The 72,089-nt window shown below is 47.0% G+C and overlaps 1 protein-coding gene across 1 annotated transcript; it reads right to left on the reverse strand.

Annotated features, from left to right (window-relative positions):
* Positions 1 to 1,110: 1,110 nt before the first annotated feature.
* On the reverse strand, positions 1,111 to 58,344 carry LOC119403487 (uncharacterized). The gene is made up of 3 exons (XM_037670418.1): positions 58,327 to 58,344; positions 10,190 to 11,740; positions 1,111 to 2,415 (listed from the first exon to the last, which is right to left on the reverse strand). Exons 1-3 carry the CDS (start codon positions 58,342 to 58,344, stop codon positions 1,111 to 1,113), a joined length of 2,874 nt encoding a protein of 957 aa, XP_037526346.1.
* Between the last annotated feature and the right edge of the window lie 13,745 nt (positions 58,345 to 72,089).

Raw genomic sequence — 72,089 nt, forward strand, 5'->3', positions numbered from 1 at the left:
AAGCACACAAAAAACCCATGACGTGTCAGCTTCCCGCGTTCGAAAATCATGGCCTGTAAGATCTGAGTTAATCAAAATTGTTGGCGTTTAACATCCCGAAACCACGATGTGATTCTGAGGGAGGCCGTGGTGAAGGGATCCGGAAATTTCCACCACCTGGGGATCTTTAACGTGCACATAAATCTAAGCACATGGGCCTCGCGCATCTTTGCCTCAATAGCAAATGCGGCCGCCGATGCGGCGATTCGCCTCCCCGACCTTCAGGTCACCTGTCGAGCTCCATAAGCACAAGACTAAGACCTGCGTTTTCCATTCAGAGATGGCACGTGTGATGGCACGTTTTACGGACTTTTAAGGGGGGTCAAAATAGACTAATTGCGATTTTTTTTTTTTCATTTTACCCAAATTAGCACTTTTTCAATACGTGTCTACTTTCATGAATTGTCGCGTTGGCGTGGGCTCGTCTTCAACTGACGTGCTTCCATATTTCCCGCCGTGTGATCGAGTTGTCTGTTTCTTGCATTTGAGTACTCTTGCAAGTGACCTGCCATTTTTTAGTTGTTTGACACCTCCAGCTGTTGTTTACAACTCAATCGCATACAGTGATCATGGTCCAATTGATGAAATTTCTTTTCCGTGGCTCTATCCGTCGACAAAAGATCTTTGCCCCAGTGTTTTCGCGTGTGCATGTAGGTGGACGTGTCAGAACTGTATTCAGCAGCAATTGTTTTCTTTCAAATTCGTAAGTGGCGATAGTAGTAACGACATCTTAGACTACATGTAGAAAAAATGATTTCCACACGATAAGCAACTACAATAAGAAACCCAGCACACATCTGCATGAATCAAATGGAGCATAAATGACCTTTAATGTAACTTGCATAATCACGTCGTAAGATAGATTAGAGCAAATGTGTGTACGCTTACGTAAATATTACCAATATAGGAATTCTGATGAGATTTCAGGCGCTAAACAGTTCTCAAAATAAGTGTTACAGAATAATTAAATTACAACTGCGAAAATTGGATTAGAAAAGGTGTGGGAATACTCGCTCGTGCGACCAGTCCATGCCGCTGACCTCATCTGGAGTTAAAGTTATGACAACGATTTCACACATCATTTGGGAGACCTCCAACTTCCTCCGCAATTGGAAGACCTCCAACTTCCTCCGCCATTGGAAGACCTTCGTCTTCCTCCGCCATTGGGAGACCTCCATCTTTCTCCTCCATTGGGAGACCTCCATCTTTCTCCTCCTGTGGGAGGCCTCCATCTTTCTCCTCCTGTGGGAGGCCTCCATCTTTCTCCTCCTGTGGGAGACCTCCATCTTTCTCCTCCTGTGGGAGACCTCCATCTTTCTCCTCCTGTAGGAGACCTCCATCTTTCTCCTCCTGTAGGAGACCTCCATCTTTCTCCTCCTGTAGGAGACCTCCATCTTTCTCCTCCTGTGGGAGACCTCCATCTTTCTCCTCCTGTGGGAGACCTCCATCTTTCTCCTCCTGTGGGAGACCTCCATCTTTCTCCTCCTGTGGGAGACCTCCATCTTTCTCCTTCTGTGGGAGACCTCCATCTTTCTCCTTCTGTGGGAGACCTCCATCTTTCTCCTTCTGTGGGAGACATCCATCTTGATCCTCCTGTGGGAGACTTCTATCTTGCTCCTTCTGTGGGAGATCATCTTCCTCCTCCTGTGGTAGACCTCCATATTCCATTCCCAGCAGTGTCATCAATACGACGGGCCGCATAGACAGAACGAGGTTCTGGGCGGCTTTTAGGGCTGCAGGCTTCTTCCACAATCTGAACGCGACAGGGAACGCGGTGTGGAGGTTGTAGTAGTGAGTCCTGGTCGCCATACGGGCCAGGCGCACGCGGTTCTCAGCCGTGCCAGGTGAGATGTCAGCGTTCCGCTGATAAAGGTCCAGGGACGCCTCACAAATGTCAAGAAACTCTGCGATCATCAGGCCCTCCTGGCGCATGTCGTCCCTCAGGGCGACGTCAGCAGCCCAGGCGAGCATCATCTCATTCCTGCGGAGGTACTGCAAGAGCTCGAAGTTGAGCTCAGGAAATTCATCGCGACGCTTGCCTCGGTACATCTTCACAACCACCACGGACAGGTTGGTCATGAGACCACGCAGAAGGTGCTCCTTGAAAGGCAAGTAGTCCTTGATGTCGTTCCAGTAGAACTCGAGCCGACATAGACTGCGATTCTTGTGGAGCATGTTGCTAAATGTGATTGCCACGTTGTTTATCAGGCGCCAGCGCTCGATCGTGAGGATAAGGACGCTTCGAGACTTGGCCAGAGACTCCAGTATCTGTTCGGAACCTTTGGGTGAGATGGGACCACGAAGACTCAGAACCTTGAGCAGCTTGCTGCGCTCGATTACGACTGCAAGCAACATTGCGCCCCATTTACTGATGACCTGCGCATGGTAACACAAAGCATTAGCGACATTCTTGCCACAACCCTGCTCCAAGGTACAGTGCTCGGTGATTGGTGCAGGGTGCTCGGAGCACGTAGCTGTTGGCGGTGAGGGTGACGGTGAGGACAAGAGCATTCCTGACACTTGGTTACTGCATCCGGTAAACAGTCGTTCAGCGTGGTTCTCAGCGGGCCGACAATGCGCTGCAATCGGTCGTAACGCACGCCTGCCAGCTCCGGCCGCTTCGCGCAGCGTGACATGCGAGCGCAGTGTTTTGCAGCCATGGAAATCAACCGTTTAGTCTGTGGTTATTGGTGGAGCCGGCCTGAATTGTTTGGCTACCAGATGTCACCACGCGTCACGAACACTCTCGCCCTCATTTCACTCACCACCAGCAGTCACGCGCTCCGAGTAACGGGCTTCAATCGATAAGCACTTTACGTATCTGTTTATCCGCTCGTGCTTGATTACGCAGTGCCAACTCCCGGCGCTTTGGCTGAGAATCTGGTTTGCCTAATGGTCAGAAGTTAGCCTCCCCAAGGTATGCGCACAGAATTGCAGGATTAAAACAAGCCATTAAATTCGACTTCCACAAAGGATACAATTCTGAAATGCGCAGCACAAAGTGGCAAAAAGAAATTCTGAGGCGGTGCAAACTGTTTGCGATAACCGATGGGCTTCCTTAGGAAGCACTGCATTCGAGGGGCTACACTGACGACGTTAACCTTATAAACTACAGTAGCACAGGATATATAGAACGAGCGGACGCTTAGCAACGTTAAAATAGCGATGAAAGACAATGTAGCTAGAATGGTATACAGTAAAAATAGAGATAATGTAAAAAGAATGACAAGCAGCATGTATCTGTAAATATTGTCACGCTATATTGGAGTAGCGTTGCACAAAATCATCTGTTGTACAGAAGAAAGGGTGCGTGGCATTACCGATACAGAAGTGACACCATGTATTGCGCAATCATTCACGTGTGTAATAAACAACGCAAAAAGCGAAAAACTTTGCAGGAGAGATGACGTAGAAAATGTTATTGTTACGGTAGTAGGTTCGGGAAGCAGGCATATTGAGTGGTGTCAAACGCTTGATAGCGCAGCAAGGAAGAGGACGCATCTGGCACAGCAAACATATATTCGAACACAAAAACGCACAAGCAAGACAAATACAAAACACAGCAATCACAATGAAATGCAAAGCGTCTTTAGAGATAACTTCGAACAAACGACACGCTCACGCGTCTGGGGCTTGACCTAGTGGTCGAGGCGGCATTGATGCTCTTAGACGAGAAGGGCCAGACGGGATGTTGCAGGTTCATCTGCGTCGGCTGGGCGCCAGGGCAGAAGGCGTGTTCTGAAGGTCTTTCGGCGTTGACGCTCGACCAGTTCCCTCCGACAGATGTTGGCCTCCCCAAACGTTGACGTTCATACAGACCAACGCGTCTTATCCGCTCCAGCTACTGGCTCCGTCTGATCGGCCTACGTGGCCTGTTCTTTTTGTTTTTCACGCACCACGTGTGCACGTGCAGGAATACGTCGCACCAGCTTTATTTCAATGCGCGTGCCTTTGCGTTTTCGACGCCGCTACGTTTGCCTTCTCAGCGGCGTCGGGGCACTTCATCACAGCTATGCTCGTTGAGCAGCCTTAGCAATCTAGTCTGGTTTTGTAGCGTTAGCTACACTTGCCTAGCCGGAGCCGATATTGCGCTGATGGTCATGAGCCGTGCTGCGCATGCGCGAGGATAAGTGATGTCACAGCTGGGTCACCGTAACTGGGATCTCACGCGCTCTCAGACGCCGCCGCGCGCGGCTCGCCGCTGCTGGTCTGCGCGTTCGGGAGGAGTGGCGTCGCAGGCGTGGCAGACACGCTGGCTCCGGCGTGCGCGCAGACTCCGCCACCGCCGCGCGCGGGTCGCCGCTGCGGGTCTGCGCCGCATTCGAGAGGAGTGACGTCGTAGCCATAGACACAGGGGCGCCGGCGCGCGCGCAGCTATTCGCCTTCACTCTGCAGTTGCCGTCTGACACTGCACTGGGGCTGCTTGATAGCGCCTCTGGCTGGCGTTTGCAGGTGGGTAACGCCATGGAGAAGGAGAGCGCAAATGCTGCTCAACGGCGCAGAAGAACCGAGAAGCTTACCTCATCGGATCGCTAAGTAGTTGCCTGGCAATTAGCGGTTCAGCGTACGAAGAATGAACAGAAGAAGGCTAATAATGCTAGACAATCTGGAAAGCTAAAAATAATCAGCTCAACCTTTACTAACGTTACGTATATCCCGGCATAGCGAGCTAAGCCACCGCAAACTTTTTAGCAAATCTTATTCAATAAGTGACGGGATTTCGACGCAGCACGTTGCTAGAAGGACCTACAGGTCACTAACGTTGCCTTGTGCAAATGGTCACCATTGTCCGTAATGCAAAGGAGAGGTTTCTAATGGAAGGACACAACATAGCACTGAAGATGACACCAACGCGTCAGTGGTACCGCTACTCAAAGGGGGAGAGAACACGAAGGGGGCTGTGGCATCAAATAAAATATGTGTAGAACGGAAAACGCAACGGTAGCATGATAGGTTAGATTCATATCGATGGTTTCACAACTTGTCTAGTTACCCATTCTTCAGAGATGGGTGCTTGTGAAGCTGCAGTTATAACGCAGACCAATTTGGCAGAACTTAGAATCTTTCTCTCTGACTGACTGTATTACAACGTTCCGAACAAGTCCTCCGTAGTTTTCTCTGGACGTGACGCGCCTGTTTCTTGATTTTAGCCAGAAAACGAGGACGAAGGCAATTTTTAGATGCGAGGTATCTCTTGCTCGGGGGTATGTAATGTGGCGTGGTCATCCGCACGCAGCGTTGTAGTCCGCACTCACACTACGCATGCGCGACTCTCCTCCTTCCATCTCTCCAACAGCTGCGTGTTACTTTCACCACTTCTCTACCAGCACCTGCTTGCGCTTCTCCTGCGTTCTCGCTTCTGCTCTGACGGCGCATACGCTACTCTCCTCCTCTAGTCGCCTCTCCTTCAAATGGCAGAGCGCTGCGCGCGTAAAGTCCAGCGCTTGCCTCGGTTGGCTCCTCTGAAATGCGGGCTCGACATGCCGAAATTTTCTCCTGCGCAGCGCCGCGATGAGGGCCAGCGCATGCGCGTCCCCCCACTCTCTCTCTCCGCTCCTACGCTGCCTCTCTCGCGCGCCTGTCGACGTTCCCCGCACGCCCTGTGAGAATTAACGGATAGGCTAGAGGGAAGACACAACGCGCGTGGTGTTCCTCTTCGCGTTCCATGACGCGAGGTAGCTAGCATGCCCAGCAAACGCCAACGGAACGCGATCGTGCAAGTGCTCCGGCTTCGCATCGCCTCATGGTCCCCTTTAGCGGGAGATGGTGTAATTTTTCTAAAGAAATCTGGAGAACAGTTCGAATTCGGGGGTGTCGTATTTAAGGAAATCTTATCCGCAGGCGTGTTTGCTTCACAGACTAGAGAGTAAATCGCAAGGACATGGGCTAGAGAGATGAAAAAAGCTCTGCCTTTTAAGAGACTGATACGGACGTACACCTGTACATGGGCGGTCTAAAATCCTGGTTGCGCTCTCAACCCTGAAACCACTAACACTAGTTCCACATCCGACAGCTATAAAGACGAGTGGCGTATGCGCCTATCTGCCTAAGTTCCAATGAAAAGAAGTGCACCGGCAACTTCTCCAGCCACTTGATCGCCGTTCCACCGTTCGGAATTAATATCTGTCATCAAAACAAGCGTAATATTTGCACCATGAGTGAATGGTTTACTAATTTCTGGGTTGAGAGGAGCAAGAGGAGTTTAGATAGATGTTTTTTTGGTGTTAAGCGGAGGAATTTTGCCTGACCAAATTTAAGCCCATATTCCACCTTTTGAAAAAGTTCGCCAGATCCCACGAACTTGGGAATCACTTGTGCAAAGCGTGCGGTGGTAAGGTGACCGTGGCGTAATTTTCACATTGAGCTAAACGTTATGAAATGACGCTAAAGTTGTGAGGAAATGGTATACGCGCACACATTTTGAAGAGCCGCACATGTGTTATATATGTGCGATATGTGCATATGTGCTACATAACTAGCTTACAGTTGCGTAACGATGACAACGTCAACATGAGTAGTAACAACATCAGACGCGGTAAGCTGATATGTGCTTATACTTGTCCGTTATGATCGAGAACGCCAGCACGTTTCACGAGCCCGTGTGTGAAAGGCATAGGCGTGCGCACAGGGGGGGGGGGGCAGGGGGGCGGCCGCCGCCCCCCTAATAACCTAAGAGGGGGGGGGGGCGCAAAATCTGCCGCGTACATTGACTTACAAGGGGGGAGCGCTGCGATGAACCTTCGCCCCCCCCCCCTAATGGTGAACCCTGCGCACGCCTATGGTGAAAGGGGTTCTTGAGAGCTCTCAGGTAAATGGCGGCGAGTGGCCTGTCTTATTGTAATTGATGCGCGTAGTGCAGACCTCGCGGATCCAACTGCTTGTCTGTGTGCTCTGTCTAGCGGCCGACGAATGGAATGCGGCCTACGTCGAAGTTGCGCATCGCCATGTTCCTTTGTGTGCGCACGCCTCCGCACCCGCAGTGAAGCCGCTTGCTGTGGTCGACAAAGTGGGCTCATCGCTCCAGGATTCAGAATCTGATAACACGCCAGTTTGTTAACAGAACGTGTTCTTCGAGGTCGTGCACAGACAACATTGACAGCGGCAAGTCTGAGGAGATTGTTTTGGCTGTGTGAATGAAAGCTGTAGCCTCATAAGAAATGAAGAGAACACTGCGTCATTATGGCGCACCACGTGGACCAGGATAGCTGTTAGCGTTTTCCAGGCGAGTTCTGCATTCAGCTCTCTTACTTGCCTTGGGTTTCAATGTGTATGTTTGTGGTTACCTCGTTGATTGAGACTGAATCACCTGCGGAACATACCGGGTTAACGTGAACTGGGGTATGCGGGAATTTGCCACGCGTGACTGTTGGGAAGGCTTTCATGGCGTACGCGACAGGCGTTTTGCGTTATTCATGTCATGAAAAAGTTAACCGTGCCCGCCCTAACTGATGCCCTGTTATACCAATTTTGCTATAATAAAAGTTACAGAAACGAACAGGAGAGCGCCCAGACAGACGGCCACTAGGATAGATATGCAAACACAAACGGTAAAAGTGCCCGAGGTTCGCTAAGAAATGCTTCGCATGAAAAAAAAAATCCATCTGGACGGTTGAGGATCACCTTCAAGACTAGAACGCGATAGTGTAATCGGGCTCCGCATCGCATTATCACTTACCAGCCGGGTTTCAGTTCTCGCTGGATACCTCCACTGTGCCGGAAGGGAGCAAATGTCTGTGCGCGTAACATTGGCCGTTTTAAACTATCTTAGAATGCCCGCTGCAAGTACAGTTGACAAGCGTGTACTACAGCCATAAACCATATTACAGCAAGACGCCAAGTTGGGCCAGTTGGTCGGGATTCATCTTGAACTCGGTTACAGCGCAACACTACGCAAAGGCAAAAAAAAAGGAAACGAACAACTGCGCTATGTTGGACGCTTCATTGTTTTTGTCCGTATCTAGTGTTGCGTTGTAACCGAGTACAAGATGAAGCTAAATTATAATGCTCCTTTCGAGAATCAGCGTAGGCCCCTCTACGCGTCCATTAGGCAACACACGAACCTACGCAGCTCCTCACTTTGTTGATCTTGCCCGTGATGATAAATATGTCTGGGCACTTTGTAATGGCGTGAAAGTGAAATGAACTGCATTGCGTCACAGTGATCAGCGAAACTGCCCATAAACGTGGACAACACCATTTCCCGCTAAAGGGGACCATGAGGCGATGCGAAGCCGGAGCACTTGCACGATCGCGTTCCGTTGGCGTTCGTTGGGCATGCTACGGACGTCGCGTCGTGGAACGCGAAGAGGAACGCTACGCGCGTCTTTTCTTCCTTCTAGCCTGGCCGTTAATTCTCACAGGGTGAGCGGGGAACGCGGTCGACAGGCGTGCGAGAGGGGGAGGGGACGCGCATGCGCGGGTGCTCATCGCGGCGTTGCGCAGGAGAGAATTTCGGCATGTCTAGCCCGCGTTTCAGAGGAAGAGGGGTGAGTGGAGTGGAGAGGAGGTGTGTGGAGAGGATATGCGCATGCGCAGTAAGGGTGGTCACGCCGCACACCACCACCAGATTGCACTCCGCCATAAGATACTTCGCTCTAAAAAGAGAAAACAAGAACACAAGCGTATCTTTTTGCGCAGTTTCCCCGATATTGGAATACCAATTCGACCGACAGCCTATTTGATTTGGTCCTGGAGAACCCCAATCAGACAGCCGCCGAAGGGCGGTCGCCCACAGTCGCTGTCTGCGCCTACGCCGGTACTGGAAGGCCGTGACCCTCTGCCCATTCGCAAGCCTCCTGGACTGCCGAGAGCTGGACATGGACTGCCAAGCTCAGCAAAATAACAGGGTTGGGAGAGGTCCCTTAAAAGGAGCGCTTTGTAATGGGTGGGCCTTTAAAACACCTGCGCATTGCGCAATTCTCATGTTTTGACGCCCGGCCCGATTCTACGCTTCTGCCACGCAATATTACGTCTACCATATTTTCGTCTACAATATTTTCTGAGCAGAAGAAGCCGGCAGTTTCGCTTACTAAGCGTCTCCTCGGAGCATGCTCGTTGTTTTTAGTATTCAGAAAAAAAAATCTAATACAAGGTAAATTGTTTTTCACATTAGTGTCCCTTCAACAAATTAATGTACGCTAGTAACGTTGCAAAACTAGCTCTCATCCGAACGGTTAATTCGGCAAGTTGGTGTGCTTCCATCTTGAACGAATAAACAACGCGAAAAAACAAGGTTGATTGAAGGAACGACAGACACGGGCGCTGACTCGCCACTAAAAATTTTGAAACAAAATATCAGTAGCATCTAGAAAAACACGATAAGAAACACTAATCTTGCTTACTGAAGGAAACAAAAGGTGGCAGAAAACCAAACAAGTGGCTGGTTAAACATGAACATAACCCGAACCATCCCTTAGGTATAATGCATCTGCATGTGATGAGGATTCCGAAGGTTGACAGGTGCATTGGTCACCTTCCAGTGACACGTATAAAGCCTCCATAATTTCGCTTGTACGCAGATCCCTATGCAGATGCAAAATTGCCGTCCTATCAGAACCTGGATTACAAGCACTTTTGCGACAATGAAGAGGCAAATTAGAACCTTTGCAATTTTTAACATATTGCGTGTGCTCTTGGATCCTTGCGCTTGTGTGTTGTATTCTTACATCCCTCGTCTCTGAAGTGTACGCTATAGTAGCATCATTGGATTACCAAATAGCGCAAACATGCACATAGCTAAGTTGTATTTCTTGGATCCTTCTCGGCCTCCTTTTTTTCACGATGTTTATTATTTCAAGATGTAGCTGTGTCAGACACCACGACACAGCGCGTTGCTTGCGCTCCCAAACTGTGGGGGCTCATCTCATCTTACGGAGGTGAATGTTTCCTTTATCTTATAGCCACCCCTCTTCAGTGCGCCAGGCGGAACGCACTTTACCGCAAGCCCAGTAAGCAAGTCATAGTGGAGTGCACGGACGAAATAAGTGAGACAATTGCAGCAAGAGATATTGGTGTCATTTCGGATTACTGTTTAAACAGTGCAGAGCGCGTACCAAAGGGGGACACGTCAACCCTTTGTTTCATGAAGTATTGTGCACTCTACCGTTGATCTCGTGTTTTTCGCTGTTATGCATGAAATAAGTAAGCTTACCTTGTCACTGTCGATGGAGAGGCTTTGCAACGTCGGCGCCGCGTACCGCAGGGAATGGAAGATTAGATCTTGATATTTTCCTTCCCTGATTGACAAAGATAGCTTGGCGAAATTACGATTTCCTCCTGTTGAGCGAAACACCCACGGCAAGGAGATATTCATAACACAGTCATTAAGCGCAATCGTTATCCACGGTCTGACGTGTGCTGCAGTCACGAGCCTGAACACCTCGATTTGCTCCTCCTCATCCCCAACAACGGCTCCAAGGTTCAGCTCCTCGAAGAACGCAGTCTCTTGCTTCCTTAAGCTCTTGACGGCTCTGATGAAGGAGGGGATGGCCTCGCAACGGATCTGGCATCCGTCCAGATGGAGTTCAATGAGTCGGCTTTCCCCGAGAGCGTCGGCGATCTGCAACGACTGGCGAGAATTGATGATAGATCCGGAAAGCACTAGAACTCGCACAGGGGAGTGACGCATGATTTCTTCCAAATGGTTTAGCGCGTCGCAGTTGTCTGGCATCGCAGCGAGGTCCACACAGAGTTTGAGGCGTCGGCAACAAGGATTCTTCTCAAGAAATGCCCAAAGCTTGGCCAGAACAACTGAGCTGGTAATTGTCGGCTCCAGGGTCAGCTCTGCGAGTGTCCAGTTTCCTTGGAGACCAGTCAGCAAGCTTTCCATGCCATAGTCAACGTGTACGTAGAGTCTTGATAGAATAGGCGCCTTACCAATCAGAGACAAGGTTTTTTCGAACATCGCCTTGGGTTCTTTGGCGGTAATTTTTATGCGTAAGTCCTGTAGTTTTTCGAGCTTCACAATCTTGTCAACGAGACCGGCAAATGTCTGCATGTTCATCTCTACGTCGATTAGGATGACGGCAACGAGATACTTGTTCCGTTCGATGGAGCGGATCAGAGCATCGCAGTCTTCATCGTTAAGACTCACAGTAGATAACCCCAACTCTTGCAGCTGAGACAGGCAGTCCAGCTTGTACGCCCATGGCTTGCCTTCGAAATCTTGAAATCTTGACGTGCCTGCCGGCGGATCCAGATCGCATGCCGACGCTCTGAACTGATGCTCGTGAATTTCCAACTTCTGCACGTACTCCGTCAGTTTTAGCAGATGCATGAAGAGAGACCTATGCCTCGGTGCGAGGACGGGAATTGACAGGGAGACTTGAAAGATGCAACGGTGCTGCCGCAAAATCCACAGGCACAAACAGAGAAATTTTGCATCGTCTGTTTTCGTCAAGTCATCAGGGTCCACGTTCAAGGTGCGAAAGTAAAATGCACCCCTCTGCAACTGAACAAGCTCGATTCCACGAGAGTTCAAGAGGTAGTTCCACGCTGTCTGGCGTGCAGTGGCCCAGCATTGAGGGTTAGTATCTGTGAATGTGCAGGCGGTGCTCAGATGCATTGTGGGGGCTTTCTGCCATATCCGCTCGTTCGCGACATCGAATACTGCGAGGACGTTGAGCGCACTGCCGAATACGTCTGGAGCAGCACCTGAGAGCTCATCGGCAAACTCAGTAAGTGCGGGGTCGTCCTGGTCCTTCTGCACGAAGAAAAATTTGGGAAGCAGACAACGATCATTAAACATAAGCAAAACATTTGAGAAGCAACACGCCTCATTGTATCGAGTAATTATAAGATTGCGTTTCTACAGACACGACTACTCTGGAGATACTCATGTTCAATCGCAGGTTTGTTTACCATGGAATTTCCACACCTAAACATTGCCGGCTGTTCCTGGACACAGGGTAGAATTATCCACCAAAATTGATGGTCTTCTTTAGAAGGTGTTCTGAACACTTTGTTATTGTTCTGCAAATACTCAGAAGTATTGCCTTTACTAAGATAGCGTGCCGAAATACTCACACTTTTACACCCCGAGAGGAACCAGAAATAGGACGTACGCCCCCTCCCCAAAGTTTGCGGAATCAAAATTTCCGAGAAAGCTATATTGCCGCTTTGTCTCACAAGATAGCTTCCAAATAGATGTTTCAGCCTGTAATAGTCCTTGCGACCTACGCAGGTACCTGTTAGGTTAGAGGCGCCGAGCATTATTAGAGCAGGAATCCGCATTTTTAGTGGATGGCATGTTACGTAAGCGTTTGGGGCAGTTGTACATTTATTTCCTTAGAACATCAAAAATATGACGTCAACGGAATGCAGTAAGAAGTGGCCAATCATGTTGCTCGTTCTGTAACTCATAAGTTCAACTAAGAGTTTGTCAGGGTATTGACCAAATCAAATGAAAACTTTGGTAGATTCTCTTGGTATTATATGCTTTAGGCCAATAATTCTAATCCCCTGTCTATACCTGTTTTCTGTAAAAGTTAAACAATATTTTCTGCTGTGTGAATAGTTTTCGTATGAAATAATACATTCTCAGAGTATTAGCATGACTTTCAGCACGGTAAATCTAGATAAGCTTGCGCACGGGGTGGGCAGCGGGTGGTCCCCCTTATCATCTGAGGGGGTCGCGAAGGACACAGGCTCTAGGATCTCGCGAGATGCGACCGCCGTGGCCGGCATCAAGTCTCCACAACTTTAGGGTCAGCGGCCAAGCAATCTATCCATTATACCACCGCGGTGGAGTATTACAGCAGGTTATATCCTCAATGTTGCAACGCGCTTTTCTTCTGTTATTTTGATGTATTCGAGTTTCGCCCACAAAACACTGTTAGCAACGCTCGGCGGAGGCCACGCCGCAATGCTTGGAAAGCTTCGCGCTTGTTTGAGATCAATCTCTTAAGGCCCAACCGCATGCACGCGATTTTCGAGTGACAGCGACGAGCGACATGATTTGCTGTCGCGGAGGGCCATCCATCGCCGTCGCTTGTCACGTCGCAGGTTTCTGGAAGACCAGAAAAAGTCGCTTGTCGCCCGGAAGTGAGCATGACGATATCCGGCCACGTGGAAGCATCCCTGGCTCTTGCTTCGGTTGCAATTTGTTCTTGATGCTTCTAATCGGCGCGTACTTCAAGGGATGGAAGTTATAGACTACCTTCTTTACAGCCCCATCTCACGCGGAGAGCGAGGCAGCGGCTGTATTTTGTCATTAATTTTGTTCGACGGTTCGTTTTGATGTCTCGGTGGTAGCTTGCTGCATTGTTGGTGGGTTGCTGCAATGTCAAAATCGTCGTCGTGTGAGGTGGTCCTCCTTGCGAGGCAGCGATGTGAGGCGCTGCTGCTTTTATTAACCCATATATGCCAAACTCAGAAAAAATGACAAAACAAATTTTTTTTCACAAAACGTGTACTTGTACCCACAAAAGAAAACACAAGTTCTTTATTTACTGCCAGGTAAACGCAACACTGTTTTTCAAGGCGTCCTATACATATAGGACACTGGGCATTAGGGGTGCTATGTGCGGGTGTGATAAGCCTTGAAACATTTCACGTGCATACCGATATGGCACTTCTTCCTCTTCCTGACGTCTTTCACAAAACGCACGCAAGTGCACGGAGAAAACGATCGGGATTTCACGTGCGCTTCTTCCGCTCCATGAAGTTTTTCACACAAAGCACGCGTTTGCCCGGAGAAGGCAGTCGGCACGTGGCAGCATGAAAATCAAGCAATGTGTAGGCTTGCACACATTGAGAATGAGGCCTTGATGTGCTGTAGATGGCGCTAGTCATCAGCTAAAGAAATAGTGATGTTAGAGTGCATCAAAGAAGCGTCCTATATGTAGGACACTGGGCATATATGGGTTAAACGTTGCACGACAGCAAAAGGAAACGTTGTAGAGATGCGCCTCGTGGACTAACCCTAACATGACGCAGCCTAGGTAGCGTACGCTTCCGGGCGCCACCTCGAGATCACAGCAGATACTACTGTCGCGGTTAAACATAAGATTGCGAAAAAAGAGTCACGAAACTCTTTTATGCCTTCCTTATCTCACACAAGACAATAAATTTGACATGTTAAATGTCATTCATCTACTTTGTAATTCTTTTTCGCATTTACCTGCGTGCACGCGATAGTTTTCAATCGAGCAGCCGTGACACTTTGTCGCGAACATGTGGGTGCCCCTGTCGCGACGGAGCCCGTTTGTCGCTGTCGCTCGTCGCCGTCGCTTGAAAATCGCGTGCATGCGGTTGGGCGTTTAAGATTACGCACAGGACGCGAAGAGAAACGTTTATTCGAGAGCTTAGGCGAACATCAGCGGTAACGATGCAAGGTTCGAGGATTGATGTATAAAAGACGATGCGTTCCACCGATGATGAGATTATGAGCGGCCGATGTTCTGTTCACCGCTTGTACAGTCGAGCGCGATATGAAGGTTATCGCACGAGCGTCGACCGGTCTAGCGTCCCAGGGGCATAGCGGCACATTTTTGAGACAGGAAAAATCAAGATCACGCATTATTTTCGCCCTCGTTGGCTGTTTCATCACCCCTACGACAAACCCTACACCCTTTTTCTCTATTTTAATCTTTCCATTCGTTGCAATCAAGTGTATTCTTGGTTGACTTATCTCCGCGGACGTTAACAAAATTGCTGGGAAAGATATTGTAACGTTGGTGCTTCGCACTGCTTCGTTGAAGAAAATATATCGCGGGGATGAAAATGTGCCTTCCCCAGTCGGAAGGGATGGCAGCATAAGGAGTAGTAGAAAGAGTGAGGGAAGCTTGCCTGATACCTCCCTCTCCTCGAAAGAGTATTCTGGGACGCGGCGCTGTTGTAGTTCTTGGTCGACGCTCGCGCGATAGCCTTCAAATAGCGCCCGACTGTACTTTAACTTCTCATTTCTTGGACAAAAGTTTGCCAGAATAAAGTCTCGTCTTGAACCCGCCGGCTGCTGCCTTCTTCGCCGTCACGACGACGTCATATCTGGCAGAGGTGCTGCTTCATCCCTGATCCGTACACCCCGCGAAGAGTTGACGCAAGGCCAAGCCGCGAAGAAGACGCCGCTAAAGACAACCCGCAATGTCGGACTAGCCACAGGCCGAAGGGACTACAGCCAGACTATGTGCTGCTTCCGAAACCGCCAGACAGCCTAAGACAGTGACAAAGACCGTAGAGGCGATTACAGCCCCTGTGCCGCCTACTACGGTCGTCATGCAAAAGACCAGAGAGCCACCGACTTTCCTAGGATCACCACGTGAGGACCCCAAAAGCTCCGTAGATGCATACGACCGAGTCGCCACGCTGAACTACTGGGACCGTGAGGAGAAGCTTGCCCACGTCTGTGTTGCCCTAGAAAATTGAGCGAGGGCCTGGTTCGAGAACCGAGAGTCCACGCTAACCACCTGGAACCCCTTCCGCACTGTATCCCCTGGCACATTTACGAACGTCATCCGCTAAGAAAGGGCCGAAATCCTGTTGGAGGCCCCAGTGCTGTCAGCTCCGTGTGCAGCCCCGAACGAGTATGTCAGTGAAGACCGCCTGGAAAGGTACCGATATTCATCCAGCTGGAGGTCACCTAGTAACGCTGGCGGGAATCTGCACAGGAAGTATCACCATTAGCAACCGGATTTATTCCGCGAGCTTCGTACTCCTAGAGCACTGCTCGAGAGATGGCATCCTTCGTATAGACTTAAGCCTACATGGTGCAGTCGTCAACCTGAGGTCCCAGTCGATAACACCATCCAGCAAAAAAGCAATTCAGCCGCACAGGCCGCCAGGAAAGCGCACCTTGAATGTGCTGGAAGATCCAGTCACCATTCCCCCTCGCTCCAGCGTCATCATTCCCGTCGGCACTCAGAACTCAGCAGACCTAGAGGGCGTCATTGAAGGCGACCAGCGGCTGTTGATGAACTGCGAGATTAGCGTAGCAAAAGGAATACCCGAGCTGCATGGAGGGAAAGACACAGTCAACCTCACAAATTTCAGCAACGACTACAAGCACGTGAAACGGCGCGACGATGGTCGCCTACATCAAAGAAATTGTGGAAGCCACCAATGTTTTCGCCCTCACCGATTTCAGCGAATCTATTCCAACTTATCAAGCCCGTAAACCAGCTTTCGACATCAATGCGAGCCTTGCGATGTATCGCGCCAGTCTGTGCTTCTGGACAAACCTGAAATGGCTGTCGACGCTCCTAGTGTACTTTCAGATGTACTTCAATGTGTACACGACTGCTCCCCATCTTTTTCGTTTTGTTTGATTTTCTTCTTTTTGTGCGCGTTCTGCCATGCGAGTGTTCGTTGGCCGCCTGAATGGGCCTCCTCTCCTTGTTTATGGGCAGCTGAGATCGGCGAGCCTCATTTCACTGCGGGGCGCCTGGGCAGAATAAAGGAGGCAGCCTCACTTTACTGCGCTCTGCCATTTCGAATACAAGAGGATGAGCACGGCTTTGAGTTGCTCGAAACAACGCCAGTGCCACTGGCAAAGGAGGTGAAACGCGATACTTTGCGCCTTTGTGCCCGGCAGCGCGTTCGACACCGTTTCCTCGAATGTGTGGAATTGGGTTCGCGCCGGCTGTCCAGACCCTCGGACTTCGTGGAACTATTCGTGTGCCTGTGTGTATGCACCTTTGTGTGCTTGGACCTGTGGCCGAGAAAACGAGAGCAAAAAGTGCGGGAAGGACGAGACAGACCGAGGAGAGCGAGCGGCGAGAAGAGACTTCGAAGTGCGAGCGATTTGAGCGGGTGTGCGTTTTAGCGGTGCGATTAGGGCGAATATGCCTATGAGACATCATTTTGAGACTTATCAGTAGCCAAATTTTTTATAATTAAACGTAAACTTTTTTTTTTTTCATTTGAACCGGGCATTGCATTTTCTATTGTATTTTATTTCACGGCCATCCTTGACTAACCAATGCTACACTGTTAATGGCCTACAAATAAATGACCACACAAGATTAAGCGCGGACTTTTTTTAGTCCTAGAAGCGCCGACATTAAAGCAAATCAACTGAGTAACGCTTCGGGGAATAGCCGTTGAAGCAGTGTACAGGGGTGCTATGCTGGGCGCCCTGTATTTGTCGAAACTCGGAATCTTTCCGAGCTCTGGCGACACCCCCTTTTGAACGAACTAGCAGTAGGAAAAGGTGAAATCCACCCCTTAGCGCGCGGTCCGTTCCATTGGTTACGATGGGACACGGCGTCACGTCAAGGGCGGTCCGAGAAGGTTGGGTGGTGTCTTCAAACTAGAGCCACTCTCTTTCGTTTTTCATCCTAAAAAGACAGGGCGTGCAAACACGGGCACAAGAAAGAAGTCAGGACACCACAAACGTCGTGTTTGCACGCCCTGTCTTTTTAGAATGAATACTTACCAACTAGCTCAGCCCTCTGTTATTAAAGATTCTTTAGTTTGTTTGCCATTCCACTGAGTGCAGAAGTGCCCCCATGCAAGAAAAGTGGCAGCGCGTTCTGCTAACCATATTTTTCTGGAGTGCGCCGGATGTTTTAATTCATTTTCAAGCGTTTAATGTCTGCTCTAAATATGTTTAGAATAATTAGCATCGCTGACTCTGAGATTAGCTCTTGCCGAGCGCCTTACAACACCACGGCTTGAGCTAATCATCGAGGCCACGTGTATAATCACCATGATCGGCCTGTGCATTCTACACTGCAAACGCAAACTAGCCGAATTGGGCGTTTTAAGGGCTACAATCCTCCTTAATACTACCTTCATCTGGACAGTACTACCTTAGGGTGTAATGAGGTGGGTGTAATAAAGTTCTGCGTCCTCAATTTTCCTTCGTTAAGAAATTATGTGGAAGAAAGGAGGTAAATTCACTACCTGACGCCATTCGTCGAATGGAGTTAGAGGAACAAAAAACTCCCATCTCATTTCCTCTGGCCTGTTTTCTCTTTTTTCCGAAGCTTTCCATAATGCCTTCAGTGCTGGCGGGCATGCATGCAGCTGTGCGGGGGAAAGAAGTAAAAGATAGAGGCGGCATGCTTCAGCGCACTAAAATCCCTTGCACAGATAGCCCAGAGAAAGAGATATACGCGACCCTCCGAACGGCTGGAGAGGAAGCGAGGAAGCCCTTTGGCCTTGGCGGCTGCAGACTGCGGCCCGCCCCCGCCAGGTTAAAAGCAAGCCAGACGAGGCGCTACCGAAGTGAAATGGGACAAAGCTTCGCGCCGCATGCGCGCGCGAAAAAAAAAAAAAAACAAAGAAAGAAAGAAACGTGAGGAGGGAGTCGTTCCCGCGGCGGCGCGATCGTCGTAGCTAGGCTCTGGCTAGGCCGGCTAGGCCTTGTGAACGCCACTTCTCAAGTGATCAGCTGTGTCGGTCGTGTCTGCGCGTTTTGTGCCTGCAGCCTCACTGTGTGCTCGCCGCTGGATGTGATATGCGTGGTTTGACGACAGTGCGACATGCTGCGCTACGAGTGCGATAATCGCGACGGCCTGTCGACTCAAGCGAGCGTGCCGCTGTGCATTACCAAGCAGATGATGGGCACCCTGCGTGCTCGGCACAGTCAGAAACAAAAATGGTAAGTAATACTGATGTTCTCTCTCTTTGCGAGCCCTTATCGTCGCTTATGCACCTGTCGATGACCCTCTGCACATTGCGTCGCTTGAAAAGTGCAATGAAAAGCAAAAAAAAAAAAAGAAAATCGGCATGTCAAGCTTGCGAAATGCCCGCCAGCGCACCATGAGCGTGGCATGTAACCCATGCCGTACATTACACGCATGTCATTCATTGTTTCCATGTTACCAGCTGTCATTTATGTACGTCATACAGTCACGTCACGCTATACCAATCTTGGTGTGATATCAAGTTGGAGAACCGGACGCGAGTGCACCAGGCTCCATGCCGTAAATGACATACATGTCGTTATTTTCATGTTACTATATATGTCATTTATGTTCGTCGCACAATCACGTCATGCTCTATCAATTTAGGTGTATGTCAAGCTAGCGAACCGGCCGCGAGCGCACCATGAGCGTGGAGTGTGTACATGGCATGCATGTCATTATTTTCATGTTGCCAGCTGTCATTTATGTTGGACGTACAGTCACACTGCACAATACCAATGTTGGTGTATATGAAGCAGGCGAAACGGCCACTAGCGCCCCCGAGACCATGTTGTCAAAATAACGCCATACATGACAAGCGTGTCATGATTTGCACGTTAGAAACTGCCGTTTATGTGTGTCATACACTCTTGTGACGTTATACCTATTTTGGTAAATATCAAGTTAACGAAACAGTCGCAAGAGAACCAAGAGAGTGACGTGTAAATCATGTCGATAATGAAATGCATATCATGATTTTCAAGTTAGGACGCATCATTCATGTTCTTCATGCAGTCGTGTCATGCCACACGAATTTTGGCATACATCCCATTAACGAAACACCCACACGAGCTATGAGTCGTAGGCGGCTAGATAGATAGGTAGATAGATCCGTTCAAAGTCGTAGAAGTGTTTAACAAATGCTTCGCATTTAAGTCGTTAAACTCGGATAGCAATGATGTGTGATTCACGTTTTGGAACTTCTGTGAATATCACACATGCTTCATACGACCAGTGAATCGACCCAGGAGTGCGCCCTCATAAAGTTGTTTGCACGATATAATTTTCTTGCCTGCGATAAAGCATGAATGAGGCATGATGCTTTCAGGGAATATACATTAGAGCAAAAGGCCACGGTTATCACATTGTCACATGATGGAATGTGCATAAAGGACAACTTTGTTTTCGATTTATTCTTTTCTCCAACTTCACTTGTTTGTTTTAATCCTTCGTCATCGTGTCAATTTGCGCACATTGAGACCGTGCGCTCTCATTTTGCAGCATCTACCTTGGATGCAGTCAACTACCCTGGACATCTTTCTCCCGCCATGCAGCGGTGAGAACCCACCGAAGCACAGATTGTCAGGAAGTGAAAAGACTTTTCGGCAAGAATTTTGCATTGCGCACTCTGCCCGTCTCCTGAAATAGCATAGGTACATAAGCACTGTACCTTCATACATATGCATCAAGGAACAGTGAAATAGCATATCAAGGTACACTAACATCATTAGCTTGGATTCATTTAGGTAGAATGAATAAATCATGTTAAAGCTTTACAATGACGGCCATATCATGTGACAGACATCTGCTAAGTGCAGTGTGTATTGTGAAGCACATGCGTTTTATGGTATTGAATGAATGGATAAATGTTCATTCCAGTAAAATACAGGAAATGGGCCTCAAGTGAAAAGCGACAATGGTAGCTTGAGAAGTGCACAAGGCCCAGTAGAGCAAAAAGAGAGACAGAGCAGCAGAAACGTGTGCACGTTCAAAGGCAAAACATATACACATACAAAAAGAAACAGGAACGACAAAGCAGAAGAAACGTGCGCATTCAAAGACAAAACACCTACGCCATCTGCAAAGTGACAAAATCAAAAAGGGTGAACATTTACGCTAGTGAAAAGAATGAAAATCAGAAAACAGTGAAAACAGAAAAGAAGGAATGGCCATTCAACGGCATGGAAGGAATGCAACTTCATTGGTCACGTAACAACAGTGGAATTTGCCAAGGTTACATGTGCATATTCTTAGCCATTAGGAGATGTGCAAGGCTAATTTATTCGCCTTGATATAAGTCAGCTGTTGAGTCTGTTGAACCAAATTGTTGAATCATCTTGTTTATTCCCTCTCGTTAATTTGCTGTTTTTGCATTATGTTGCCATAGTTTTCAAGGTCAATACATAGTATCATGACTGTTGACACAATTTGACAAGGTGAAAGCGCTGTTATTGTGCCCAGGCCTTAGTTTATCCTCACTAGAAGTGCGCTGTTTATTTTTGCCATGGTTCAGTGCCAAGTTGCCCAATCTTCACTCCTAAACAGAGTAGGTGCGGTTAATCAAGACCTTGCTAACATTCACAACCCTTTTAAAGTGTACTTGTAATGATAACTTTACTGACATCAAAAACTACCCACATAATGGTAAACATGGCAAGAGTACACTTCTGGTGGTGTTTCGCATTTTTTAACACGAAAGTGTTTTATGCCGGGGTCCACCAAGTACACCCGTCACGGATATGACGTTGATAAAATGGACGCCAACGGGTGAGAAAGAAAAAAACTAAGAAAAAGATACCCCGCTGGGAATCGAACCCACGACGTTGCGGCCGCGATGGCAAGCACCCGACGCCCTACCGACTGAGCTAAGTCTTTTTTTTTTTCTTTATTAGACTGAACTAAGTCGGGAGATGCTAGGCACGGCGCGAACGCGCCTTATATCTTTCACACATTCTCTTTCGCGGCGGGCGGAGCGGGGCGGTGCCGCCGTCTGTGAGAGGCGAAAAGAAGTAATGCTTCACGATCGACACTTACTAGCGCTTACTCCGAGATCGCACGCGACATCAGAGGTCATGGTTAAAGCGTCTGTAGACTGAGCGCGCTGGCGTCGCCGAGGCACCCTTGACGCAGTTACGTTCTTTGCCTTTGGCTTCGTGTTATCGTGCGTCGGCTCATCGGAGTAGTGCAGCTTCCACGAGCACCAACGGGATTTCTCCGCCGCCGACTACTTCAATTGCGAGAGCACCGACAAACAAAACTGCTGCATTATGCGTTGCAGAAAGACGCGATTTTAACGGGCGAATGTCGTGCCTTGGTGGAGCGAGAGGAGCGCCTGCGAGACAGAGGCCAGAGGGACGCACGCGTTTGCGGCTCAGGCTACGAACCTCTACCACCCGTGTGGCTGAAGCGCAGTGTGTGTTATGTATGCATGAGCACAGGCGTCGGCTACCCATTACTAGAAAGCGCACACCGTGCCGTTTCTCTCCTTAATTGACGACGCTTTGAAGAAGTGCATACCGGGTACCAGTGTTGATAATGAGCTTGTTGATATCATCCTTACGCGGGATTCACGATTCGTTGTGTCCAAATATATGTTCACACCGTCAGCTACGACAACGGTTTAATCATGATCATGGGCGTTAGTCGTCGCGATAGAGACATGCTGTCAACATGGGTGCATCCACGTCAAACGGTGCTATAGCTGCCGAACATAAATAGACATTGTACAAGCTCTGATATATCACTACACAATAAGCACTACTTCTGTGAAGACACGTTTCGCTTTCGTGTTATAGCGATTCCTATGACGGAGGGATCAGTCATGTTTTTTTACATCCGTTTGTTTTTCACCCTGTGCACACGAAGTGAAAAGCTCACAAGAAAATACTTAGCAGCATCTCAATTTTGTATTTATTTCGTGTTTTGACAAAATGTCTGCAATAAGGGTAGTCAAGTGCGAATCTTCGGTAAGACATTCATTTTTATTAGGGGTGTGCGAATATTCGAAAGTTTCGAATATTCGTCGAATATTACATTCGAAATATTCGTATTCGATTCGAAAATCGTGTATTCGCAAAGTTTCGAATAATCGATAACTTCGAATATTCGAAAAAATCGAATATGCGATTCGATTATCATGCATAAAATAACTAGTCTTCCACATTTCTGCTGCGTTCGTATCGCTAAAAAACGTTGCCGAGAGGAGCGATAAACATCGTAAGTACACGGAGGCACGATATCTGCCTGCGACGACCGCCGCAATACGTATGATTTATTGCTGGTGCATCTCCGACGTGCAGCGCTGTTGGCGATCATGTAACCGTACATTTTCAATATTATGCGGCCGTAACGTGCCGCTGTACCACTCGTTCACTATGCGGGACCACTTCTGAAGAAAGACAGTGACCCACGTGACTGGTGGCGGACTGTAGGCACCTTTAGATACCCCAGACTGGCAAAGCTTTGCCCCATGTAACTCCCTATACCAGCCACTTCTGTTCCAAGCGAGCGTGCCTTTTCAGTGGCAGGAGGGGGAGGGGTGTTGTCTCTGTTACAAGGGAGCGCCTGCTGCCTGATCATGTGGAGCAATTCATATTTCTTCATGATAACATGTAGTCATTACTTTCATTGTGCCGTAATATTTGCTTTTGTTGTGATGTGCATTGTGCTAGCCTGGACATTGTATTCTGGAGATAGCAGTGTATGTTGTGTTGCCAGTCAGGCTGTTAACGTTTTTTTTTTTTTTTTCAAATAGCTACATGTTAGATAAAATATTGTTACTGTGGAGGCATTTTTCCTTTGATATTCCATATTCGATTCGATATTCGAAGGTGGATATTCGTATTCGATTCGTATTCGAAAAATTTGATATTCGCACACCCCTAATTTTTATGTATACAGAAATCTTAGTGGACTTTCTTTTTGTGTAATTTTCAGGAATACACTTCTGGCAAAGCAGCAAGTGTTGCTTGCCCACCAGTCTGTGTTCAAGTCAAGTGTATTGTGGGCATGAGTGTCGGTAGGATTTTGTCTGGAGTGCAAGGCGGGGTAACGTGTCGGCCTGGTGAGCAGGAGAGCATTGGTGTAGCTTGGCTGGGGTCAAGTGCTGGTGTGTCTTGATGGCGGCAGGTGCCCTTTGTGCAAACCCCTGCCGACACCCATGATTGTGGGAACACCCTGATGTGCCTCACTTTACACTATGTCGAACAGCTCATCAATCTTACCACATTTACGCCAACACTGGTATTGATGCAGAGTGTTATGCGCAATACTGCGTGCAGCCTTTCTGATATCGTGTGCATATGAAAACTTCGCATTGTTTAAAAAGACGCTGAGTGGACCCAGTGTTATTCAGCAAACATAAGTCTTAACAGGGGCAGTTGGGTGAGTTGGTGTATATTCATAGTTAAAGAGGGTGCAAAAAAATCACAGCACAGAGAAATGAAGGGGACAGGATGACGCGCTACTAGCAACTGAAGTTTAATCTAAACCACAGAAAGATGTAAACACACAGTACGAAAAAATTACAAGACTAAACAATCACACATCCATAGAGGAATGAAGGGGGCAGACAGGACAATGCGCTACTAGTAACTGAAGTGTAATCAAAACCACAGAAAGATATAAACACACATGACTAAAAAAGCCGCACATGTTCAACTTCAGTTGTTAGTAGTGTGTCGTTCCGTCCCCTTTGTTGCTATGTGTTCTGACTTCGTTTTCACGTTTTCCTTACCTATGAAATGAACTCCTGACTGTTTCACAGTCTCTATATATGTGTGGTCAATCTTTATTCATCCTCATGGCATATCAAGTCCTAGGATCCAATGTGCAAAGCGACCAGTCACTATTTACAGAAATTTTTTTATTTAGTGCCTGTGATTGCCTAATTGCAAGTTGACGTTGCAGCCATGTTGCTTGGATGATTTTCAATGCGGTAATTATGCGTAAGCCATCAAGTGAGGAATTAAGGATGAACTTTTGATTTACAGATGGCACTAGCTGGCATAAAAACATTGAAGCATGGCTGTACTTGTTATGCATATTAGAAGTATTGGTGCATTGCAGTCATGTGATTATGCCGACAAGTTCCCAAGCACACTTCCAAAAATTTACGATGGCTTCCAGGTATCTGTGAGTAAATATGTACAGCAACATATGAAGGCAACCTTGTAATTTTGTGGGCATTGCTGAATGCTTTTATGCACCTTGGTAATTGAACCTACAGTCAACACCGCAGGTCTATTTTGGGCTTTTTTGTAGGAAACTCAACTCGAAAATGATGTGCGACATGTTTTGATGCCATAGGGCAAACTAATGAAATAAAAAACTGTACAACTGCCTGTCTACACGGTTTCATATTTCCCAAAAGTGATGCTTGCCTTATTGTACTAATTAGTTGCCTTCGTGTGTAGGCTGTCACCAACTTCCTTGGGTAGCTTATTTTTTTTTATTATACTTACATACTGGCACGGTGAAGTGCACACGTTAGTGCGCATCATGATGAGATTTTACACCCTACTTTCGTATTGCTTTACTGCTGTGAATTATGCATAGTGCTTAGGCTGTACTGTATATGTTGTTCCACGTGTTCAGTTTTGGGAGTAGGTTCTGTGCACGACGATGGAAATATATGCCTATATCCTTACATTGACACGAGAACTGCTGCTGTTTTGATTCGAATAAAATGTTGCAACCACTGGTTCTTGTATTAATTGAAGTATGACTACTTGTCGTGCATGCAAATTGAAGAAATGAATTAGTGCTTGTAAAACAAATTGCTGAAACACTGCCTGCTCAATGTAACTGGTTGTGCTTTATTACCAAACACATTGAACAGATGATTCACAGATTATGACACATTGTAGAAGATAGGCAACAGAAAGACAGAAAGTCATCACTGTGTTCTAACGTAGATTGGGTGATCTTTTATGAATAGTAGCATAATTGAAGGTTGCTGTTGTATAAATAAAGTTTAACGTAGTGTGCAGGTGGACGAGGGAGTGCACATATGAAAGTTTTTCCAGTTTTCTGCATATTTGCTACAGTCTTCGTGTTTCGGTGTTACGATTGTGAAATTCTGAATTGCAAACAAGCCAACCTCTCTGCTGCTGTGGTGATGTAATTCAACAGAACCATATTTTCTCAAGAACAGCTGTTCCATTGAGGAAGAGGGTAATGCTTTTTTTTAATGGGTACTGCATCATCTGTCTGAGGGGAGGGCCAAGTACACATGGACGTTCACAAGAGAGAAGTGCAAGTGCATTAACTCTTTTGTTTTGCGGGAGACCTGTCACTGGTAAACTCGGGAGGTTGTCCTTGACCTTGGGGCACGCGTTAGGCATTCGCTTTAACGCGGTGGCGTGATGCTTACCAATAAAAGCTAATTAGTAAGAAATGTAGGTAGTATCCGAGTATGAAAGCAAATAAATACTGAATATGCGTTATAGAGAATCACTGAATACCGTGCTAAAGCGTGCATTGCGAATAAGCGCTAATTGCGGAAATAGATAAGCGTTCAGCTGCTCAGAAGGCGCTGCTCGCGACTGTACGCGCGCATTCAACGCACTTTATATAGGAGCGTCACAATGTCCTTGTAACTCTGGAACTTTCTGCGTGTGTACTTTTCATATGGGAACGCAGGCGGTCCGCGCAAAAGGGTGCATTGCGAATAAGCGCTAATTGCGGAAACAGATTTTTGTACAGCTGCTCAGAGCGCGCTGCTGCCCCTGCGTGCAGCTTGCGGCAGTACGTGCGCATTAAATGCACTTAATGTAGGCGCGTTACAATGTTCTTCTAAGTCGGGCATCTGCGTGTGTAATTTTCATAGAACGCAGGCGGTCTTCGAACCGCTCATGACACGCTGCCGCATCTGGACGCGCGCAGTTCGCGGCTGCAGAAATAACGAAAATTGCTTCACAGCATACGCTCATGGAATGCACATACGTTCGCTCATCTGAAGAAACCTTCATCACGCTGGTATTCACGAATTTAGCACGAGTGAAGAGGGCACACGTTTATAATTTTTCTAGCGGCACGACACGGTGAACCGGATGATTCGGAGCCGAGGGTGTTTACGTCGATCGGCTCGGCCTGCATGCCGCCCCACAAGTTATGTATTGACCTTCCGCAAGAGCAAACGCACGCCGATGGTCATAAGCGTGTGCAGGGTTCCCCTTCAGGGGGGGGCGAAGGTTCGTCGCAGCGCCCCCTCCCTATTATGTCAATGTATGCGGCTGCCTTTGCGCCCCTCTTCTCGCCCCCCCCCCCCCTTTCTCGCCCCCGCCATGTGATGGCGCTGTTGTGTAATGGTTATAGTGCTTGCTTTGAGTGCGTGTGGTCGCGGGTTCGATTCCTGTGTCGTGCGTACTTGTATGCAAATGTCATGATTGTGCATAAATACTTTGATGTCCATTTTCTGTTATGTCCTAGTGATGAATAATAGCGGAAATTGGTCGGTAAACGTAAATATACCTTTTTTTTTTCATTTCGCGACCGCTCTAGGGCCTCGTATAAAAGGAGGCTTTAACAGCTCTCAAAAGAAGCAGAAAAACTCTCAATGCGCTCTGTTCAAGCCCCCAAAATGGCTTACATAAAAACACCAACTTTACCTCCAAAAGGAGGCTTTAAAAGCTCTCAAAAGAACCAGAAAAACTTCCAATGCGCTCCGTTCAAGCCCTCAAAATGAGTTCAATAAAAACACAAATTTACCTCCTTAGTTCCGTCTAATCACACCCTTAAAGGATGTAAATAATAATAATATCTGGGGTTTAACGTCCCAAAACCAAGATATGATTATGAGAGACGCCGTAGTGGAGGGCTCCGGAAATTTCGACCACCTGGGGTTCTTTAACGTGCACCTAAATCTAAGTACACGGGCCTCAAACATTTTCGCCTCCATCGAAAATGCAGCCGCCGCGGCCGGGATTCGATCCCGCGACCCTCGGGTCAGCAGTCGAGCGCCATAACCACTAGACCACCGTGGCGGGGCAAAACGGATGTAAATAAAACCTCCTTTTGAACCTCGTTTTGAAGCGGGTTTCGCGTAGTACCTTTTGGATGCACGTTATGCGTTGAGCCCGAAACTCCCTAAAAGGCTCAAACCCGTTTGCAGTGTAGCGCGTTGCTCGGCCGGCGCGCCCTCCTCGTCCTCTTCTTCATCTTCTGCTCGCTCCCCGAACACATGCGCCTGGCTGATTAGCTAATTGACTGGCCGGTATACCTAGCTCAATAAGTCAAGACATGCTATGACGAAGCCGAGTAAGCCAAGTCGCGCTTAGGCTGAGCTTATTAAGTCACGTCTTACTAAGACCATGCTATTGAAGCCATGTAAAGATAATAACAAGCTAATTAAGGTCATACTAAGGAACACGACGCTAATTAGCAGCGTGGAAATAAACCGAAACTAATCAGGCCCTTCTAACTGAGATCGCCTAATTAGGATATTGCTAAATATGATTGTGCTACAGTGAAACCTCGGTGATACGAATCTCACGAATCCACGACAGCAGTAGCTCCTTCTAAATTTTAGTATGCTTTTTTGCATGACACCAGAGTGCTGCAGCGACAGTAACAAACGAAGCGCTTTGACGCGACGGTTCAAGGCCCCCGAATTACAGAATCATCGTCCTGTGTTATGATTTCGTTATCGCGGAGGTGTTGGGGGTGTTTTTTGGGAGATCTACGGCCGTGCCCGCACGAGTTCTACCTCAACGGTCGCGCATGTTGACGTTGCGAGGCCTGATTCCTTCGCCAAGATCGTCCTCGCCTTCTTTCGGTCCTCGTCCACTTTTCATAGGAAGATAGGATATCTGATGCACGAGGCAGGCACGCGAAAACACAGTACAACGACAGCAACCCGCGTCGACGGGTTAGAAAAAAAAAAGCATGGCGCTAATGTCCTCTGTATAATAAGCGCGAAGGAACACGGACGCACATAAGAGCCTCAAAGATTCGCGCACACAATCTCGGAGGCCGTTACGCGTCTCTGAAGCTTTATAATTTCTAAGAAAAGTGTTTTTCTTACACCGTGATTCTGACGATTCGGCGGTGCGGCGCGCATGCCCATGCTTGCTTTCCCGCGCTCGCACCTGCTTGGCGCGTCTTACACGTCAGCGCGGACAGCACCTCTTCGTACCTGAACAGTAGCGTACGTTCGTATCAAACGTCGCTGGGTGAAAATCGGTTCGCAACAACCGTGCTCAATTACATTGAAGGCCAATGGGCCTTGGTCGGGACCAACCGAAAATTCGTATCACCCCGAAATTCGTATGAACTGTGATCGTATCATCGAGGTTTCACTGTAGTTAGATCCTTACTATTTCTACCTTGCAATTTAAGCCTGAGTAATTAATGTCGTAATTAAAACATCAGCAATTACGGCATGACAATTCAATATCAAGTTAATTAAGACCTACCTAATCAATAGCACCAATATTGAGACCGAATCGACGCGGTCTTTACTCGAAGGAGACCCAGCATAGTGAGTTGACTAGTCGCGTAGAATGCTGGAAGCAGCTAGGTAATCACAAGCTCCTCCTATGGCTCCAGCCTTGCACAAGTAACGCAAGGTACGTGACCGAATTATTTTTAATGCAAATAAGTTGCTGAGTAGGGTCCATCGCATGAAACGCTTGAGAGGCACACCGGCGCTATGACAGTCACAAGTTGAACTGGTGCCTTTTGAAAATCAGCGAGTTTGTCCCCGCGTTCGCGCGTCAATCAGTTTGACAGACGCTCGAGGCGAAAATCGCGTCCGCTCGCCGCGTTCCCTCCACCCGAGCAGCAGTGCTCACGCCGCAACGCCAGCGAGCGGCACAATTTATCTATGAGCTTAATTGCACAGACTATGCACACACACATGAAGAACTAAAGGTTATCTCATCACGTGGCTACGATGTCTCACATTCAATTTCCCCGCGATCACGACGTACCACTCATAGCAATGAAGCAATAGCCGCTGGTGGCATTTGCAGAGAGAACTGTTACATTTTCTTGTTTGTGGATAGATTGTTTCTACCGATTCGTTACTACAAAAAACTCTTCAAACGTGCAATGTAAGTATAGCAGTAACTTCTCCATTCATTTATCTGTTATATTCGACAGAAGCGGAAAGAGTTGCAGCAGAATGCTGCGTGTGCGCCCTTGTTGCCTTCGAGTGAAAATTTCCATGCTGCAGGTGGAACGAAAGAACTTTCCGAAAGAAAACAAACGCCCAGGGTAAATGTAACTGGTGGCGAAGCTTCCATAGAAGCACATACGTTCAGAAAATGGCTGCTCATCAGGTGCTCATGGGGCTTAGCCCCATCTGTGGGTGGAGGGAGCGCTTCCGGTGGAACAAAAAAATAAAGCATATTTGAAGCAATATCCGGTAAAAAAGTGACATCATTTTGCTGGCACCAGTGCGAAAGATCACCTCAAAATAGTTTCCTTAGGCCCCTGATCGCTAGGCACTCGCGATACGGCGAGCCGGCAAGCCGTTGGCGAGTGCGCTTGAAGCCAATGGTAGCTTAATTAATATCGACTCGTGACTAAACAGCGGTGTTTAAGTGTACCGCCGTTAATTCGCCTTGTTTTTACCAGGAAGCCTTATTCATAGAGCTTTTATTCTGCGTTGGTGTTATCTTCCACAGCATAAATAAAGCAGGCAGCAGCGTAGCTGTCATGTTTGCAGCGTTGCTTATTTTCTTCGCAAATGCTCAGGGGACTTAAAGAGCGCATTGCATGTGTGCTTCAGTTCTAACGAGAAGAAACGACGCCTGGCCACGCCAAAATAATGATATTTCAGTTTTATTCAATTGTCACAACAACGCAATTTGATCACACCCTACACAATGAGCAACAGAAGTCGTAATAAGTTCAAAAAGTGTGTACACTACGTGCACTATGTTTTTCTTTGCGTTCCGAGAAATTAACCCTACGTGTAACGCATCAAGGCATGCGAATTGTAGCGCGACAGATAAATTTGCGATCTGCTCACCGATAACAGGAAATATAGTAGGCACCGCGTGTTCACGAAGGCGTACGCGTGTTGCTATTGCATCCTTCGGAGGACCACATCGTTTGCACCACATCGTTTCCGCGAGCACCCGCGAAAGCGTTCAGCGTTAAATGTTAGCCGCGCCGTGCAGTTGAACACAGTAACCAACACGTTCACCAACGATTAAACGCACCTCGGCACTTCGCGCACAGCGAAAATCAAATTCTCACCACAACAATTCGGAGAACGCAAGCAAGTGCGAAACACCAGAACACGTAAGGGGGCGTGTCGTCGACGACGAACTTACGAACGCGCCTTTTTAGGCACCGCGAGGGCTGCACTGAATAACAATGACGTGCGCCTCTCTTCAGGGGACGCTAAGAAGAAGGCTTTTCGTAATAAACGCTGTCATACATTCTTGGCACATTGCACCTACATACTCACAAAAATTGTTTTACCCTTGAATACAACATGGTTTTTCGCTATTAGTGTGTTTCCTCCAAAAATAGTCGCGCTTCAATCGCAGCACCCAGAACTCCCCATTGATGGTGTCGTTGGGAATAGTTTTTGAACCGCTTTTCGTCAGAAGCTTCGCGACCTATTTGGATGCGCCTTGAAACGCGCATGAACACGTGCGTGGGAGGCGCGATTATCAGTTTGGAAAAAAATCGCAGGATATCCACGGGGTGAATGATGATGAGTAGGGCGAAGCTCCGGAGGGAATCATCGGTAAACCGTGAAACTCTTCCGTGAAATTCGCCCAGATAATCATATAAAGAGTGTGAAACACTGCGGTGAGGTTATTATCGAACCAAAGTCGATCACACACGTCGCAACTGTGGCCAAACGAATGAGCGAGAATACCCGCTCGAACCACGCGTCGGCTCCTTGAATGTGAGACCGCTGGAGCAGCTTGGTCGCCGCTTCCCGCGCACGAGCACCATCAAAGTCTGCCAGGCGCCGCGCTCGCTTCGGCGCCGCTTCTCGGGCTCGCCTTTCGGGGTCCGCTTCTCGGAGTGCACGTTGCGCCGCGGCGTCATTGGCTCGCACCGTCTAGGGTTCCGCTTTTATACACGCGCTATCGAACTTTCCAGCAATATCGCTGATGGCGGCGTTATCTCTCGACAAAGCTGGAACATTCGCGTGCGGCGCGCAATCTTAACAAAACGATCTACTAAAATCGCGAAGCTTCTCGAACACTGCTTCGCGGCCAGCGTCGAGCGTTGATAACCGTCCTTGCTGGTCAAACCCGAATAGAAGTGGGCGTGACAATATCATCACTCCACTGCAGTTTGTATGTACTTCTATGAGACAGCGCCATCTATTATACTGTTCGGGAGATACTGCCGGTTACGCCTGACGCCGGACAAAGTTAGACTAAGAGGAGCTTCGCCCCTAAAAATCAGCGCGACAATCACGCTGACGTCGCTGCGCTGTTGAAAGTTTGACCGAGTGAGGGCGCGGTCGCACGCGGTGTTTTGAAAACCGCTGCAAAAGCAGCACATGCGTTTGTGACGCCAAGCTTGTTCTTGGAGGCGTTTTTTCAACGCTGGTATCATGTGATCCGCACTGTCTTCCGGTCATGACCGGCGTAGTGCGAGCTCGGAGTAAACTCGTGTGCCCGAGAAACTCGGGCCATCCTGCATGGCACCCCCGGCATCACGTTCTGGGCATCTTTTACAGCGAAAGCTGTTATGAGATCATTTCAACGGCCGTTTTTGGTGGCGTAGTTGTCCGCCGCCGCCGCCGCCGCCGCCGCCGCCGCCGCCGCCGGTGTCCGTAACCACTATCGATCGAAATAAGAAAAAAAAAAACTAAATAAGAAAAAATTTCCAGGAAGGAACGGGGTTCGAACCTGGGCCCTCTGCGTGGGAGCCCAGTGTTTTACCTCAGAGCCGCTATACAGGCTTCATGTCCAGAAGGAACCACATTAACATATGTAATTTAGTGTGGTAGAAGAGTGAAATAGCAACCACGCACCACACAACGCCAATTCTGTAACCAGGCGTCACACAATGCGAATTGCGCAACGAGTGGGCTGTTGGATGCTTCCAGCCCACTACAAGGGGCTCTGCAATAATTCTTCATCGTCATCAGGCACAACACCAACAAAGAGCGGGTAACACGCCTCTCTGTTGAATGACGAAAAATTACATGGTGGCTGCTTCCCTACTTCACAGATATTATGATTTATAGCGAAGTGGGTTCCTCGCAAGTGCACTTGCATTGGTTGCCAAGGAAGCCCATAAGCCCATCATCCATTTCCTCAGGGTCTCAATAAAGTTCTTCCCCCCTCTCTCTGTCTCTCTTTCTCACGTCAATGTATGTTACATTGCATGGTGGGAGAGTTAAATAGCGACCGGGCGTCACACAATGCGAATTACGTAATTGGTGAGCCGTTTAAAGCTTCCAACTCATTACAAAGGGCTGAGCCACAGTTCTTCATCGTCATCAGTCGTCACGTAAACAAAGTGCACATAATGCCTTACATATGTGTAGCTGGAACCTCGCATCTGCGCACAATGACGAATAATGGCGTTGTAGGTGCTTCCCAATTTCACAAATATTGTGATTTATGGCGTAGTGGGTACCTTGCTAGTGTACATGTATTAGTAGCCCCAAGAGAGTTTCCAACGGGCTCTAGAAATGCCGCTCTTCCAGCTTTCGCTGTTACTGTGCTGCGCTTTCCGCGCAGGCCTGGCATTTTTTTGGCGCCCTAGATGTCCGCCGCCGCCACCGCCGCCGGTGTCCGTAACCACTATCGCTCGAAATAAGAAAAAAAACGAAATAAGAAAAAATTTTCAGGATGGAACGGGGTTCGAACCTGGGCCCTCTGCGTGGGAGCCCAGTGTTGTACCTCAGAGCCATGCCGGTGCTTGGAACTGCCTTGCAAAAAGACGCTATACAGGCTTCATGTCCGGAAGGAACCACATTAACATATGTAATTTAGTGTGGTAGAAGAGTGAAATAACCACGCACCACACAACGCAAATTCTGTAACCAGGCGTCACACAATGCGAATTGCACAACGAGCGGGCTGTTAGATGCTTCCAACCCATTACAAAGGTCTCTGCAATAATTCTACATCGTCATCAGGCACAACATCAACAAAGTGCGCATAATGCCTTACATGTTTTTAGCGGGCACCACGGCTCTGCTTTGACGAAAAATAGCACAGTGGCTGCTTCCCTACTTCACAGGAATTAGGATGATTTATAGTGTGGTGGGTTCCTCGCAAAGTGCACTTGCATTGGTTGCCAAGAAAGCACATAAGCCCATCATCCATTTCCTCAGGGTCTCAATAAAGTTCCTCCCCCCTCTCTCTGTCTCTCTTTCTCACCTCAACGTATGTTATATTTCATGGTGGGAGAGTGAAATAGCGACCGGGCGTCACACAAAGCCAATTACGTAACTGGTGAGCCGTTTAAAGATTCCAACCCATTGCAAAGAGCTGAGCCACAATTCTTCATCGTCCTCAGTCGTCACGTAAACAAAGTGCACTTAATGCCTTACATATGTGTAGCTGGTGCCTCGCTTCTCCGCCGAATGACGAATAATAGCATTGTAAGTGCTTCCCAACTTCACAAATAATATGACTTATGCCGTAGTGGGTACCTTGCTAGTTTACTTGTATTAGTATCCCCGAGAGAGTTTACAACTAGCTCTAGAAATTCCGCTCTTCCAGCTTTCGCTGTGAATGTGCTGCGCTTTCCGCGCAGGCCTGGCGATTTTTTTTGCCGACATCACACGGCCGCGTCATACAGATTCTTTAGCACATCGTCACGCGGTGCTGGTGTTGCCATGAGGTAGGCAATGTTCTTCCAAAACAAGCTAAGCTCCAGATATATCACGATGATTTCTACCCATATACATTTTCCTATTAGTAATATGTCAAGAAAGCTGTTCCGTATGTCCCGCGCAGTAATTATACACATACATTGCTGTCGCGCTGTACATTTATTAGTCTGAACATGGATTTCAGTTTATTATATGCTATTATGTGTCATGGTAAAAGAATTCAGTGTCCAGCTTTGGGGGACAAGAGAAAGGTACCACTTGTCCCATTAACTTACACAGGTGACGCTCAGAGCACATGGTATCACCAGTAACGTCACCTTGTGACGTTATGAGTACCGTTATCGCCGGGTGAATGGTATTCCAATTCCGGAGGTTGTTGAATGCCATGCAGATTGTAACATTTCATTTGGGCTTGAATTAGGTCGTCAAAGAAGTTTTAAATGTTTGTATTGTACGGTGTATCAATATTTTGCGATAAAATTAATATCCTTGTGCTTCTGTCGGTACCGTACTATTCTGGATTGTCGGCCGCGTTTTCTTGTTCTTGGCATCTATTGAAGGCCTCGAAAAGTGTTTGCAGCTCTTCTGAGCTCGTTTTATGCGTTGCCATTTCGGATCGCATTTTGTTCAAAATATAATAGATCGGTGCCCAATATCTTCATTTCATATACCTTTTATTTGAAATATAACGCCTTAGAGCGAGAGGACATGTTACTGTAGAGCTAAACACAAAATGAGACGCTAAGAGGCAAGAAGAAGTAGTGAAAGTCCGCCTCTTACTCTTTATGTTCGAGTTTTGCCCTACAACATCATGTCCTTCAGTAAGTGCCACCTTGCCATAGAAAAACTAATTCTGGAACGTAAACACGATAGCAAAGCAACTGGGACACAAATGAGACAGATTGGATAAGACCATGTTGCTTCGTTTGGTCACGATTGTTGACGCAGCGCAGGTTTAATGAATTTGGCTCACTTTGAATCAGATGCAGCATTTGGCTCATTTTTGATTAGAGACTGCCTTTGAGTTGCGCATTTTGAGTTTGAATTGAGTTTCAACTTTTAGTCTGAATTTCCCCATTTTGATTCCAACCGTTTTAGAAGTTAAATGTACTTAGGCGCGTTAACGTTCCCGTGAAATTTAGCACAGTTTAGGTCTGTGCATTTGGCTCTTTAAAAAAAACGCCACATTTTTCCCAATCCGTCAACCTTGGTAATTAACAAAGATTGCCTATTGAACATTTTATATTGTAACTCTAGAGAAAAACCTTTAATGCAAAAGTTCTAGCGCTTGTTGAGAAAGATCAAATTTTTCAATTTACGGTAGGACAACTTCTCTGCGTAATTTTTTTCCGGCCTTTCAATAAAGCGAGCGAATTTTAAGAAATGACACGTGACTGCAGTCTAACGCGCGGTGCTTTTAGTTCCCTCAGATGTCAGTGGAATGATCGAATGCAACTTCGTGCACGGCGGTCCATCGAACAGGCATTGAGCAGGCTACGGCGATGGACGCTAAATGATGGTAAGGGGTACCGTCTGAAAAATAAATCTACGAAAGAGCGGCCACCACGTGTGAGAATGTTATCTCGCTTCTTCACCACGCTGCGACCCGCGCCCTTCCAATGCGTTTTTTCACTGGTGCGAAAAGAAAACTCCCGCAGATCCCACACCTTGTGGGAATAGGTTTCATGCGAAGCAGTCAGCGAGCAGTTCTAGGCTGCATTTGTTTGCTTTCGGTCAAGCGCCACGAGGTGGATCGACGTGTTTTATAAGCGTAGTAGCTGTGTGCACATCGTGGGCTTACCAGACACGTCGATAACACTTGCGTTTAAAGGGTAACTTATGGTCTGACGTAACTTTAGCACTCACGTTAGAGCACATATGTCAGTATTATCAAAACGAAGTGCATTTTATGGCACGATGATGTGAATATCATACGTAAATTTCGTTAGCGTATTCATCGGTGGTCGAGCGAAGCTTTAATATAGCTTACTGAATCGTACGAATACAAATATTTTGTAATAATGTTTATTAAACTGCTATAAAAGCGAAGCCAACACGGGAACCACAGACGTTAACCTGACATGCCGTCTGCATCGTAGGAGTACATATGTAGCGCTTATTGCTGTGTTATTAAGTTAGATAGCCAGCACCACAACCACAATTGACATTCCACCCACATTACGCGTGCATAGCGCGTTTTTCCAAAGCCGTTTGCAGACCTGGCGTGCCTCTGTGGTAGAATACCTGGCTGCCATGCAGAATACTTCGGTTCGATTTCTGCTAGGATGCTGATTTTATATGCGAAACAATTCTTAGCGAACTTCTGCGAATTTGAGCCATCCATCCATCCATCTATCTATCTATCTATCTATCTATCTATCTATCTATCTATCTATCTATCTATCTATCTATCTATCTATCTATCTATCTATCTATCTATCTATCTATCTATCTATCTATCTATCTATCTATCTATCTATCTATCTATCTATCTATCTATCTATCTATCTATCTATCTATCTATCTATCTATCTATCTATCTATCTATCTATCTATCTATCTATCTATCTATCTATCTATCTATCTATCTATCTATCTATCTATCTATCTATCTATCTATCTATCTATCTATCTATCTATATCTATCTATCTATCTATCTATCTATCTATCTATCTATCTATCTATCTATCTATCTATCTAGCCGCCCTGACTGTGGTCTCGTGGCCGTTTCGTTGATGGTATGTATACCAAGATTGTTATATGCATACATACATACATACGTAGATGTATGTATGTATGTATATAACAATCTTGGTATACATACCATCAACGAAACGGCCACGAGACCACAAAATCAGGGCGGCTAGATAGATAGATAGATGTATGTATGTATCTATCTAGCCGCCCTGACTTTGTGGTCTCGTGGCTGTTTCGTTGATGGTATGTATACCAAGATTGTTATGACATAACATGGCTCTATGACGAACATAAATGACGGGTCATAACATGAAAATCATGATATGCATGTCATGAGTGGCATGATTTGCATGCCACGGTGTTGGTGCTCTTGCGGCCGTTTCGTTAACTTGATAATACCAAAACTGCCATGACGTGACAAGAGTGCATGACAAACATAAGTGACAGGTCCTATCATGAAAATCATGACAGGCATGTCATCTACAGCGTGATTTACATGATATGGTCTCCGGGCGCTTGCGGCCGTTTAAGTAGACGGATATATACTAAAATTGATACGACGAGATATTTCTGTATGGCTAAGATAAATGACATGTGGTAACATGAAAATCAGGACGTATGTAATTTACTCCATGACATACATGGCCAGCTCATGGTGCGCTTGCGGCGGTTTCGTTATCTTGACATGTACCAGAATGGTATTGCATGACGTGACTGTATGAAGAACATAAATCACAGGTGGTAACATGAAAACCATGACATGCATATCATGTACAGCATGATTTATATGCCATGCTCATGGTCCGCTCCCAGCCGTTTCGCTAGCTTGATCTTCCCGAAAATTGGTATTGCGTGACGTGCCTGTATGACGAACATAAATGACAGGCGGTAACTTGACAATTATGACATGAATGTCATGTTCAGCATGATTTACAACCCACGCTCATGGTGCCCCAGCGGCCGGTTCGCTAGCTTGTTGTACCCCAAGACTGGTATTTCGTGACGTGACTATATTGCGTACATAAATGGCAGGAAGTAACATAAAAATAATGATATGCACGTCATGTAGGCCCTGATTTACATGTCATGCTCATGGTGCGCTCGCGGCTGTTTAGCTGGCTTGATATACACCAAAATTGGTATTGCATGACGTGTCTGTACGACGAACATGAATGCCATGTGGTAACATGCAAATCGTGTCATGATGTCATGTAGGGCGTGATTTACATGACATGCTCATTGTGCGCTTGCGGCTGGTTGGCTAGTCTGGTATACCCCAAAACTGGTATTTCGTGACCTGACTGTATGACGAACATAATTGACAGTTGGTAACGTGAAAATTATGACATGCATCTCGTAGAGGGCTTGATTTACGTGCCACGCTCATGGTCTGCTCGCGGCTGTTTCGCTAGCTTGGCATACACCAATATAGGTATTGCGCGACGCGACTGTATGATAAACAATAATGGCAAGTGGTGACATGACAATCATGACATGCACATCATGTGCAGCATGATTTACATGTGATGCTCACGGCGAGATCGCGGCTGTTTCCCTGGTACTCCGTGACGTAAACTGGTACTCCGTGACGTAAGTGTACGAAGAACATAAATTACATGTCATGCATTGGGTACCAGAACATATGCTTCAATATAAAAAGATTGTACATACATGCATGCGTGACAAACATGGGATATATAGTGAACTAGGTGGCATGCCGTGAATGACTTCATTTTCTTCAGAGAGAAACAAGGCGATGTATGCAGCTCTCTGCTGGCTGCTTCGCATTACATCGATTCCCACGGTGCGTGGGACCCGCCGGATTTTTTTATTCTTTGAATTCGTCGGTTCAACACTGCAGGTGTCCGTTTTTACCAATGCCTGTCGTCGTCGTTCTTTGGTGGATATAAAAGCTATCAAGCACAGGTGACGCACACCGGTATGCCACCGCCCGTGGTAAACGAGTACGTGCCACACCTGTCTGGAGGAAAGGGTTGCACGATGTACACGACAGGATTTTCATGTTATTGATGCCATGACATGAGTCATATTTTTCAAGTTGTCTCATCCTCCTATGCTAATTTCGGTCTACACCAAATTAAGAAGGCGATCACGAGAGCGCGTAGACGTAGACGCATAGACAGACAGACACATAAATAAATAAATAAATAAATAAATAATAAATAAATAAATAAAAATAGATAACTAGATAAATAAATAAATAATTAAATAGCTAAATAAAAAATAGATAACTAGATAAATAAATAAATAATTAAATAGCTAAATAAAAAATAGATAACTAGATAAATAAATAAATAATTAAATAGCTAAATAAAAAATAGATAACTAGATAGATAGATAGATAACTAGATAGATAGATAGATAGATAGATAGATAGATAGATAGATAGATAGATAGATAGATTTTTTTGTTGAAATGGTATTCTTTTTTCGCTTCACGTTCATCGCATTCACCGATAGCCTCTTCAATGGACCTCTGTGCGCGAAGCAGTTTTTGATAATTCGTTTAACTGGAATTTGAGGGCACTAAATGCGCCGCGCGTTAGGCGGCAGTCACGTGTTTATTTTTATTTCGCGCCCTTTGAAGAAAGGCGCGAAATAAAATTTTATTAAGCAATTTTTGTTGATTGCCTAGCTTGGCAGGTTAGAAAAAATATTCTGACGTGCTCTGTGGCTAAGAACAATATTGCGCTATTCAGAGACACGTAGCGCCTATGTTTTGTTTTTTTTTATACTTAGTGCTTCTTCGCTGAAACACCCTCTATACTTCATACTAAAATATGTACCAAGGGGGGCTTTTTCGCGTAGCACTGCAGATTGCGTAGCACTGCAGAATTTGTGTATGCAGCGCTAACACTTGTTATATTTTCCCTACCTATTTCTATTTTGATGTGCCGTCTTCGTTTTGTAAATTTTATTTTTCTCACAGCTGGACTCTCAAAGCACACTGCTATGTGCATGTGCCCTCACGCACATTAGAGTGGTTTGTTACCAATTTTAGCCTGAGGGAATACAAGCTATAGCTGGAAATAAAAATTTTACTAAATTCACTATCGCATAAACGTGGCAACAACATGCGACACTCTTCCGCATCCCACGCGGTCGCTAGGAGATGAAAACTGAATGTTCTGCTAGTTCACGAGGAATTAAGTTTGTGTCGCACATGTCGATCGCAGTGCCCTACCTAAAAAAACGGTGGGCAGTGATTCTCGGTGGGATAGTTCTCGTGCTTTTATGTTCAAAAACCACGATATTATCGTGAGAGACACCGTAGTGAAGGGCTCTGGAAATTTCGATCTGCTGGGGTTTTCTAATGTGCACCTAAATCTAAGCAAACGTGCCACCGCCATGCGTGGCATTGTCGCTGGAAGCAACCCTTCGACAAGAGCAGTGGTGCGCATCAGGACAACAACTCCCTTGGTTTCAATGGCGTTTATGTACACTGTCGTCCTTCGTGAAAGGGAACGCGCGAGCGCGTGGCATGTGCTCTGCGGCGGCTGCCTACAGCGACATGGACCGACAGCTAAATAAAACACCTACGCTTTTGGCGGCATCGCCCGTTGCCGTACACCGAAGCGGGAGTGTAATATAGCAGCGCTTGTCCACCGGCCATGATTCGCTATTTTGTTTGCCAATTGATGAAGGCAAAAGTGGACGTGCTTTCCTTAGCTGTCGGTTGATGGTGCTGTAGGCAGCCGTCGCATAGAGTCACTGGAAAATCAGAGTACCGCAAAGGTAGGCTGCACGCGGGCAACATTGGGTGGCGGCGGCCATGTCCCTTCCAGACCGTCCGGCGCGTTGCTAGCGTGTGTTGAGAAGTGACCGATCTTTTAGCCTCAGTACCGTGTTACGCTCGGCAGAACGGCATTATGTGTGTGTGTTTCTTCAAGAGGATATTAGAAGTGATTTCGAGTCATCGACAGGTATGGATCGACTGCGCGGTTAGCGGTGTAACTAATGAAACGTACGGCGAATGTTGCCATGTGCTCGCGAACTCTCTTCATGGCTTCATCGGTCTCGTTTCGTGTCACGCCCGGGCGTGCTCGCTAGGTCCGGATCTGTAAAGATAGTTGCATTAGCGCAGTGACATCGTGCGAGATGCCATTTACTTCGACATTTGGTGAATCTTGACTGTTTGCGCTAGCTTTGCAGTCGGTGTTCAGGTTCACTGCACTCGAGAACGTTATCAAACATCGAGAACATTCAGCATTGAGTCCTTCGACTGATCGCTGACGCATACTTTACTTGCGCACCGTGCTTGCTGTTCAACTGGTTGACATGTGTAATAGAAATTGTGTGTGTACGGTAATTGGAAGTTCGCGACGTCTTGATTCGGAACGCCAGCAGCCGAACGCACGGGCGAATCGGCGTGCGGTAGGTAAGGTGCATCTTATCTTACGATACGTAGAAAATAGGCCATCAAAAATTATTGGCATCACTACTTAATTGTTTCATTTCCTATTTCTTGTCTCCTTAATATTCCCCAATGAATTTGCAAATATTTTGCTGCGTTCCGACAAACAGTTCTTTTTTTGGCGTTGCCAGCGCGTACACAGCTGGGGTTCGGTTTCTGCACTGCTGCAATTTTTTTTTTCATAATGCACTCTTATTAAAACTTCCTCGGCACGGTGCTTTATGTTCTTTTGATCAGAAATAGCACATCCCGGAATTTTTTAAGCGCATGCTACTGCAACACAGTATGTATATAGACCTAGGGCTCGCATAAAATCGACTCCCTCAATGCGTGGGATCTGTTTTTTTTTTTTTTTTTTTTGCTGTGACCATTTCTCACCAACTATACAGTATTTTAAGGGTACGCTCGGTGCAACGCAGCATTAGCAGCATGTTTTGCAATAAATGTAAAAATACGCTTGATAACATTGCCTTATACCAAGTTTATCAACAGAGTTCCACGCTTCTGTTTTGTGCAATGCCAAAGATCATGCCACAGTTGCCTTCAAGGTAACCAGTAAACAGTTATTTTAATAAATCTTCGATTTCGCTCTCGTGCGTGACACGCTTATAACTCGGATAGCATGCGTAATCTGTTCAACAGATCGAGATATAAACAGCCGAGCAAATAGAAAGGTATGTAGTTTTCAATATCGCTGACCATAGCGAACCGAAAAGGTGAAGTATCCTGTCGCATAAGATCTTTTCCAGCAAAGTTAGTGTAGGAGTGTTATTCGAGGGGGGCGAATTCGTTCAGGGCAACTATGCAGCCACGTAGAACGGCGCTCTTTGACATCCCACACAATTTTTTTTTTCGAAAGTCTGCCCTTAGGCATAATATTTATTCAGAAATACACATATAAATTTGAATTTTTCCCACACGGCAAACGAGATCCCCAGAGTAGCTCAGTAACGTTCGATTGATGGTGAGCTACTCTCTTCTGGCATCTGCATGCAGTGGCGTAGCCAGGGGGTGGCACACCGGGACCGTGCCCGCCCCCCCCCCCCCCCGAAAAAAATGTCTTCTTACGCCCCTGTCTGCATGACGCGTTTAAAAAAGCGACGAAGTGCTTCTGGGGACCGTGGTACTGCTAAATGTCCGGCCACGCTCTGCATTGAACGCGCCTGCACCCAAAGCGCTTGGAAGGGATATGGCGGCGAGAGGTCACGTGATGCGAGTAAGCCAATCGCGTCGGCGGCGGCGCGCAGAAAACAGATGCGATACTCTGAAATTTTTCCAGTGACTCTACCGTCGCAGAGAGCAGGCCACATGCTCGCGTGTTCCCTTTCATAAAGGACGAGAGTTTACATTGTGCCGAGTCTGCTACCTAGTCTTGCGAGAGCGAGGGTTATGAGGATGTGCGGTAACGCGCACATGGTTGCACATAGCAACCACGAAAATGCGTGAAACACACTGAAACAATAACTAACAACGGTCACGCGGCTGCCAACAGCCAAGAGGTTCGAGGGGGACGCGCCCCCTTGATCTAAATGAGGGCTCCAATTCTGACCCATACTTTGTCTGACCTGTCTGCTTAATGTGGAGGGTTGTCGGCACGCATGCATCTTGACGAGAATAGCGGGCGAGGAGCCCCCGATGTGGCAGTCCGAGAACTGTTTCCGACAACTCTTGCCCCCGGAAAGCCGAGTACGATTGGCAGGTCACTGAGAATCCATCTGGTCATTCTCATTTTTGCATCCATTGCTCAGCTAGCTGCGGGATGGACCAATGGGAGTGAGGAGAGGCATGCTGCGGTGAAGTTTGTGGTTGAAGTTTGCTAGCGAAAGCTGGCATCCCATGCACACAGGCTAGATGTACCTCTTGCGCCGCTATCTGAACGACCGGCCAGTAGGTACTGGTCACCTTTGACGACGCAGAAATCCGCCAGTGTTTTAGGACTGACTCAAACGATAAACCGGAACGGGAGCGCTATGTTAACTTCATCTAGTACAGTGAGCGCACCGTGCGGAGTTACATTTGGAGCGTGAAGACTGAGCATACGTTCGTGAACGCGTCTCTGTCGCCCGGAACCTTTCCCGAGAATCGCTTTTCCTGATACTAAGTACATGACTAAGGCAGTTGCTCACTTTCCTTGTCTTTACGGCACAGGGTTCACTAATGCCTGAATTGGCTCCTGCCTTCACAAAGAGGCATTCGGAAAGCGCACTGAAGCTGTGGTTCTTCGTCATTCCCTATGGCTAGGTGACTGCGTGACTATCCGACCATCGGCATGTCAAGAGGTTATCACGTGTCGTCAGTGCGTTTTTCGTCACCGTTCTCCTGCGTTTGAGGATTCAACTGTGGAGTGCTATAATTATGCCGGAGTGGATCTAGAGGCGCAAGCCAAAGCTGCGGAGGATGGCTTTCTAGAAGAAAAAGACTGCTACTTTATCCTGCGTTTATATTTCCGGATATGATCTGAAACTGGCCAGGATCTTCGGCGAGTCATGCGGCCAGGGGTGCAGCCGCAGCTGGCATTCTGGTAGAGTTAAAGGGAATGGACGTCGACGTCTTAGTCACCGCCATGTTATTGGCGTTGTCTTCTGGTCGCTCTCGTTGTCCTGGGCCTTCATGTCAAAGTCACGCAGTCCCCTAGGTATTACAAACAGCGGTGATAAAAAGGGCCCTCTTCTCCGCAATCGTAGTAGGGCGGGCTGTACTCTGGCGTACGCTACGCGTCTGATTTTCTCGGGCATTACGCGGGCTCGCAGGGGAAGCATTCAAGCGGTGTGTTGGGACGGTATTGCGACGGCGCGGTGTCATGACGCCATCGTTGAAGCCGAACGCCGCACCTCGACATTCGGCTCAAGGTGCCGTGGTTCAGGAATCCTAGTGACTAGCCAATTTTCACTCGCTGTTATCGTCTATTGATCACACTTGCGGCAGCAAGGAAGGAAGTACATTTTTCAGCTTCTTGCACACAACTGATCTTATCGTTTCCCTGCATGTTGGTCAATATTTCTTGAACACTTGCGCTCATTGGAATAAAGTCGGGATTGTACTGTTTACCGAACTTCTACTATCGGTGTTAATTTTACTGAGTGGTTTGAGGAGCAAGTGGGTGAACACCTTTTGCTCTACACTGCATTGGACAACGACCGTTTTAAATCCCATCCGGGCCGGGAATACGGGAAAGGGTGGTCTTTTTTCTAACTACAAAGATTTCCTCGTTAGCTGCACTGAATATTCCAGATGAACTTTGAGATGCTGCCTTAGAACGTTGTGTATGATTTTTACGCTCTTAATAGAGAGGAGCCAGCACGCGCGTGCAAGTCTAGACGTCACGTCTCAACCCCAAGTGTGGATGTGACATGCTAAAAGATCTTTCCTGAACTGGAACAAAGCTGTTCGGATGAACTACCGACTTGCAGTCCACGCTCAAGCCGTCATCGTGGAACTGTTCGTCAAAAGTCTTTGGATAACAAATACCCTTTCAATCTTCCACGGGAAAGCTTCGGATGGTTATCAGATGCAGGGTAGCCGGAACAAGATGGCTCTCAGCTTTCTTAGCAGTATGAGTGTAGAAGACACTGCAACCGTCATTGTGGGTTCGGGGTGGTGTGTGATCTTTCCTGAATGGATGATCTTGTGGGGTACAGGTGCTTGTCTGGTATGGGGTGGATAAAGCTAGAGACCAGCTGTATGGTTTAGGGCTGTGTTATGTTCATGTGTCGGGCCAGGATTACAAGTTGATGGGGTTGTTTAATTCGTAATATGGTAAGCACATAAAGAGACAGCGTGTTCTTGTGATGGTGAGTGAGTCAGTAACAGGGCAAAATGCGCGAACATGGATGCAACATAACAAAGAACAGTCAAATAGAAGAGTTGCATCGGTAGAGTCATCGCTCGTTGAAAGTCTGATGGATGGATCAGGTGCATATATTGAGAGCCGATTCAACGTACTTTCTGCGTAGTCGCTGGTGGTCCACCAAGGTCGAGCAAGGGCTCAACGCTTGATAACATAGAAGCTCCTGCTAAGCAAATGGGTGCCTCGCACCCAGCGTTTTCAAATTTTAACAAGTTTTCGAGATAATGGGTCAGAATGCGCATGAGAAATAACGCGCATGGTGCAGCCTTCAATATCAAGCTGACTGTCTTACGCGGTGCTATTAGCGACATTGTACATATTTCTGCATGCCCGCAATTAAAAACGAAAAGAAACGATTGCCCGCAGCCAGCAAAGTGATACTCTCATGCACAGGGCATTTCAAGGCGTCGTTTTCACCGTAGGGCCCGCTGCAATCAGGCAGAGAGTGTAACTGCTAATTGTTTTTCTGTGAGCCAACGGGCTGATAAACAGCAGCTGACCAAACCCTGCTGTCTATTTATGGGAGGCACAGATGGAACTACTGCCGGATAAGCATGTGAGCCGAATCTCTGCTTTTGTAACAACACCAACGCAAAGCTGTATACGTGTCAACGAACTTAGCAGAGAACGACACGTCCTCCAGATACGAACACTGCGAACAAATTTTTCAACGCTATGTCTACGCTAAGCTCAAGCAGGAAATGACCCGCGCAGCGAGTAATGAGGAGGTTGGCATCATTCTAGTGCTGCTCGCGGGCATACGACGTGGTTTGAGAAACAGCTCAAACTGGGCAGGTATTATGGGAGGAGGTATTATGGGAGGAGGATGTCTATCTGCTTGAGGTGGGTGATAATATGAAATCGGGACTATTAAGTGGTTGTTTGGAGAAACTTGGTTCATTCTGAAATGGTTAATGTACTAGCAGCACAACTTCAAACAGGTATGAAAAAAAACGACAACAAAAGGACACCATCTAGGACTTCAGAAATTACTATAGCTTACAACCAACCTTTACCCCCATTTCCATGAGTCAATCATCAGAAATGCGGTGGCGAAAAAGAAAACGTCAATTGCAGCTCGGGGGGCGATCGGAGATCTGTTCGCTCCGCTTGTTCATTCTCCTGGGGAAGAACAAGCGCGCTGATTGGCTGAAGCGGGAGATGCCACTCAAGGCCGGGGGGTGTCGCCTTTTTTTTGCTTGATCTTTTCTTTTTTGGTGACGTCATATCGCGGCATAACGAATGGGGTGATCGGATATCTCTGTTCTGCGCCGATCGTTCTGTACCTATTCTGGCGGCGTACGCGATTGGCCGAAGCCGGAAAAAACCACGTCTCTGAGGGGCATAGCCATTTTTTTTTTGCTTGATCTTTTATTTTTTGGTGGCGTCATACCGCGTCATAACGAGCATGTCGTCTGCTACAAACGAACGGTGCGCGAGACCGTTCGCACGCGTTCTCTCGAGCGAACAAACGGCTTCGCACGGCATGACGCGGCGGTTTGCGGCTGCCGCAACAGCTGATTTTGAGAAAATGGCGCTTGCGACGTGTGCGAGAAGCGTTTGAAGACATGAGCGAGTGCGGCGTCCCTTCCTGTCCACGAAACCAACAGCGCGAACAAAATGAACGGCCCTGCCACTGGGCTGTGGTCTTACGCGCAGGGACTTCTTTGCTCAAAAGCGCTACCAGCTAGTGCCACGTGTTGTCTCGGTCCTCACTCGTGAACGACGGCCCTATTGGGCACAACGGCGTAGGTATCGGTGGGTGCTCTTTTATAAAAGCCAGCAGAAGCTCCTTTTGACGATTCGACACTCGGGAGCCAAGCCAGACATTCCGGTGGGACGACATCTTGAAAAACTGCGCCATCCGCTACTTTTCTTTTTTTTTGTTGTTTCGCGTGCGCGACTTCACATAGCGAGGACGTTAGAAAAACTAACACCAATAAATATTACCGCTCAAACCTTTTGCTGTTTCGGAAACTGTTTGAGCTTGAAAAGAAAAACAATATCTTATCGTATAACAACTGTATTTACTAGAAGGCGAGAAACACTTCGTTTTGAAATATACGGTCCCCTTGCCGAGGACAAACGATGCGCGTCTACTTCCGGAACGCTCGCCTCTCACCGCTTGACGATTGGCTGTCTTCTTCCTCTCGGCGGAAGAGAGCTGCGGATCGCCTACTTTTCTGACGTAACACCGCCAGAACGAACGCGGAACGAACAGAGATCTCCGATCCCCCCCTTGAAAATAAACGGTAGTTTCCTGCACGTGTAGATTTTTTTAACACCGTAGGGCACGGTCTTGGGCTTATTTCTACTAATGACAGCAGAAGAATGATTACGAAAACTCTGAGCAATATAGGATTGAGAGCTAACGATTGCGCTGCTTACTGTAGGTTACAGCTACGTTCAGGTAATAGCGTATTGTGAAGGCTTTTCTGCCTGGACGATAAACACAAACCAATGAAGACAAGCTATATTTACGGACGGTAATATTACCACATGATCGTGACGAAGGCAGCAGTCGGCGTGTTCAAAAACAAACGCTTCATTTGAGCAAACCTGCGTTCGGAAAAGCAGCAGGCAACGTGCAGGCGATTCACACTGTAAACTGATAGCGGTGTGAACAATCGTCGGCCATCGAGTAACTGATCCGCGGTTAGGTGCGTCGGTATTTTACATGCGGCATCGAACATTCGAGTCTTATCTCTGGTGGCCACGCTGGTTCCAGAACAATTTCATCTGTTCGCGTTTGCGCACCCGAGCCTATCAGACAATTTCAAAATCCTCTGGAAGGTTCCCAGACATTTGGGCGCGGTTTGCGAAATTGCAGTGGTTATACCTGTAACGTGCCGGTTACATAGGAAAGCAAAAAATAGCGTGCATGGCAATGTAGTATGGCGGAGTACCCTAACGCTCTGCAGATATACAGATATTCTACTTTCGTGCTCATAAATGCGTTCGCGTCTGTCAGCCACGCCGAACGTATCAGCCTGTTAAATATATTTAGCACCACTTGGGTTCATATGGCTGGATTTGCTTCCAGTACGCATGTTCTGACAATAGTAAAATGAAATTGTGCATGTGGATGACGATTAAAAAAACTGCTTAGCAAGTTTTTGCTAGCAATACCATTTGAGCGCGAATACCTTCGTGCTGTCACCCTTTGAAAAAAGAAAGCGCGCATTTTAAGCCCAGCAATTATGCGTCTCACGTAATCATTCTCTCATACGCCTTATTTACAGGCAGATATCCAACGCTTGATGTTATCGCCTGCATACTCAAAAGCTGCTATGCACTTGTCTAGAAAATCAGTGCGCCCGCACTGCATTTTGTATCGGAATGTACAACCTCCGAAATACAGGGCACGTATAAATAGTATCCCGGAACGATCTTTTCCTGACATGAATATACGCCGCGGCGCGCGCGCATGCGCTGTGATGGAGGGGCGACCTTGAAGGCTCGCCAAGCGTGAGCCGCCTGCGCGCGTTCATTTTGGCCAGATCGTGTTGTCCCCTGTTGAGTGACTCGCTGCAAGTGCAAAACGCAACGATTGAACAGTGGCACGACATCACATTTTGCGTTACCCTGCCGATACCAGACAATAAACGACATCGCGACGATTACCCAGTCCCCTTACAGCGACTATTTGGCACTAGCACACTAGTGCCTATTCTCAAAAGTGAAATACTCCCTCAAAGTGCACAACCATGGGACGCTAAAGTGCCGTCCAAGAAACTTGTACGTACAATTATGGGACGTTAAAGTGCCGTCCAAGGACTTCCAGAATCCACTGCCGGGAAGCATGCGAGTTGCACAAACGTTTGAGGCATTTTAGAGTTATCTCTAACAATTCTTTTTTCCCGAGACTTTCCCCGATACTTTTTACGCGGACCCAGTACAATATGTAAATGTTGAAGAAATCACGTAATGTTGATACATTATAAAGGAACTGCTTCATTTTGTTAACCAATATTACTGCGGTAAACACAGAAGACAAATATTTCAAAGGAGGATCTCAAAAATAACGGCATGACTCGCATTATGCGGGCTAAGTTGAAATATCGCAACACATTACGGATCCCCCGGCGGCTTAAAGTCCTCAGGACCTTTCGATAAAGTTGTTGACCAACTGACGGACTGACTGACTGTACACTGAATGTTCTCCGATACTTCAGTGGAATTTCGTTATAGATCAAGCACAATTTTTTAGTAATGAAGGAAGTTAGCGGTCGCGATAGTATGACATTCTCTAAAGTATGATCAGGTGATTTTCCTCAGGAAGCTATTCACAATAACTGGTATACCTAAAGGGGCACTAATGAGAAAGGGGATGTACCTCAAATTAGTAAATTATATGTTTACTCTATGAAATTGTCGCGCTTGCGCTTGAGAATGCGGAAAAAAATGTAGAAGTGGATGCTGTCTTGAAGGTACCGCGACGATTTGTCATGATGTCATCGTATTTCACGACGTCTGCTGGGCCCTACATAGTTCTTAATCGCTACAAACGAAGAGCATTGAATGGCGAGGGGTCCACGACAACTTACGAATTTTAAGGAAATTCTGTCGAGCTATTGTGGGTAAAATGGGAAGAAATTAAAATCCTTGACGTCGACATTGACATGCAGAGATTTGGCGCAAACGTTGGAAGCGAAGATGAAATTTTTTTTTTATGAACGATTCACCTGCGATGGCTGAACTATCAATAGTGTGCTTAAAACATTTGTTGATCTACACTGATTTAATGTCACTTTAGATCCCCTAAAACTATTGCACGTAGCTGACAGCGTAATTGGAGCTTGATATATAATGTGCCTCGAAAAGTTCTCTGACAACAGCGTGATAACAGAATAGGGTGTTGGCAGGGCTGGGCAAAGATACTTCGAAATTGTATCGCGATACGATACAAGATACTTGGGCAAGAAGTATTTGAAATACAAATACAAGGTACTGCTGCATTAACTGTATTTGATACCATACTTTGCAATTGTATCTTAAGGTACTTTTTTTTTTTTAATCAGATACCCTAAGGGCCCAGAAGGCATTACATAGGGGGGGGGGATACGGTTAATGTGGCAAATTTGAAGTCATTTGAAGAAACACGCCGTGCGTTATGCGACTTCGAAGTTGATGTGTACAATTGTACACACCGTGACTGAAAGGGCTACTGACTGAACTTTTCAATACAGACATGCATGCCCACTTACTGCAGTAAACAAATGTCACAGTTTCGCCGCAACGGCGAAGCAATGAATATGATAGCAACAAATTGGAATGTAACGCGAATAACGAAAAGCAGGTCGAAATTGCCAGTGCGTCGCTCGAGCCCAAAGGACGCACGAAAAGGACGCACACAGGACGAGCGCTAACTATCATGCGTCACAACTCGATGAAGCGCACTGCTGAAACATAAAGGAGGACTTACGAAACGAACGAACAGGTACACACAGAACGAGCGCGCACTAACTGTCCCAGTTGTTACTTATTTTTGTTTGAACAGAGCGCTCCTTTCGCAAACGCGGCCGCTGCAGCGAGTGAAGCGCATGCGTGAGCCAACCGTCGATTAACTTGCATAAAGATGAAATCAAATGCCTTAACAGTTATCTTCCACGTAGACCGCCACGCGTGCCGGAATGATAGGTTCGCCTGTTGCATGGGCATGCGCAGATAAGTTTTCGTGCCTTCTTTCTTTTCAGCCGTTGTGCGTCTCTTCAGTTGTTAGTCGGCGTTTGTGGTGTCCTGACTTCTTTCTTGTGTCCGTGTTAGCACGCCCTGTCTTTTTAGAAAGAAGTGACCTTCGTACGCACTTTGACTTCAGCGTGGACATCGCGCGTGCTGTTTGCTGCGTGTTTGCTGTATATATAACGAAGAAACAATCAGGAGGAAAAAAATGATAATGCTTCGGAAAACAAAAGTGCACTGTGGGCAACGCGCCCACGTTCTTATCCCCCTTCCACCGCAGCCGGTCAAGCTTTACACTATACAGTGACAGCCGACAACGTAGGCGGGGTCTGACCAAGCTGCTAAGCATTCCTCCTTTTATCAAAGAAATGTCTTTGACTTAGCCAAGCCACCACAGTGCACCCGGCAGTCAGGCACAGGTGTATTCCGTAGAAACACCCACAACCAATTTACCGAACGAACTCGATATGACCACCTACCGATCAATGTTAGTTGCTCTTAAGCAGTCGATCTTTGATCTGGTGGTTACTACGTAGTTTTAGAAGTTTATAAATTGGTTGTTAGGAACCGGTAATTTTAGTATGCCATTGCAATGCGACGAATCTTCGAACGTAATATGTCATTTTCGAGCATTTCGTCCCACGACGTGCTAGCAGTATACGCGCGGGACACAATTTATGCCGTGCGATTTCACCACGTTCATCCCAGCAGCGCCCATGGGGAAAGCACTAGACAAACAACCCCTCCGCTACAACCCCTGCCCATCCCCTTCTTTCCTCGAGATAAGCGCACGAAGGCGACCACGCCCTGCAGGGCGAAGAGCATCGGCGTTCGCAGGAGCGGGGCGACAACCTTCAAAGCGCGCCTCGCGCACTTCGCGCGATCTCGCTGGTGAGTAAGAAAGGACGCTGAAGTAAATGGTGTATATAAACAGCTCGCCATTGGCATGCTGAAAGACGCGTGTTTCGGAGCGAGAGGTCGGCCGTTCGATTCCGCGCGTCGGAAAGTATTTGACTTATTTTTCTTTGTGGTTTTTATATTTATATATACACATATACGGTGCATGAACGCGGCGACGGCGACGGCAGAAACCAGCCGAGGCTGTCCATATAATTGCTATCGCAATAAAACTGGTTAATGTGCCCTCTTACATTGTTAGGTGGGTGGGTGTCAGCGATAATTATCATCCCACTTTGTGTCGTAACTCATTTGGAAAGGTGGTGTTCACGTACCTCCCCGTGGGGAATTCTAAGAAACCCATAAAGCTTAATTCTGATCACCATCTATATTTTAGCATCAAATGTCTATTCGCAAAAATATTTGCATTGAAGATTTCTTTAACTGCGATCAACTTTGTGTCACTTGAACGAAATGTCTGTTAGTATCTCATAAGCTTTGCATTTCTTGCTCAAACTATAACAGTTTCATTCCGAAACAACTTATTTGGGTTGTTTTAGGCGCTTAACGTGGCAGCTGTTAGTACACTGCGCTGTCAGTGCTTTCTGCTTGTCGCTTTCGTAATTGACGGGAGTCGCTGCTCTGCTTGCAGACCAGCTAGGGTTTGCCATCTAACTAAGATCACTTCAATAAGAAGCCTCCGAACGATGGCGAAAATACCGGTGTTTTGTTAAGGTCCCTCATGTTTTGCACTTTGTCCGTAAAAGCATTACCGCATCCGCAACACCGGATCACCGGACAGATGTACAGCAGCAACAACGCTGGTAGCGACATTTTTGTTACGTATCGTGTATACGTACAGTACATGAAACTACGCTGACTTTTCATATTCTAATTATCTACTGGCATGAAATTCTCGTTCGCGACATACTCACTAACGTACAAACTAACGTGCAATGTTTTAACATTTATTCTTCTACGACATAACATACATGTGCCGCCCAGACACGTCTCAGAAGCGTCGCAGGACACCGCCGCTATTCACACTATTGCCACTGACATCTCCCATCATATGGTGAATATTAGCTGAAAAAAAAATTGGGACTTAAAACAAAAAAGCAAATATATATCCAAGCAAAATAGAAAGGCGGTTACCAGACAGTCACATTGAGTTCAAAATGTTAACAGCGCATAGAACGATTAGGAAAGGACGAGACAACAGAGGTAAAGAGCGCCAACTTGCCCAAGCGTCAACCCTTGCGGTCACATTGAATAATAACAGAAACACGGCACAGGCGCAACACCTAATTGCTATCACATATAGGCACGAATTATCGTGCCAGACATTAGAAAACTCATTGACTATGGAAAATGTCATAAAACAGCTTCTAGTGACGCTCATGAAAAAAACGGTACTCTTCTTCCTAACATCTTGAAGGAGTTCATGATGATTTCCGTTAGTATTGCTACGTGGTGTTTTGAGCCAGCATGCCGTGGCCAGCCGAAAGAGGCGAAGAAGACGAAGGCAAGGAGCGCTTGGATCGTGTCTGTCATTCACGTCTTGTTCCGCTGTTCTTGCCCCTACAGCGCCTATAGCGCGTGAGACTATAATTGAAACTAAATTTCGCTGTTTTATGAAGTAATAAGTAGAATGTTTGTTACTCTATACTCCAGCCACCCCTGTATATCTTTCTTCAACATCGCCTTTACATAGCAATAAACTCGAGTGGAATGTAAATAATAAAACAGCAGCAGAATTGTCGCGCACAGTTCAAAGTAAGAATAAAACCGAGAGTTCAAAAATATATTGCTTTGAACAGATTGTAAAGAATAGGGAGACTTTTTTATTTTGTGCCTGGAATGCGCACGCGCCCAGGATCTTCCGCGTCGTGTGCAGCGTATATCTATTTTCAATGAATTCAGTTGGAGTACAGCGCTAGCCCCGTCACGTCTTTCTGGGTGCTTCTGTTTAAAGTTTGGCGCTGAATTCTTTTAAAAGAAAAATATGCATCACCAACTAGCCCCACAACGTGTTTTGTTAAACGTGGACGACCGCGCGCTTGATTTTTGTCGGGACGGCGCGAGTGCCACCATGTGACTGTGCTCCACCAATAGGGACGCGGAGACCTCGTCGGCTGCCTTCGCTAGCGAACTCTGGTGGAAAGGTCAGTGAATGTCACAGTTTTATTCATGTGGCTCAGTGGCGGCAGTATGAGCTTGAGAAGCTGAGTTCAGCCAACGTTTATTGTTTCGCGCGGGGTGTTCCGATGGAGTATCTTGTATCTTAAGATACACGATACATTATTGAATGTATCGGAAATACAGATACTGATACACCTCTTGCGAGACGTATCGCGATATACAGATACAAGATACCCAACAAGTATCTAAGATAGTATCTAAGATACATGTATCTTCAATACTGCCCAGCACTGGGTGTTGGCATAACGCACGAAAATTGCCAGGTGAGACGCCTCAACCATAAGATATGAACGGTTCGCCCTGTTCTTTTCAGATACCTTACACGCCTGTCTACCATGGGCTGTACATAAACTTTCTAGTGAAGTTTTCAGCGCGCTACTAAAAAACAAAAGCCGACGCAAAAAGAACCCCGAGGGCGAGAGAAGTGTTAGTGTCATCCAAAATCTGACTTCATCACAGTTGTATAGCGGTGTAAAGACTCAAAAGAAAGGGATATTATCGAAGTTTTCGCGATGCGCCGCGCTGACCTTGATACCTGTGTTAGCGCTCCTTGGGTATCGTTAACAGATCATGAGGCATCGTTCAGTGAGAGCAGGGAAGCTACTAGACCTCGATACACGTGTGTGTCAGATTGCGGATCGGGTATCTCTTGATGTGTTTATAGCTTTCTTTGTGTGTATATATTTCGTCATGATTTCGTAAACAGTTAGTTCGCGCTTGCCTTGGCCCCTGTAGTTCTTTCTGCGTCGTATTTCATTTCTTAGTAGCGCGCTGAAAATTTCACTATGTACAACCTACCGGCCCCTACCCTGGCTCTTCAAGAACTTTGTAGCGCAAGTTTAGTATAAGAAAAAGTACCCGCTCTACGTATTCACTTCCGTGATTTCTGGAAATATTGCTTTATCGGCATAGGGACCTATTCAAAACGTTGGTAAAAAATATGTGTTGCCTTGATGTCTGCCGTAATGTTTTCCGGACCTTCTGCAAATATTTCGCGAGTGAGTTACCGTTTTCCTCTACACAAGCGTGAAATACGCAGGAAGCTTTTGAGCGCTGCTATTCGAAGTAAAGTAGATTTGTAATTCACTGCTCAGTGTGATTGAAAATGAACACTATTTCAAAACGAAGGCTCTATAATGGCGTCCGAAAATTCATTATATCAATGTGACTGATCTGGATTGTGGAAAGAATATAATGAGGAGGCACACTGAAGTGACAGAAGACTGCATAAACTTTTGATACAAAAATTGTTAGAGTGTACCCTAAACTGCTTGGTAGCCGTACGCTCTGGCAAGTTTTGACCTTGACTATTCGTCAAGCTCCGTCACTGGCAAGCCGCCGTAACTTCATATGCACTCTACCTTTCTCCCTCAAGGAAACACGACTGTTGTCAGCTACCCTGCACGGTGAGATATTATTGCAAGAGAGTTGAGCCCATTGTGACCACACACACGAGAGGAAACAGCCTCCAAGTGCACATTAGAATCGCGTGTTCTAAGCCCCTTATGCTATAAAATTCCTGCACAAGAGACCAAACTGACGCCATCGCTTCCGCGTACCAAAGCTTCTAGCGTGACAGTACACATCACTGTAACGTGGATTCGCCTTAGTCATGTTAATTGTAGGAAGCGACTTGTAAAATATATTATGCACGTGATTTCAAATGCGCAGCTTCAGCAAGCGTGCATGAAGTACAACCCCCAATTTCACTGAAGTTTGAAATAGCTGGCCAGCGAACCAACGCCTTGCCAATTGCTATAACATAGTAATAATTATTGGGGTTGTATGTCCCAAAACGACGACATGATTATGAGAGACGCAGTAGTTGAGGGCTCCTGAAATTCTGACCATGTGGTGTTTCTACTTTAACGTACACCTAAATCAGAGTGCACAGACTTATAGCATTTCGCCTCCATCGACATGCGGCCGCCGCGGTCGCGATTCGGGTCAGCAGTCGAGCACCATAAGCAGTGTAATAATATAATAATACGTGGAGTTTAACGTCCCAAAAACCACGATATGAATACGAGGGACGCCGTAGTGGCGGGCTCCGGAAATTTCGACCACCTGGGGTTCTTTAACGTGCACCTAAATCTAAGTACACGGGCCTCAAATATTGTTCGCCTCCATAGAAAATGCAGTCGTCACGGCCGGGATTCGATCCCGTGACCTTCTGGTCAGCACATAACTAGTAGCCTACCGTGGCAGGATAGACTGCCGATTGAGAGTAGAACACTGACGCACTACGAGTTTTCCAGCTAGCGGATACACCTTCCCATAGCAAATATGCCGCATATTCTGCACCAACTACTCTAAAGCATATAATATAGCGGAACGTGCGGATGAAGTGCCCTTAACCACTCTATGAAGATGGAAAAAGCACTTGCCTTTCTGCTTGAGAGTAGGCTACAGCAAACGACAAGCGAACGCTATCGCTATACCTTGCAACGGCGGTAGTGCACCAACAAACAGCTCGCGAGGGTACTCTGCTTGTGCGAAACAAAGCGCTATCATTACATCGCTATACACACAAACAGCAAAGAAATAGTTGCTTCTGTACCCCGAGGTCCATTTAATCTTAGTTGTAGGAATCGCCGTTCCGCTTCAAAAGCTCTCACGAAGTCATGCCTAAACGATGAATTATACCTGGAGCGAACAGGCATTCTCGCCGTGCTTCGGTTGCATTATCATAGTACGTTTTTCTGAAAGCTAGAATAGATTCATGAAAGTTCAATGAAATATTAATGTCGGAAGCACGTGCGATGCTGAGGTGCTACTATCCAAGACAACTTCGAGGTAGTAAGAATCACTATGCAAATATGCCAAGGAGTTCATTAAGCAAAACATCAGCCAATTCCTAATAACAAGTAAGTACCACAATATAGTTGAAACTCGATTTAACGAAGTGATGCCCACGCCCGAATCGCTCCGTTAAATCGAGAATTTCGTAAAATCGAGAAAGATTGTTCAGTTCTGCGAATTCTAAAATTGCAACGTTGCGGAACCCGAAAGTTACCACGGCATTGTTCTTGGAAGCAACACGCGCCTGTGCGTCTTAAAATTCCGCAGGGGCGGCTGTGATTTCGGGGACACCATATCCGGGCGATGGAGGAGAGGTCACGTGAAGCTATGACATGCTACCGATATATGAGAACGCGCGAAACGAATGCGAAGATTCCCGCGTGCAAGCCCAGCGAGAAAGATGCGAAGAGATTATCAGTGCTATCTGCCGCATAAACGATGAAATAATCAGAGCAATCACCGCCACCTATAGCATCATCCGGTACGTAACAGCACTACCGACTGCCGAGTCATTTGTTCCGTGCATGGGTGCGCCGCTCAGCCGCGACAAATTAAAGCTAGGGCCGTGACTAGAGCGCGTAAAATGTTTTAACGTCATAGCGTCTTAGTGCTCGCCCGAAGTAAAATCTGCTGCGCTCAAAATTAGATGAAAATCACTGCTTCTTTGCTGAGTTACTTCGGGAAAAACTTCATTAATTCTAGTATGGTGGCCCAATTGGTTCGTTAAGTGGCGTTGAGGAACACTGAACCCTATGAGTCTATGAGTATTTGCCAAGGGATGGACATTGCTTCGTTAGATCAGGAACTTCATAAAATGGGGTTTGGCGAGACCGAGATATAACTTTACTGAGATGCATTACGTACTCGGAGACTGCCCATTTGGTTTTACCTCCAGGGGGGCGAGGCCTTACACTTGTGCTTACAAATAGCTACACTTGTATTTGCACCCCAGTATTACGCGGGCGCCGCACGCAGCAGCAGAATAAGCGCCCTCATTCTACGCCGCACAAAACATTGACCTACAAGCTAGCCGGATAATACAGTAGCACAGATCATTTTCAAGCATCGCTGGCCGTATCTCAGCGCTGACAGCACCAACTCAGTCGAAATATATCGGGACAGTCAGCGATGCGAGACAGTACCGACACGCCCCGCGGGATTCATACAGCCGATGAAACTACGTTGCCAACAGTTTCAGCAAATTAGAATAGACATAGTACGGTCCCTTCCAGCATCAACATTCAGTTGTGTACTAAAACATAAGCCCTACATCGTTGGGAGCGACAGCGTGAAGTGGATGAACGTTTGCCCGCATGCGATAACAAGTATTTTGGGAATAGACTAAACAGTGTTCTGTTGAAAGTTCCAAACAAAATAGCCCTAACATGACCACGACACATTTAGCAGTATTACACCAACGGTTGTAGTACGAGAATGCGTTCCACTTACTGCTGCTTGATAAGCCGCTTCGTCTGCTGCGCTTCTCCTCTAGAAAAGCCATAAAATACGATAAAATCAATGCAGTGCCGTTACACATTGCCGTGACCAAAATGCCCCAACAATATGACACCCAAAGTAATGTCCAACGAAAAACTGCACTTACCGTTGGGGGACCAGACATGGTTGGAAATCGCGTTGAGTGAACTCCCTATATACGGCTACTCAATACTACTCGCAAACGCGTGCCTCAGTATTGAAGCTAGCCGCACTACTAGAAGCCCATAACAACTTGTGGCTGCTTCTTGTAGTGTCGGCACAAAGTCTGAACGAGAATATAAAACCGTTCTGAAAACTTTGGGCGACGCGCAACAATCTTTCGTCCGTCTTCATGACGTCATTACCGGCTCATCTGCGCGTTGACGTTGCGCAACAAAGATTTGAAACACCCGCCTCAAGCCATACTTCCTGTTCCGTTGTATCGAACGAGAGCAGAGACGTTTATTTTTTGCTTCAAACGTATCATGCCTGTGACATATATTGACACGTTTTGTTTGCGTTTTAGACTACATATTTCACTATTACAGCAAAGGTAAAGCCCGCATTTATTGTGTTGAACCCAGTTATCACCTCCCAGCGTGACCAGCACATGGCTTGCTGCTTGGGTGATGTCACCCTTGATGGCGAGCGTACAATGGCGGTATGCATGCGATAAGGAAAGGCTGCATGTTAGCTTGATAATCTTTTCTAGCTGTTCCGCAGTCTTTGGCAAAAAGATGGTTTCAAACTAAACGCGGCATAAGTAGTAGGACTGTACTTAGAAAATTATATTACGCTAGATTTATTCGTAAGAAAAAGTGAAGCTCGAACCGGTGCTGGATCTGTAATTAACGAAGGCCAGTGGGTATTATAAAAGAAATATTGGCGGCACGTAACACTCTTCGTCACATTTTGAAGTCGGGATTCAACCACACGTTTGGTAATGCAATGGTTTAAACCATCGGGCACCAGACTCTGCACAAGACGCAACGAGCCACGCAAAAATCGCACAGTCCGTAATGCCTGGCCGCGCAGACGTGTGGTTGAGAACGGAAATCTGGGCAAGTTTTAAGAATTTATCATAGAGCAGCTAGCGCGAAAATTACGGGGACACAAGCTAGGAACGTGTGGTTGAATTTGCCTGAGATGACTCCAAAGCGAAAGCCACCTTCTTTACTTCTCAGCATAGGCACTTAAAGCTTTCGCCTTATTACCTACATCGAAGGAAGAGCTTTCTGTGTTCGCCCCTGGTCTCAAGGCAGTCAGTATAAAGAGTAAGCGTTCGCAGAATTATTGCCAATCAGAACAAAACAAGAAATTGCATTTAATCTTAAATTGTTTGAAAAAGTGAGGCGGAGGGGGTAAGTGTTCTTTATCTATGCCAGGTAGTGACTTTAAAGGAAAGGCTACGTTTTGCCCCGTTCAACGGGCAACCAGCGTTAGAACAAACAGCATAAGCATCAGATAAGCGACAGTCAATAAGCGCAGATTATCGAGCGGGAGAAGTGGTTTTGAAGTACTCATGATTATTATTAAATACAATAGTTCACAATAACCGAAGATCACAAACGCTAGTCGCATGCAAGCACTGAACTAAAACCTCTTCTGCGTAATAAGCACGAAAAAAGCTGCAATAATTGTTTCGGGGATTTACAGTACAAAACCACGACATGATTATGTGGTAAGCCGCAGTCGATGATTCAGGATTAATTTTGACCTTCTGGGTTTCTCGAACTTGCGCCTAAATATAAGCGCACTGGTGTTAATTGCATTTCGCGCCAATCGAAATCCGACCACCGGCCGGGAGTCGATACCCGGCTCTCAAGCTTATGATGGCGGGTAAAATAACTCCGTGGCCAGTAGTAAAAAAGCAAGAGTAACTTCGAAGTACTGTAGTAAGAGCTAGTTCATTGGACCCTCGTTAATTCGGAAAATCGGACAATTCGAGCGTGTTCCCTGGTACCGGCCAGCATATTGTATAATGGCATCAAACTCTCGTTAATTCGGCCATATTTAGCCGCAACCCGGTTAATTCGGACGATCCTCGGAATGCACCGCGCGGGAACCGCAGCACGTGTGCAGCGCAAACAACCGTAATGCGGCGCAGACGACTGAAATGAGGCGGTGCTGTCCGCATCGCTATCTTCATCAGTTAGTGACACGGGGTGCTATTCTGGACTTCCGCCATTTTCTGTCAAATTTGACGTAGGCGTGACGTGTACACAATGATGACGCAAACGCATGAAATGCTTGCGAAACGTGACGTGAAGGAGACATAAGATGCAAAGAAACGTACAATTAAATAGTATTTTGTGTCTGAAATTGTTAATGCAACAACAAAAAATAAAAGAAAAGTGAAGCATTTAGTTTTAAAGTCGTAAAGCAGACGATATCGTCTGCAATTTAGCGCCATATTTGGAGATGAGCGACAAAGCTATAGGAACTTTTTTAGCCAATAAGCAAGCCAGCCAAGCCAGCGTCGACTTTGCCGACAACGTTACTTCGCTGGTTGTTTTGTGTAGGTGTTCTCTGGTTATGTCGGCAGATCGCCGAACAGTGGGCCGCGATGTTGCATTTTTTTAGCGATCGTCCCCGTATGGGGAGGGTGGTTTGCGACTTACTACCGGAGGTACGACGGGAGCCGTGACAGACGATGATAGAGCGCCTTTACCACCTGGGCCCCAGCAGCAGGCCGCCGCCGGAGTGGCGGTGGCTATGGCGAACTAAAGTGGCGGCAGCTCGAGCTCGAGGCGCGGAATGACAGTGCAGTCAGGTAAGCTCGCGTTTCACTCGGGTGGTGTTGACGTTTCAGCTATGCACATGCTTATTGCAGGAGAACAGGCGGAGGGCCGTTCGATTTGGCGACGCACGTTTCGGTGGACGACGCCCGCATCGTTACAAGTATGCGCGTCGACGCCGTCTTGGGCTGCGGTGGCCCTTCGTTCCCAGGGCCCGTGGCGTCCAGAAGCGCTGCCGATAGTATAGAGATAAGGAGTTGCACAGCATTGCAAGTATTAATAATGCCCCTTCTGTTCCTTCTGTCTTTTTTGTTGCGGCGGCTGTTCCGCGTCTAGTTTATCTTAAGTAATGTGCCAACTAGCCCAACAGCCGGCTGAGTTATTTATAACGTCTCCGATGCGCGAAGTATCTTCCTGAACTGTCGCGATCATTAAGATGGTGCTATATGTTTTGCTGAGGATGCGTAAGGACTACTGTAAGTAAAAGTTACAATCATGTAAATATACATAAGCAGAAGCAATAAGAGTTAAGTTTCAGGACCTCACGTTACGCGCGATCAGTTGAATCTGAAAGATAAAGTCTAGGCGAATCTCAATACACAGAAGTGATGCATCTCCGAAGGTGTTAACTATGGAAGGTACTTCCACTTTGCTTACAACATACGGATAAGAAGTGCATAATGGCCACAGATAAAGAAGAGGAATTGTAGTATTTCACGCAGTTGATGTTACATTGGACTGGCAGCACTAAGAAGTGCACAAACTGCATTCAAAGAGATGTCTTTTATGCAGATGTGCTCGTTTCAAAAGTGGCTGGTACAATATTATTAGTGGGGGCTCCTGGTAAAGTTGCACCACCGGACGTCCTTTACCGTGCATTTAGTTAAGTTGCACAACCCAACGTTCCTTACGTGCAGGGACGCACCGGCTGATTAACGGCAGGCCCGTCTCGTACCGACGCTGGCTATCCCATATCGGGCCAAAGCCGACAAGACCGCATCGGCCCAACGCCGGTAAGCCGACATCGGGACGATGTCGGCGAAAGTAGCGCGAACGTGATTTGTCGACGTGAGGCTAATATTGCTGCCGTCATTTGCAGACGTTGGGCTGAGATCGGTCCAATGCCGGCGTGCTGCCTGGGTAGCGGTCTCAATTCACAACCAGAGCACGCGCCGGGATCGAGCGCTGCTACCGCAGCGCCCCTAGCGGACCCCGTGTAAACCAGAGCTACGCTATACGCGGGGGGTACAAGGCTCGACACTAATGTGCTTCGCCCGTAAAAGAACGCGCTCAAGCCCTTGGCTGGTCTGGACGTCGGCAGCCACCGCCGCTCCTCCGTTTGCCTTGAAATAAAGTGGCGAGCACGCCACGGCCACATTGGCCGGCCTTCACGTCTCTCGTCTCTCGCTACAGTCCTGCATCATACAGTATACCAAGTGGAAAGGAAAGAAAACTCAGGGTGAGGAGAGGTGTGAGGCTGAAAACGAAGAAAAGGAGAAGGGTGAAGCATAGCCAAGTGTATCACAATATAGCAAGGGAATGAGAAGTGAGGGTGAGGGGGAGAAAAAGGGTGTTGCATATAGAAAGGGTATAGCACATTGCCACGCTCACTTCTTATCTTGTTTTCATGTATTCGGGTTTCACCAACAGGGAATGTACTATACACGTATAGTACAGTGTAGCAAGGGGGTGAGAAATGGAAGTGAAGGCGAGTAGAGGAGATGTGAGGGTGAAGAGGAGGGATGGTAGAAATAGCATAGCCATGTGTAGTACAGTACAGCAAGGTGTTGGGAAAGGAAAGTGAGGGCCAAAGGGAGGGAAATGAGGAGGGGAGAGGGTACAGCATAGCGCAGCCGTGTATAGTGTAGCAAGGTAGTGGAAAAGGGAAGTGAGGGTGAGGAGGAGAAATTAGAGGGTGAGAAGTAAGGAAAGGAGGAGGGTGAGGGTAAAGCATTGCACAGTCATGTATAGTCCAGTATAGCAAGGGGTGGAAAAAGGAAGAAAGGGACAGTAATGTGAGGGCGAGGAAGGCGCAAAAGAAGGAGGGCAGAGGGCGCCACTGCATCACAATTGAAGGTTTCGTTTCAAGCCATGGATGCTGAGCAGGCTGCGCATTTGGAACATCAGGGTGCGCTCGACCGTGAACGTGAGCGTCGCTGAAGGGTAGACGAATCACTGCTCTACACTTTGTACAGCTTTCATGTGTAGTGCTACTGCCCCCCCCCCCCCCCATACATTCTTCTTTTAGCATTCCTTTCAATACTAGTACAAAATAATTACTCGTATTGCTTTTTACTCGCATAGCTGCATGAGACGATAAGCCAAATAAACTTGTACTTACCATTTCATAGTATCGTGACGAATTGTTTACCGCTTCTTAAATCTTTATTCCTAATGAGTTATTTAGCCGCAGTGGTAAAGCCTAGGAGGTAAGGTGTTGCACAGCTAATCTCCAGGGTACGGATTCAATTGCCGGCTACGGCAGCCGAATTTCGATTGGGCCGAAATGACAGAACGCCCGTGTCATTAGATCTTGATGAATGTTGTAACATTCCAACACTGATAGAGACAGAAGATTTTATTCTTCTTCTTTCTCTTCCCCCCGTTCCCCCGCCAAAGCAGTTCTTCGTCGTCTTTGAGTCGCTACACTCTCCCTGGCTTTGTTTTCGTCCCTCCGCTGGATATAGGGAATCACATTGCTGATGGCAGCTATTTTCATGCCACCGTCTTCCGTTACGTAGCCGATGGTCTTAAGTATTCCGTCTTTTGTAGCCGTCTTGGTCACCTTAAATGGTCCCAACAGTTTTGTACTATGACTGTCATAGCCTTTCCGTATCAAAACTAGATCACCTAGAGTAATATTGGGGATCTTGTTGTTATGACGCTTGTCAAACGCTCGTTTAAGCGACTCCCTGTGTCTTCTTTGGCTCTCTGCAGTCTTCTTGGTCTCCTCAAGGTGTAGTTTTGTCTTGATTTCCAGCGTGTCGTCTGCAGGCAGATACGCCGGTTCACCGAAGGCCGCATACTGGGGACTGCATCCCAGAGCACTTGTATGGGATCTATTGTGATGCGACACTGCTGCTTGTAGGCAACATTTCCACCCTCCTGGGAATTCCGGGTACATGCTTATCTATTGTTTTATGTCCCGTATGACCCGTTCTGCGAGCCCGTTGGCTGACGGTTGGTATGGGGCTGTGAACTTCAGAGTGATGTTTTTTTCTTGTGCCCACTTAGCAAGTTCCTGGCTCCTAAATGCCGATCCATTGTCAGATACAATGCATTTCAGTCCCTTAAACATGTCCCTGTTCAGTAGTGCTATGACGGTTTGCGCATTCTCCCTTCCTGGCTTGGCCGCAACAATCCTTGAGCATTCGTCAATGCATACTAAGAAAGACTGAGTTCTCCTCACGCCTTCGCTTTTTTTCTTTAGCTCAGCGAAGTCAACATGGACGGTCTCAAACGGCACACTTGCGTGAGGTGGGAATATCATAGTGTCCGTTTTCTGCTTGTATTTAGCCTTCTTGAGTTGACAATTGTGACAGGAGCTGATGTAATCGGCGACATCCTTCTTCATTCCTGGCCATGTAAATCGCCTTCTCAATTTGTAATAGGTTCGCCAAAACCCATCGTGTCCTCCTGAATGTGGGCTGTCATGATACAGCTCAAGAACCTTTTGTACCAACGTAGCTGGAACCTGGAACTTTCCTCCTATGGGCATCAATTGCTCTGTACCTTCCCAGAGCTTGAGTAAGTTCACACTTTCCTTTTTCCCGCAGCCACTGATTACAGGAAGCCGAGAAAGTGCATCGGCATCTGACAATTCTTGCGCGCTTCTGTGTGCGACTTCAAAGTCAAACTGCTGGATTTCACTGATCCATCGGGCTATTCTCCCTTTTGGTTGTGAAACATTCAGCAAATGGGTAAGTGCCTGATGATCAGTGAATAGTTTGAACTTTGTACCTTCGATGTAAGATCGAAAATATTTCATTGCTAGAACAACAGCCAATGCCTCCTTCTCTGTTGTGCTGTAGTTCTGCTCTGCCTTCGTAAACGTATACGAATAGTAGCCAATAACTTGCGCTCCTCTTTCATGTTTTCGCTGATACAGAACAGCACCTGCACCGAAGTTGGAAGCATCTGTCGTCAGTTCAAAGGGAAGAGTGAAATCAGGTAGCGTAAGGATCGGATCTGATGATATGGCTGATACTAAGTCATCGTAAGCCTTTTCACATTCATCAGTCCAAATAAAATCTGTGTTCTTGTGAAGCAAATTGTTCAATGGTTTCGCTCGGGCCGCAAAATTTTTTATGAAGTTTCTGAAGTGTCCAGCAAGCCCAAGGAAAACTCTGAGCGCGTGTACACTATCTGGCTTCTTCATGTGCCTTACGCGCTCCACGGATTCTTCCTTAGTGCTTTTAGTAAATCCATCCAGGACGCGTCCAAGAAATGTAATTTTTGTCTTGAAGAACTCACTCTTCCTAAAATTTACTTTCAGTTTAGCTTCGCTCAGTGCGATCAAAACAGCAGTCAGATGTTCAGCGTGAGACGTTTCATCTTTTGAATAGACTAATATATCGTCGACGTAGACGTTGCAAAATGCTCCAAGAAAGGGTTTCAAGACGCCATTCATCATCTTTTGAAACCAGGCAGCGCTGTTCTTCCACCCGAAAGGTAAGCGGTTGTACTCATATATGTCAAAGGGAGTGACAAAGGCCGTGTACATTTTATATTCCTCTTCGAGTGGTACCTGCCAAAATCCTTTGCAAAGATCTATTCTGGAGAAGACTTTGCAACCTCCCGTTTCCTCAATTATTCCATCAATTCTTGGCATAGGAAAAGGGAATAGGTCCGTTTGGTGATTCAAAATTCGGTAGTCTGTACATAGTCTCAAAGATCCATCTTCTTTAGGAGCCAGCGTAATTGGTGAGGCGAACGTAGACACCGATGGTCGTATTATGCCAGCATCTAACATCTTTTGGATCTCACTTTTCAACCAAACTTTCTTCTCGCGTGACATGTTGTAAGGCTTTCTCCTGACCGGTGTAACGTCTTTCAGCTTGAAAGGAACGGAAAATTTTTTTGTTGCTGGTGGATAGTTGCTTAAGCAGACAAGTTCGGGGAACTTGCGGCGGACGTCGTCTTCACATGTAATAAGGCGATCTGCGATGCTCAATGAGGCGCACGTCTCTTTCGCCACAGTCACTTCATCATTCCAATAAAGGTTTAACTTTAGGGTCTTCATATCAGGTCGGGAAAGCAAAAATTTGTAGTCGCATTCGTCGTCTTTGAGTCGCTACAAATGTTAAATAACTCCAGAAGCCCCAATATCATTCGGAGTTTCCAACCCATAGACATATCGTGGTTTGGCTAATAAAACGGCTCCAGCTAATATTACTGCGACTTATTTTTACACGCTTCAAAATTTGCCATCCTACGGGAATTATCACATCGAACTGAGCATGCAACGTCAGCTCCTTGGAAAAAGCTTTTGGGAAACGTACTCTCACTTTGGCGTAGCGTCGTAAATTATGATGCTCCTAACGACAACCTCTTGAAGAAAGAGAGCTCACATGGTACCGTATGCGTCACCTAAGTCGACTGGAAATCGAAAGCCGTCTTCTTTTAACACGAAAGCGTTTTATGCCGGGGTCGACCAAGAGCTCAGTGACGTATTTCCGTCAAGGAAAGGGCGTCAAAAAACTGCCCACGACCAGATAGGAAAGAGAAAAGTTCCGTCTATGGGAGTCGAACCCATGACCTCCCGGTCAGCGACAACCGATGCTGGTCCCGCTATCCACTTCCCCACAGTCACACACTCTGATGGCTTTACAAAAGCTCCCTTTGCATCTCACACTTACCTCTCATAGGGTCTTGGTTAGCGTAGTGGTGACGCCGACTGGCAGCAGTAAAGTGAAGTAATGCATCATGACCCTGGCCTCCGCGATTAGCTCCTGTAACGCGTTGTTGCTACGCGTCCATCCCAATCGGCGCGTTTCGAATAGGAGAATTGCAATTTTGTCAACGCCTTAACACACCGCGAGGTGTCCACCTTAGCCCAAGCCTCGGCCTCGCTCATAGCATCCATGCATAACAAAAATACAGAGTTTCAGAATTGGGCACACAAGACACTGGGCCCCCAAGCTGCGTTGGGCAGCCTGCTCTTGCGTTCGGATGATCAGCAGAGTTTGAGAATTGGACCAACGCAGGCTGCGTTGGGTCAAGCGCACGGAGCGCCGCGCGTGACGAAGGTAAAATCATGCGTGACGCGGCCAATACTGCGCCGTGGCCCGCGAAGCGTCTGTGTCTTCTCGCGGGTACCCCGTGTGCGACGATTGGCGTCTTTCCGGTTTTTCCTCCTCCCTTTGCGGGCGGCAGGTGTCCCGCCACGTGCGGAGCGGGTGTGCGGATAGCGCGTGTATAGTCCCTAAGAGACGCCTTGGGGCCCCATGCTAGTTTTCAATTTTTGCGTCTCGGGTCAACGCGAGCGCAAGAGCCCAAGAGTGGCTTGGGTTCTGCGCATGCGCCCGGCGGCTCGTAAGCTTCTTGGTTTCTCAAGCTCCTTGGGGCCCCGAATCTCAAACTCTCTAATAGCTCTGCGACAGACGCCTGCCTCGCCTGGCTTTAACCCCTGTTCCCCGCTTACGCTGACCAAGAGAAAAATCGCGGCCGGGCTAGAGGGTAGGCACGACGCGCGTTGAGTTTCCCTCTAGTCCCGCCGTGGTGTTTAGTAAATCTTCAACATGCGGCGGGATGCCGCATGCCCGATTTCTGCGCTCAATCGGCGACGCTCTTCTCGCTCTCACACTGCTTCCTCTGATTACGCTCTCAGCATTAACTACTGCAGCTACCACAAATGTTTCTTTATTCATTGATCATGGACGTTATTCATCGGGATGGAGATGCGCCACCAAGCGTCAACGTGGGTGCATCCACGTTAAACGGTGATACGTATAGCTGCCAAACACCAGTAAACATTGTGCAAGATCTTTTATATTATTGTACAGTAAACATTCAACCACGTTTGCAATACACGTGTCTTTCGCGTTATACCGATGCCTATGACGGAGGGATCAACCATGTTTTTTTCTTACCAGTCGATGTATTGAACATGGCCCGCACCCCTCCGAGATATTTCTACACCTAACGTGGTTTTCTTTCTGCTTGAAGGGTCTAAGGTACTGCACGCTTTCTGCACCTCAACTAGTTTTGCACTGCGTCCGTGACCGGCCCACCTTTGACCAAGCCAAGCTATCATCTGATGACGTCATACCCCTGTCACATATTTTGACTATCTGTGACGTCATCATTACGTCATATGATGTCCACATCACATCATGATATTTTTTTGCATCACCAGCGGTGACGCCGGACGAAGCCGGACGCCGGCAGCGGTCAATTTTCGCGCTTGATGAGCTTTTTAAGGCTTTCGCTTGAATAATTTCAGTCGCTATAATACGATGGGACCGCGCAAGAGCGACAACGCCGTGGTTCAAATGGTGGTCACTGCTACAAGCAAGCACTCATGTCCTTTCAAAATGCAAACACATGATCATCTCTCGCAAAAAACCCAACCTTGTTTCTCAGTATTCATTAAAGTGACTGTCTATCGTCCTTCACCACTTTTCTGTTTTAGATGTGAAGCGTCTTATAGCGGAGTTCAATCCGGTGGTGGTGGTGGTGGTGGTGGTGTGCGGCGTGACCACCCTTACTGCGCATGCGCAAACGCTCTCCACTTCCCCTCTCCACCCCCTCTCTCCCCTCCCCTCCCCCTTTCCCCTCTCTATATCACATCTCCCCTTCCCTCTCCTCCTCTCCCATCCCGTTCCCTATCCCCCTATCCCCTTCCCTCTCCCACTTCCCTTCCCCTCACCCTCTCCTTTCCCCCTCCACTTCCCCTCACCACTCCACCTCTGAAACGCGGGCTCTGCATGCCGAAACACTGCTTTGCATCGCCTCATGGTCCCCTTTAGCGGGAGATGGTGTGATTTTTGTACCGCAATAGAAACCGTACCATCTGAAGTGTCCAACCTTGAAGTAGTTTCCCTGGAAACTGAGTAGAAATTTTTAAAACAGAATTTTTTGATCTGCGTTCGGTCTTCATTCATTGGCGTGAAACATACCCACCACATTGGTTGGTGGACGCGATGACGATTGCAGTGCCGGTAAAAATTAAAAGCGAAAGCGCATGTGATTTCTGTAGGATTACTTTATTTGCTCTGAACACTAGCGCGCTAGCGGTTAAATGAAGCCTTATTATACGATTACGGAACATTTGTTTTGTTGTAATCGCAGTGTTGTAATGGCATGGGATGCAGAGAGGCAGAGGCACATGATCTTGCGACTTGCGGGAGTCGAATACCTCGGACGCCGGCAGTTCCACGCAGCGAGAGCTGGATGGAGACTGAAAGACAGTGCTGATTATATGCCAGAGGAAGGCACAGGCTCGAGAACACAAGAAAACAAATTATACCATCTCCCGCTCAAGCTAACCATCTCCCCACTGCATCCCATCCACACATGGTTCCCTTTAGCAGGAGATGGTGTAATTTTTTTACACTGCTGCCACAATTGAAGCCAAGTTCATTCATTAAAAAGAGACGATAAATGCACGCCTTCACAGCGCAGCACGTGTGGGACATCTTAACAACGCATTATGGCGCTGTATTCATTGGCACAGTACGACCAGCGCGAAGGGCCGCATGACATAGCGCATGGGTTGAAGCAGACGGAATCGAAGGCGGCGCTGCAAGCAGCGCCACCGGGCGCCTTTTTGGATGCTTGAGAAAAAAAAAAGCAAAAAAATACTCTATGATGCAACCTTAAGCTGCCTCAAGTAATACATGTTTTCAAGTTATACTTGTTTGTGTTTAAGCAAAATGAGTGTACCTGAGAGGACTTCTTGTCCTACCAGTAGATTGACCACATCGCTGTTGGGTGACGCTAGCGGCCATTTTTTTCACGTGTTTCAACATCAAATCAATATTAATTCCTTTTTTATGCGGCAAAAGCATGATCATTGCCGCCGATTTGACCAACGATGTTTTCATTTTCACCACAATCAGAAATTTTTTCGGAGTGGTAGACAGTACCTTTAAACTACGCTGACATATCTCAAGCGCATTCCTACTGCTAACTAGGTGTCCTCATAAACAGCACCTTGACGTGGCCTGACCACATTGTCAAACTCGCAGCAGACTCCTGCAGTACACTTGGATTCTTAAAAAGATCTCTGCGGCCCTCCTCGTCCGCTGTCAGGAAACTTGCGCTCGAAACGTTCGTCAGATATAATTTAGAATTTGCTTCCGCCATTTGGAGCCCTCATCAGGATTACCTCATCAGCTCTCTCGAGGCGGTGCAAAATCGTGCAGCCCGGTTCATTTCATCCCAGTACAGTAAACATGCAAGCGTCACTCATATCACATCGTCTCTTGAGCTAACCCCTCTAGCTATTCACAGAAAAAACGCACAGATCACCCTGTTTTACAAATTATATCCCAACTTTTCTCACCTGCATGGCACTCTGCTCATTCCTCCAACTCGCATCTCCCGTCGGCTGTTCAGCTGTAAAAGCGTACAACGTCTTCATGGCTCAACTCACGCATTTAACAAATTCTTCTTGCCATCAGCCATTGAACATTGCAACGGTCCTCCTGAATATGTTGTTCAAGAGCGCGACCCAGTCAAATTCAGAGTGTTGCTGTCTTCTCTTTTTTAGCTGACCCTCGCACATACCTGTTCTTCAACAAAGCTTCTTTGCAATGAAGATTTTTAAATTTGTTTACCTTCCGGTGTTCATTTGTGTTCGCGTCCTGCAAATAGCCGCGTGTAAAAGTTCTTACACTTTCATAATTTGTTTTATCTTTATGTTTCACGCTGTGCAATGTATATTGCTTCACTGTTATTCTGTAAGCACTGCATTTGTGTCATGACATGCCCTTATGATACTTATTTGCTCCCCCCCCATTATGTAATGCCTTGCTTAAGGCCTTTAGGGGTTAATAAATGAAGATGATGATTCATATGGCCGATTCATTCGCTCAGTCGCGCCATATTACCGGGACGCATGGCCTCCACGCCCGATGACAAGAGGTACTTTTGAATTCCATTTCGAAAGCGCTGCTATGACATGCTCAGTTCGCACTCCTATTCCCGCTTTTTCCCGCAATCTACGAGAAACGGGGAAATAATTTGCTAGGGAAGGAGTATCGAGCTGGAAAAACACGTGACATGACGCTTTCAAATTTTATGCATGGTTTTCAGCACAATATTTGACATTTATTTTTCAATTGTTGGTGAGCTGTGTTACCTGTGTTCACTGATGAGGAAATCACTGGCAAGCGAAAAGCTCGCCAGTCTGGCAGAGATGCTGAAGACAGATGTGCTGGCATCAGGTGACAGAATCGCAATGTAGGCATCGTAAAGAGCTTCGGACATGTTGACCCGGCCGCTGAACCGAAAGTCGCGGCTTCGGTCCCGGCCGCGGCGGTCCCATTGTGATGGAGGCGGAATGCTAGAGGTCCGTGTACTGTGCGATGTGAGTGCACGTTAAGCACCAGATGGTGGAAATTTCCGGCGCCCCTCACTGCGGCGCGTCTCATAAAGATATCGTGTTTTCGGCACGTAAAACGCAAGATATTATTATTATTATTATTATTATTATTATTATTATTATTATTATTATTATTATTATTATTATTACACGCTGTACATGTGCGGGTTAAGCTCAGTCGTGTTAGGCGGTTCCTACATGATTACCTTTATTATGCGTTAAACTCAACGTATGATATGACCAGCAAAAATAATGCCTTAAGCGTTGTTGAGATAACACTATTACGCTTTTATAAATGTGTTTTTAAACATTAAGCATCTTATAACTAAGGGTTACGTTCGTTACTATTACTGTCACAATAATAATGACAGTGTACACGGCAGCGTGTGCCATTTGAATAGATACTAAGTTTCCTTTAAAATGGGTCGCCAGTCTGTGAGTCGCCAAGCTAGTTTTAATATTAGGCTGCCTTTTGGTACAAGCTTATACCTTTGGCCAGTGGTAGGTGTACTATCGGAGTGCGCACGTTTAGCGTTCACACCTCTGATACCAAGTTAGTTGCGGTCTGTCTTCTGGAGCATCTACGTCAATGCACGTAAGGGT

Source organism: Rhipicephalus sanguineus, chromosome 8 (genome assembly GCF_013339695.2).
Source record: "Rhipicephalus sanguineus isolate Rsan-2018 chromosome 8, BIME_Rsan_1.4, whole genome shotgun sequence".
NCBI classification, from domain to species: domain Eukaryota; kingdom Metazoa; phylum Arthropoda; class Arachnida; order Ixodida; family Ixodidae; genus Rhipicephalus; species Rhipicephalus sanguineus.

What these genes read in the sequence shown, in the direction of transcription:
- LOC119403487 (XM_037670418.1), bottom strand. An exon ending in TCTCCATCGACAGTGACAAG is followed by an intron (nt 2,416 to 10,189) that starts GTAAGCTTACTT and finishes TACCATGCGCAG; the next exon opens with GTCATCAGTAAATGGGGCGC.